Consider the following 72,089-nt stretch of genomic DNA (forward strand, 5'->3'; position numbering starts at 1 on the left):
CATTGCCTCAGCCATTGGAGAACCCCAGATCCCAGCCGGGAGCCTGTCAACCCAGGCTGGAGGGTCATAAATTCGAGGCCAGCCTCCAAATGTAGTGAGACCCTGTCTTAAAAATTGAAAAGGGCTGGGACGTGGCGGGGTGGTCAGCGCCCCTGGGTTCAGTCCTCGGCATCCGAACATGTCACAGGAGTCTCCACCACAGAGGCGAATACCACACCCAAGGCACAGGCGCTTGGCCGCCAAGGGGCATCTCTGGCCTTTGGCCGCCTGCACTCTTCACCCTAAGCGGGAACTTTTCGCACTCAGGATGTGATGGTGACAAGCTGCCAGGGTCCTGGGGCTCCCACCACCCCGCCCTACTATGGTGCGTTCCTCCAGGCAACAGGGAGACCCCTGAGGTGACCTGTCCCCTGGGCAGCTTCCCTGAAAACCAGCGGCCTTGAGGCTGCCCAAAGCCCAGCAATACCCGTTGGGGCCGGGGGCGGGGGTCTCCCGCAGCCACAGCGCTGGCCACCAGGATGGGGATGGGGATAGCCCGGCCCTCCCTTGAGGAGCATAACTCCAAGCGGGGACGAGGTGGGGACCTCGGCCTGGTGGTCTGGGCCTCAGGCGACCCACAGCGGAGACGCGCTGTCCCCTCCTCGCGGTTCTCCGGGGCTCCGCCACCGGAGGCCAGCGACTGCACAGGCACAGCTTGGTCCTGGCTCTGCCCACTTCCGGCCCTGGGGCGTGGCCACACGCCCACTCCTGCGCCATCCACTCTGCGTCAGGATCGCAGCAAACCATGGCTAGATGCCCCTGGGGGAGCCGTCCAGGAAGGCGACTCCCGCAGTAGGTGTGCAGGTAGGGGCCTAGGGTAGGCAGAGCCTGGAGTTTAACATCCCAGCTGCCTGGCCTCCTACTGCCCTGGGCCTTACTTTCTTCCAGCCACTGGAAGCCTGCTGCAGACATGAGGGAGGGGGTGGATGAAGGTAGGGCCTGATCCTCAGTCCACCCCGCCCCCCACACACATACCAACATTCTGTCTGACCCTGGGCTCCATTTGCTCTGCTCTGATGCAGGTTGGCAGTGGCCCCAGGCACAGCTCCACGTCCCCAGGGCAGAGAGAAAAGGCACAGTGCTTAACCGGAAAGGAGGTTCCTAACTTGGAGGTTTGTTTTTCCCTGTATCAGGGACTGAACCCCAGGGCTGCTGGACCATGGAGGCCCACCCCAGCCCTTTTTATATTTAACGACAGGGTCTCAGGAGTTGCTGAGAGCCTCACTAAATTTTTGAGGCTTGCCTCCAACTCATGATCCTCCTGCCTCAGCCTCCCGAGTTGTTGGGATGCAGGCGTGAGCACAAGGGGATACTCCCAGCAGGAAGAAGGCCAATCATGTCTCTGGGGATGAGCCTGAGCAGAAACGAGACCATGACCCTGCAGTTTGTAAAAAGTTGGCTTTATTTATCATTTAATCACCATATCTCATTTATGCCATTTTGGCGTCCACAGTGGCAGTCTCCTGGAAGCTGGGTCAGCCCTTGCCCACCACTGTGATCACTGCCCACAGGCTGTAAGCCCAGGCCACACAGGGCCAGTAGGAATGAGACTCTGAGGTCTGGCACTCTCCAGTCACAGCCCGGGGAACCAGGGACTGGGCCTGCATGCCAGAGGCCATGTAGTCCCCAGTGGTGGCCTGGGGAGGCCCTGCCCTCTAAAAGGTGCAGGAGAGGGATGGTGGAGGCCCCTGTGGGCTGGGAGGTGGCTGGTGGTGGGGTTGCCCTGCTGGGGACTGGGTCCAGACAAAGCCACATGTGAGAAGGTGCTGGGCCCTGGGCGGGAACAAGGTCCCCCCTGTTCTTGTTCCAGGTCTCTGGGGACAGTGTACCACCTCTACTGAGCCTTTACATTGCCCATGCAGAATAGGGGCACCCTGCTGAGGGAACCTGCAGCTGTACTTGAGAGGGGCCTTGAGATCTCCAGGATGGTCCCCAGCTCCATGGTCTACGCACTTGTCACCACAGATGTCATTGTCTTTTTGTCTCAGACACCAGAGCACCTTCCCGGGAACCCCAAGCCCCGGACCCTGAGCTCAGGCCATGAGCCTGAGCCTCCCCTCCCAGCCTCCTAATGTGGTGGAGGCTGTATATGGTGGAGGCCGAGAGAGCTGGCCCCTTACTTGCATTTGGTCCCTAAGTGCAGTCAGAACATTCTAGAAATAAAGGGAGTGACAGAAGACGTCCCTTCCCAGGGGCACGTGGGGGGGGGGCAGCTGCACAGTGAGGACACACCATGGCTGACTGGAGTCTGGACAATTGGACATGGTGGGGTGGTCCCCTGAGAGCCCTGAGCTCAGCCAGGCGAGGGTGGAGGTGGTGACCCCAGGCCTCCCCCAGATGAGGACAAAGCTGCCTGGCTATGAGGTGTCCACGAGGTGGCAAGGATGGCAGTCCTGGATCTGCCCCAGCATAAGTCCTGTCTGGAACCTTAGTGGGAGAGCAGCCACCTACGGCTGGGCAGGGAGCTGTGTCATCCTGAGCCCAGAGGACCCAATGCCCCCCATCGGAACAGTCTGCAACCAGAGTGCCACCACTGGTGAAGATGCGGACATGCTGGTGATGCTGTCCGTGTCCCCAAAGGAGGTTCGACCCGATGCCCGACCACCCTAAGGCCATACAAAAAAATTTTGTGCTTCCAACCAGAGTCAAAAAGCCACATTTGTGGGGACCAGGGACACCACTGCGGCTGCACACATCACTGAGGAGGGGAAGGGGAGGCCAAAACCACAGTCAGACAGAAAATGGGGACAGCGCTCCCCATCCCTGTCATGGCTGCAGTGGCCATAGCCAGAGCAGGAGAGGAGCCCCAGCGGATGATGTCCCCTTGCACCGCAGCACCGCTGCCCCTGGCCACCACTGCCTTCCGAGGCACCGCCCGGCATCCTCCCTGGTCCTTGGGCAGGTGTGGCTTTCAGAAAAGCAGGGCCCTCATGCTGCCCACCTCGCTCTGCTCCTGGATGAATATCTCGAAGGACTGGGAGGTGACGGTGACCACCAGCAGGATCCCGATCCCACCACTGAGGGTGCCCAGTAAGTCATCCAGGAACAAGAAGGCCCCGACACACAGGCACCGAAGGCTGTGCGGATGCATCTGGGGGAGGGTAGGTGGTCAGCCCCAAGGCACCACAGAGCCCTCAAGCTGGCCATCAGGCTTGCCCATGACTGAGACCAGAAACTCAGGAGGCCCCACCACCTCCCTGGATCATCATCTGCTAACACCCTTGTGCCTCCACTAATGCTATGGGACCTAGTCCCTGCTAGGGGACTGTGACTAGTCCAAACTGAAAGGCTGCCAGATGCAGTGGTCCATGCCTCTCATCCCAGCAACTCTGGAGGCTGATTCAGGAGGATCGCAAGGTGGAGGCCAGCCTCAGCTACTTTGCAAGGCCCTAAGCAGCTCAACAAATCCCTGTGTCTAAATAAAATATAAAAGGGCTATGGATGGGGCTCAGGGGTCAATTGACCCTGGATTTGGTCTTTAGTATAGGGGGCTGGGGGACTGGGGACGAGACTCTAATGCTGAAGATGTCTTTCAAAATGACCACTGTCCCTACCAAGGACTAGAAAGCAACCTAGGATTTGCAATTGTGGCTTTTCACGTGATTGCTTCTTTCAGGAAAAGTCACCAAGTGAGAGCCCAAAGGACAACCTGGTCTGCCACTTGACTTTGTAGACAGCCCTGCTCACTGTGGCTGCTACCCAGTGGCAAAGGAAGAGCTGAGAAAATAGTGGAGAGCCCTAGGGAGAGCAGAGGCAGCCCTCCATCCAGGACGAGGCACAGATACAGTGGGCGATACTCCTGCCCTGGGCTTCTGCCACCTGGGGCCTCTCCTCACCCTTCCTCCTCTCCATCACAAGGTGACAGCCTCACAGACCACTTGGCCATGACCCAACTGGTCTCTGACCTCCTCTCTGCCAGGGCCTTGTTCACTAGCACTGACCTCTCTGCTTCCAAAACCACCAGCCCTCTGCGGCTCTGCTGGCCTCTAAGCCACAGCCACCATCTGTTTTTTTTTTTTCAGTCTTGGGATGGAACCCAAGGGTGCTTCACCCCTGAGCCACATCCCCAGCCCTTTTTTTTTTTTTTTTTGCATTTTGTATTTCACACATGCCCAGCAGCACCCAGGAGGAACCCTTGCACCTGCCCTCACATGCGTGTTGTGGGTTTGACTTTTTACTGGGAGCTGCTGATCAGTGGATGTAGGGAAGATGGGTGAGAACAGTGAAAGCCTGGCATGTGGCTCCCACCCAGCCTCCTCTGGACTTGTGTCTCTGTTTAGAGGAGAGGGGACACACTGCATAATCACCCAGGAACAGCTGAGAGCAGAGCCAGACTGGGTGATGCTAGTCATGTACACACTGAATACACTGAATTTTTTTTCTGGAAGCTGATTATTTCAATAAAACTAATGGACAGTCTTCCTGGAGCACTGGTGGGCAAAGGAACAGTTGATGGGCTTCCCTCCGTCTATTCATTCATGGGAACATGCATGTTAAAAGCCACTGTCCATCTCCTGTGAGGTTGAAATTCTTATGGGAAACAGGATGTTAATGAGTGAGCAGATTATAAGGGATGTTAGTGACAGTACCATGAGAATGGCCAGAGAGACAGGGCAGGGGCGATGATAGTGCAGAAATAGCAGATGGAGACAAACACTCTGGAAAATTTGGCATGTGAGCAGAAGCTGGCTTCTGTGTGAGAAATGTGTTCATCATGCAAAGGGCATGGCCAGCTCAAAGTCTGGGGTGGAAGAGGCCCTCATGTGCTCTGGGAAGGCTCTGGAAACCATGTGGCTGATGCAGATGGCTGATGGAGAAGGCAGGTGGAGGGACAGAGGAAGGGCAGGTGGAGGGGAAGAGGGAGGGAGGGTGGGGGACTGAAGAAGGGCAGGTGGAGGGTCAGGTGGAAGGGCAGACGAAGGGCAAGAGGACGGACAGGTTGAGGGGCAGTGAGGGGCAGGTGGAGGAGCAGAGGAACAGGAAGTGCAAGGGCAGGTGAAGGGGACAAGGGAGAGCAGGTGGAGGGGCAGGTGAAGGAGCAGGTGAAGGGGCAGAGGAAAGGCAGGTGTAGGAGCAAGTGGAGGGGCAAAAGAGGAGCAGATGGAGGGGCAGAGGAGGGACAGATGGAGGGGCAGGTGGAGGGGCAGGTAGAGGGGCAGGTTATGGAGCAGGTAAAAGGGCAGAGGAAGGGTAGGCAGATGGGCAAGTGAAAGGGCAGAAGAGGAGCAGGTGGAGGGGCAAATGAAAGGGCAGAGGAGGGGCAGAGGAAGGGCAGGTGGAGGGGCAGAGGAGGTGCAGGTGGAGGGGAAAAGGAGAAGCAGGTGGAGGGAGAGTTGTGACCCCCTGGAGCAGAACTCTGAGGACAAGGGCAGTGTTGCCTTTCACAGGAGGAGAGTGGGGGGCTTGCTGGGTTTGAGCAGAGGACACCCATGATGGGACCCATAAGTCCAAAAGTTCTGCTCTGTCTGCAAATAGGCCTCAGGGGCAGAGATTACCTGGGAGTGCAGTCATGAGGCTCCTGCAGGAGCTGGGGGGCAGCTGGCCAGGTGAGAAGTGGACCCCTTTCCTGCTGCTGCCATTACCAATCAGCACAAGCTCCCGGCTGGACAGCAGGAATTTCTTGTCCCGGAGCTGGAGGTCAGAAGTCTTGAGAAGGTGTGAGTAGGGCTATGATCCCTCCCCAGTCTCCAGAGTAAGACCATTCCCTGAGTTTTTCCTGCTTCTGAGGCTGCCAAAGCTCTGCCTGGTGGACTCTTTTTCCATCTGAAAATCATCAGGGTCCCATCTTTAGATTCCTCTCTGTCATCTCATCCCTGCCACCCTATCTCCTCTGTTATCATCATCTCACTCCTTCTCTGGCTCTGGCCTTGCTTCTACCTTTTTCTGAGGCCAACTGTGAGCCCTGAGTAACTCAGGATTCTCAACCCATATCAGGAAGCTTAGCCACATCCTCAAAGCCCCTTTTCTGTGGGAGATGACAGTTTTCCAGGTCCCAAGTATGGTGACAAGTTTGGGGAGGTCATTGATCAGCCTCATGGGTCAGAATCTGAACAGATTTCAGAGTCAATCCAAAGGATTTCCAGGTGTGGTGGATGTGGGGTAAGATGAAGCAATGGACCACAGGCAGCCAGGGGGTGACAACCGGAGCAATAGGAAGAATGGAGAAACCATCTTTGCAGAAGCATCGGCAGTGGGAGGAATGGAGGGACCCAGTACCATTTGAGATGCTGCTAAGGGTGGCCTGGGCAGCCCTGGGGAGAGCATGCTCACTGGTGATTTTCTGTGCTGTGGGACCCCTGGAGCCTGCTCATGCAGAAGGCTATTGGTACCCAGGAGAGGAACATGCCCCTGGGACGTGGAAGGGCTGGTGACATGTCACTGGGGTTTCACAGGAAAAAAAAAAAACAGACTTATTGAAGAGCCTGAGTTCTCACTTGAGTGGCCAGGGACTAGAATCTGTGGTAATTTGGACATGAATATCAATGGCATGTTGACCACTGTGACAGATTTGTGAGAGATAAGTGTGTGTGCACCAGTGTGTGTGCATGTGCAAATTATGGCCTCAATTATACTAAGCTTAGTATAAGAATACTAATTTTTAAAATTATTCCCCCAAAATATATATTCAATGCTTTCCTCTGAGAGGTAAGATTCGGGGTGATTTATGCTCATTTTCTAAATAATCCACAGCATGCAATATTAAAGCTGTATTACCTGAGATGAACACATCAGATGGAGATGACATTACCCAAATAGAAACGATCTTACCTGGGAACGAACAATGGTTCCTACTTAACAATTGAATCCTCCCCAAAACAGAATCCATTTTCTCCTTTGAAACTAGGGGTCCATTTAAGGATCAAATAATTTAACATTTGTGTATCAGTTGAGGTGGGTTTTGCTATAGATAATATAGCATGACCACAGTAGCTCAAATAACAAACACTTATATTCTTTATATACTGAGATGCTTGGGAACAGATCATTTTAATATTGGCCCTTAATTGTCGGATGGCCCTCTGACAGAGGTTGAGGAGAATCACTAGACCATCTAATGAGTGTCTCCGGGCTGAGCTAGAGGGTGAGTGTTGCAACCCGGCCCGCCATCCTGCCTGGCAAAAATCACACCAAGTCGGGAGTTGAGTCAGCCGAGATGGCGCAGCAACTCAGTTTATTGTGGAAGAAGAGGACTTACATAGAGAGAGGAGAAGGAGGGGGGGCAAAGGCAGGGGCAAATCAGAGGTCAGAGAGTCCCCCAGGTTGGGGTAGCCTAGGCACCCCAGTTACAAAAACAATACCCCATTAGGTATGTGTACCCTGTTGCTGGGGAGTTATTCTTTGTGTTTGCAGAAGCCATATCTTGGGGCCATTCAGGCATGTATATGGAAGCTCTAACTGTCATGTACATGGAGAATCTCAAAAGCAGAATCACAAGACTGGGGATTTTTTTTCCCCAGCGATTGCACTCCCATGGTCAGCAGAGGTCCCAACACTCAATAATGCCTGCAGTAAGGCTTTTGATTCTTCAGCCGTTTGGCTCACGGGCACAATTTGGCTGCTGCAGCTCTCACCATCATAGCTATTTCAAGGCAAGAAAAGGGGGGAAGAGAAAAGAGGGTGTAAGAATCAGAAAATCAAATGCTTTTTTAAATATCATCAGAAGAGTTCTATTTCTATTTCATTGCCTAGCTTTTGGCCAGTGCAACAAAAATATGATCAAAGAGAAGAGTGTTAAATAATAAATGCTGTATTATCCAATAACCACTTTGTTCCACCCTGAAAAATCAAACACTGTGCCTGGACATTGGAGGTAATCTGGAAATGTTGGCCACTAGTACTTTCAGATGTTTAATAATGAGTGACATTGAAGGAAGTACTGGGTCTCCGTGTTTAAGAGTAGTTGTCTGTGCCAGGTGTCCTAGGGCCTGTTTCTTTTCCAGCCACCCACACCTGTTCAAGTGGCTCATGCCTCACTTCTCATCAGGAGAAGCCATGTGCAGTTGAGCCTGGCTTCATGGACAAGCTGGGGACATGTGAGGTCACTCATCAGAAACCAAATGGTCACTGAAGTCTCCTCAAGGTGCCTCCAATATCAGGCTCAGTGGACACGAGTGTCTGTGCAGACAGATGGCACAGAACTACCACCACCACACACCAGCCAGCTTTAGTCTGCAGAGTCATGTGTGGGGGCAGCACCTGGCCCTGGCCACCATCCCTGTCAATTATACCAGCCCTCAGTGGCCCCAGGCCTCTACCAGAGCAGACATCCAGCATGCCCAATCAGCCCTGTACAACCTTCTCAGGAAGCCCAAACAACACCACTGCCCCAGGGATCAATGTTGGTCAGCAGAGGCCCAAGTGGCCGTGAGACCCTGCCTGATGTGACCAGCTCAAAATCCCACCTTCCCCTGGGTACACTTGTCCCCCCCTCTGTGGTCACCTGGGGCTACTCATTGGGTCCCAGCCATGCTCACATCAAGAGAGGGTCCTAGATGTGCTAGGTCTGAACCCCTGAGGGAGCTGTGCCAGGTTGGCCTCCTAGTTGGTTGGAGGGCACACTGGTGGAGAAGGCTTGCTTTGGCAAGTGTTGATGAAGAGGCAGGTGCCAGAGGATGGGAAGAGGTCCTGAGTCACCTGGGCTGTGATCTTTGGAGATAGGAAGAAGAAAGAGGAGGGAGGGTCAAGATTCATGGGGTACCAGGAATTTCAAGAGGCTGAGGTATGGATGGCTGACCCGCAGAGCATCTGAGTGCATGGTCATTAGCTTCAGGGCCCCAGGCCTGTGCAGCTGGAGGTGAAAGATTACTCCTGTACTCACCACAATCTTTCTAGCCATGGGAAGCTCCTGCTCTCCTTCCCCAGGACAGAGTCAGCAACACTGAGTGGGTGTCACAGGATGAGATACACCACACCATTCACCCCTGATAATGATGGATTGTGAATGGACCCTCCCCAGTGAACCTGTCAGAAGCTGAATGGTGGACATGCACACACACACACACACACACACATACACAAATACACACATACACACACACACACACACACACACACACACACACCTTTTCTCAACCTTCTCCTTCCCATTAAACACAAGTCCATCTGTGAGTCACTTGTGTAAAAGTCTGGGATCACCTCTGACTCTTTTCCCCCATTCCATGTGTGATCTCTTTAAACTTGCTGCATCCTCCGTGGCCACCAGCCTACTCTGCCTACTCTCTCCAGCCACTGCATGGGACTCCTAATGGCTCTTTCTGCTCTGCACTTAGTCCTGCATCCTGCAATCTGCTCTCCACCCACAGCCAGAGGGACCTGGTGACAGCAGACACCATGCCTGACCTCATTGTTCAATGGCCAGTTCAATGAGCACTGTTCAATGCCCTCATGTCCATTCCACCTGGAGAGAGACCATGGTCTTCACAGAGTCTGGGAAGCCCTGCAGCTCTCCCCAACCCATATGGCCTTGCTCACCCACCAGTCATGCTCACCTACCTATTTTTCAGCTATGCACCAGGCCTACCTCAGGACATTTGCACAGGAAGTTCCTCCTGAGATCCAGGCTCAGTCTTTCACCTATCAGGCTTCTTTCAGGAGTTACTTTGTCAGACTAGCTAATGCCATCTACCTAAACTATGAGCCCCTCCCCTTCTACAGCCCCAGACTGCCTGATTCTCATTATACATCTATATTAAAATTGTCTAGCACTTACACTATGATGTCCCAGCTAGACTGTAAGCACCATGAGGACAGGGACTTCTAACTCTTTCATTTGATGTCTTATTCCAGAAATGAATCTACATAAATATTAATGACCTCTCCAGTCACTATGCTATGCCCTGCCAGGCCTCAGAACCCAGCCAAAGAAAGATGCAAGGTCCCTTTCGTGACACAAAGCTGAATTTCTAGAAACTCAGGAGCATCTGAAAACATTTACCTCCAGAATCAGAGGAGCCCTCTTCATCCTTCACTCCTCAAAGGTACTTGTTGCCCCGGTATTTCTACTTTATGGCTTATTTGACAGACTCTGACTCCAATGATTTCAACCAAGTGTTATTAGTTTCTTACTGTCTCTCTCTACCCATCTGCTTCTTCCAAATTTCCTTTCCTTTTGCCTGGTCAAAGTTCCTGTATTGTGTGTCCTAGATGCTCCCCACACATCTCCTAGGCATTGCCCATGGGTCCGTTCCTACGAATCACGAAGACCTTTTTCTAATGTCCAGAAATTCTGTGAGTGTAATGGGGATTTTGCATTGGGAAGAAAATACCTGAAAACCACATATCTGATAAAAGATTTATATCCAGAATATGTAAAGAGTGCCATAACCCATCAACCATCAAAGACAACCTAGCTGCAAACAGCAGAATATCTGAACAGGTCTTTTTCTTAAAAAGCCATCGAACTGATCATGACTATGTGTGTTCAGCTTGTTAGTTACTGGGGGAAACCATGATGAAAACCACTCACACCTCTGAGGGAGACTGGGATCTGATACCTGGCAACCCTGAGTGTGGGGGAGGTGGAGAGCAGTGGGGGCTCTCAGTGCTGCTGGTGGAATGTCAAATTCTACAATTACTTTGGAAACATTTTGGCAATTTCTCAAAAAGCTAAACATAATGTTAGCCTATGACCCAAAAGGGCCACTTCTCACCAGCTCCTCAACAGAACTGAAAACAGATGTTCAAGTCAGCATTCGTCATCCCACCCAAAGGTGGCCTTTGGGCACACCTTCTGGTGTGGTGCTGAGCCTCACGGGGTCATCCAGGTGACAGAAAATGGCCAGACAATAATATAGAAGAACATAGTGACCCTTGGAAATGTTACACTGAAGGAAAACAGCCACACACAGAAGGCCACGTGCTTGCCACAGAAGTGCCCGCAGTGACAAAAATCCATGCAGACAGACCAGAAGTTGTGGGGCTGAGGGTCAGGGAGGCCCAGGAGTGACAATTAATGAGGTAGCAGGAATATTCTCAAATATGACAGTGCTGATGGTTCTGCTGTTTTGTAAAATAGCAAAAACACATCCATCATAAGTGTCCCAAGCACCTATGCATCTTGGCCATGAGAGGCAAGAGGAAGCCTAGAACAGGAGCTTTTAAGTTAGGAGAACTTATCATTTTTTTTTTGTTTAATTAGTTACACATGACAGCACAATACATTTGAATCAGATGGGATATAATTTCTCATTATTCCGAGTGTATAGGTTGCAGAATCACATTGGTCATGCAGTCACGTATATACACACACAGCAATAATAATGTCTATTTCCTTCTACACTCCTTCCTTTCCTCCTTCCCCTCCCCTCCTCTCCCATCACTTCTTTCTGCCCAATCTAAGGTGATGTGATTCTTCCCCCCCCCACATTATCTTACATGTATTTTGTATAATGATGAGGGTCTCCTTCCAACTTCCATGCAATTCCCCTTCTCCCTTCCTTTCCCTCCCACCTCTCTTTCCTATCTAGAGGTAATCTTCTTCTCATGCTCTTCCTCCCTATCCCATTTTGAGTCACCACCCCGCTTATATCAGAGAAGACACTTGGCATTTCTTGGGGGGGTTGCCTAACCTCACTTAGCATAATCTGCTCTAATGCCATTCATTTCCCTGTGAATGCCATGATCTTGTTATTTTTTATTGCTGAGTAATATTCCATTGTGTATAAATGCCACATTTTCTTTATCCATTCATCTATTGAAGGGTATGCATTTTGGCTCAGCAATCAAGGTATTGCGAATTGTGCTGCTATAAACATTGATATAGCTGTGTCCCTGTAGTATGCTGGTTTTAGGTCTTTTGGGTATAGTCTGAGAAGAGAAATAGCTGGGTCAAATGGTGGTCCCATTCCAAACTTTCCAAGGAATCTCCATACTGCTTTCCATATTTGCTGCACCAATTTGCAGTCCCACCAGTAATGTATGAGTGTACCTTTTTCCCGCACCCTCGCCAGCACTTGTTGTTGTTTGACTTCATAATGGCTGTCATACTTACCGAAGTGAGATGGTATCTTAGGGTAGTTTTAATTTGAATTTCTCTGACTGCTAGAGATGTTGAGCATTTTTTTGTGTATTTGTTGATTGATTGTATATCTTCTTCTGAGAAGTGTCTGTTCAGGTCCTTGGCCCATTTGTTGATTGGGTTATTTGGTTTTTGGTGTTTAACTTTTTGAGTTCTTTGTATACCCTAGAGATTAGAGCTCTGTCTGATGAACTTGTCATATTCTATGTCCTCACAAAGGGCTGAAGTGTGGCCAACAGGAGATTGGAGGCCACCAATGTTGTGCCCTTGTTGTCCCCTTGTTGAATGTATCCAGAGCCACCACTCACCCTCCCATGCCACAGAACAACACTGTCATCAGAATGTTTATTCATCACTAGGAATGCACCCCAGGCCCTTACTTGGAAGGACCAGCCGCCACCAGTCACACATGGCATCATTTTCATGCAGATGCTCTGAGAAAATGGCCACCTGGGAGTGTGTCTCAAGTCCTCATGCTTGTCACATGTCGATGTGGTTAGGCTCCTCCATAGCCTGTCACACCCTCTTGTCCATACTATGTGTCTTCTCCACAAAGACATCAGCACTGAGCCAGGGGGTCTCCACCCTGACTGCTCACAGCCACAACCAGCAGTGTGACAACAAAGCTGACCATTGGGGCTCATTGCAGAATCAGTCTTTAGGAACAAATCCTGGGCTTGATTATTTTTAATAGTGCCTCAAGTCACATGGCTGGGTTTGAGAAACACTCCTGGACCAAAACCAAAATGCACACAAAGCACTGGGCACAGAGTGGGGCCAGTTAGCAAAGGTGAGGCCAGGGTGCTGATGGCACTTGTGCCCAGGGACACCTTCTCTAAAAACAATAATGAGCATAGTAAGAAATGCCACTCACAGGGTCTCTTGGACCTTAGGGCTTCCAAAAACTTGGGACAGGCCAGGGAATGCACTGCCCGACTTAAAATGTCAGACTCCTGTCCCTGGTGCCACCTGTGCTCTCCAGTCTCTGAATGGTGCCATGGTCCACAATGCCACCTCTGTCTCCAGATGGCAAGACCCAGCTAATGCAAGTAGTGAATCTTATTTTGGTTGAGCCATAACCAGATGTCTAGGTGAAGCCTAAGAACCATGGGCCTTCCCCAGTCCCTGAGGAGGTCATGTGCACAGCCTGAGCCCTGCACATGGCCACGTATTCCTGGGAGTGTTGTGTATAGTGAGACAGGGTGCCAGTCACTAAGTGATTCTGACAACTGTGTCCCCTCTCTCTAGAGCAGCCTCACCCCAGGCAAAAGAGCTCCTGCCATTACACAAATCATCCAAAAACTTCGAGCAAATTCTGCTTTCACTGTCCAGTGGCCATGTCCGAATGCCCCACCACCCGCTTTATCTCAGAGACTCTCTTGACCCAAGTGAGTTTTAGCTGCTCTTTCCAAACCTCTTATTGAATCCACACCTTTTGCTCCAAAACATGCCTGAACCTTGGTCTTCTCCTCTGTCCCCCCATCTCCTCTGTCCCCAGCCTTTCTTCTGGGAACTCCTGCTGTGGTCTGCACACCTAAGCACTACTAATCTGTCTTGAGTGAGGGAATCCAGGTTTTCATTGGGTCACAGCAGGAATTTATGCTCAGAAAAATGATTTTAGGTGCTGTGTGAGGAGATGGTGTTCACCTGCCTGACTGTGGTAAGCTCTGCATTAGGAATTGCAAAGCATTGTACTGCACCCATTAAGTGTCCACAATAAATAAAATGAAAATAAACTCTGGATTCTACTTTTGATCTTGTTATTTGCTCAGTACACTATTAGACCAGGACGCAAGAAAAGACCACTGACTCTAATTAAAATCAAATTAAAGCAAGCTTATTATTTCGACCGGCCAGGCTGCCTTGCCCATCAAAATCGTGGGAGCCAAGGACCAAGGCAAGGATTCTTTGTGGCCCAGTTTTATAGCCCAAAAAGTTACACAAAGGGGGAGTTACAGATAACAACACTTTGAGGAGCATAACACAAGTTTATATTTTTGCTGGCCCTGGCATCAGAATTTATGGAGATCTTAGAGACTCAGAGAGGGTCGTTATCCAGCCAGGGAAGGCCAGAATTTATGAGGCATCATCACTAAGGTTTAGGAAAGGGTTGTTATCTGGTCAGGGAAAACCGGACATGGGTGAGTTCAGGGCATGGGCAGGCATTCCAACCAGGTTCAGAATTTGCAGTAATTTATACTAATGCCAAAATTATCTTTTCATGGTTTTGTGGCAAGATGCCCAATTTTAAGAAAAGATCAGGTTGGGTATATCAACACAAGGACTTTTTTTTCTTTCTTTCCAAACATCCCTTATGTACCAGTCAGACCTGTTGAATTTATATCAAAAGGTAAAATTCTATGTCCTAGATATATCTTGTTGATTTCTGAAATTATAAAGCACAGTGATTCCAGATGATGCAAATTCTAGGAAGACTGTGCTGGGCAGAAAATGGTCAATAAAGTCATATTAGTGACTTCTTTTAAATGATTGCACTATATTCTAATTAGCTATTTGTTACTTATTAGGACCAAGATTACCAATACTATTTTGTAAATTCTGTTATCAAATTTCTGTAATTGCATAAAAAATATAATGGAAAATGAGGAACCATACACATTTTTTTTTCATTATGGACATGTGCACAGCAGTGATGCTCTGTGCTGCATTATATTAGCAGCCTGTTAAGTGCAGTTATATGTTAAAATAACTCCACTTAAACATGGATATTGACAGTGTAAATGAAAAAGTTATTTGGGGAAATAATGGCTAAAAATGCAAAACAATTTTCTAAGCATGCCCTGTCATTTAATGGCTTTGTACTAGTGAAGGGACTGCTAAGACACAAGTGTGTCTGTCTAGGAAACCAGGCCAGCCCCTCCCAAAAAATCTGCAATCACTCGTGAAGGCTCTGTGTCCCCTAGAAAGGATAATCTTAAGTTCAAGACCACACTGAGCAATTTGGCAAGGTCGTAAGCAAATGAGTGAGACACTGTCTCAAAAAAGGGGAACAGGTTGGACTATAGCACAGTGACAAAGTGCCCATGGGTTAAACTCGAGTAACTAAATGAATTAAAATAATAATAAATCTGGGTTAAAAAAATGTCATACAATCTAGTAATAATATTTCTGGGTATGTATCTAAATGAATTGGGAAACTTTTCTCAAAGAAATAACTACAGTTATATTTTCATTGTAGCTTTATTCACACTATTTAATAAAAGAAAAAAAACAGACAGGCATGGTGAGAATGCTTTTAATACCAGGGGCTTGGGAGTCTGAGGCAGGAGGATGGAGAGTTCAAAGCATCCTCAGCAATAATGAGTCACTAACAAACTGTTTCTAAATAAAATGTAAAATAGGATTGTTGATGTAGCTAAATGGTTGAATGACTCTGAGTTGAATTCATGGTATGATCCCCGCCCCAATAGCTTCCTTTTAGATGAAAGGAACATCAGAAGATTTCTTCCAGCTACTATTCCCCTTACAGGCTACACACTTATAGTTCAAACTGATCTCTAGAAGGCAAGACCAAGAAACTGATATTTTCTAAATAGGCCAAGAGACTTTGGTATTTGTTATAAAACTAAGGACTGAACAAATATGGGAGGTTGGAATGAGAACACAATGCACAGGAAATTCTTCAATGGAGAATCTTAACTCAGTCACTTTGAGACCTGAAACCACAGTTGGAGATGATATACCTAGCCTAGTTATCTCATTAGATCAGAAGCCAGCTTGTTACAAGTTATGAAGGATTCACTTCTGTTTTCTGTAAAAATATCAGGATGTCTGTATGGCCTGGCCATTAGTTGATGTTGTAAAGCTGATTGGAATGTCTGCCCATGCCCTGAACTCACCCATGTCTGGTTTTACCTGACCATATAACAACCCTTTCCTAAACCTTAGTGATGCCTCATAAATTTTGGCCTTCCCTGGCCAGATAATGACCCTCTCTGAGTCTCTAAGATCTCCATAAATTCTAATGCCAGGGCCAGCAAAAATGTAAACTTGTGTTATGCTCCTCAGAGTGTTGTTATCTGTAACCCCCCCCCCTTTGTGTAACTTTTTGGGCTATAAAACTGGGCCACAAAGAAGCCTCACGGCTGTCCTTGGCTCCCACGATTTTGATGGGCAAGGCAGCCTGGCCGGTCGAAATAATAAGCTTGCTTTAGTTTGATTTTAATTGGAGTCAGTGGTCTTTTCCTGCATCATGGTCTAACAGAGATAAAACTATATTCTCTGCTTCACTGATTCCTGGGTTATTGATTCAATCCAAACAGATATTGAAAAAGTATTAAAGCTACTGATTAATATTAATGTAAAACAGTGAAGCCAGGTTAAACGATAGGTAGTTACTGTAGTTATATAAATTGGATCTAATATTGAGTAAGATAAAGAAAATGGAGACCATTATTGAGAATGGAGTCCAGGAAACCAAAATCACATCTGATAATATTGAAATGCTAATGTCCCCAAGGCCTGGAACTCACACTAAAAAACAGTTAAAGAAGTAGCTCCCAGCAAACCACCCCAGGCCCTTTCTTCTCAAATTCCACCCCTAGTCCACCTATCTTTCACCTTTTGGCCTTACCACCTGCATTCTATCACTGCAGGATAGAGGAAAACGAAGGAATGTGGGAAGACTAAAAGAAAACCTTAGGAAAATAGGAAAGGCTGCCCCCTTCCATAGATTCCACATTTTGGGTCCCTTTCTTCCTCCGAGAGGAAGTCTTTTCTGCTATACTTTAATATAGCCTTCCACTTTTCACTCTTTACTTGCCTAGGTGTGCTTCTCTGGTGTTATATTTCAGCATTCAGGGAATCAAGAAATCATCATTGGTAAACATCAGTAACAACAGGTTATTAAAAATGTACCAGGTTCTTTACATGAATTTTGGCCTTCAAATTCACTGTGTACTCTAGCCCTGTGACTAAACTTTCCTGTAGTTTACAACAAATCTAGACCCATTATTATTTTTCTACACTCCACCACAAAGATGTTTACTGGAATGTTCAGAATGATTCTACAGGTCATTTTAATAAAGTGGTCTTACATATATCTTTAATTGGGACACATTAACTATACTATTTTATTTATAAGTGAGTCATTATTTTTAATGTCACCTAATTTCCTAATTTTTCCTTTCTTTTGTCTTATGTGAAATATTCGGGGGTTGAGAAAAATCTTTTAAAACTCCAGTTCTTGGAGATAAAAATTACAAATAAGGTATCCCTTTAAAATTAAACATGTGAAAAATAATCGATCATGTTGAAACTGGAGTTTTGAGATGAAACTTAATTCCCCCTATAACCAGGTTTTTCTGGGATCCTGTCTCACAAATTTTGAAGAATAAAATCTATGGACACTCAGGGAAGGTAAGAGTAAAAAAAATAAGATTTATTTAAGCAAGAGAAAATAGAACTCCACAATGTGGGAGAGGGCATAATAGCAGAAAAACCCATTTTGCCGTGCCAGCTTTGGAGTATATGTATGGTTTTAGGAAGAGCATGGGGCAAAATCTACTTAAAATAGACATTGAAAAAAACATCCTGACTACCACCTGGGTTCACATCTGTATCCCATCCTTCTTTCTGTAACTTCCATCTGGGTTCACCCCTGGGACAAATAATTTGGTTGTCAGTATTTCCATAAGTGAGCCTCAAGGTATTTTACATTTGAATTAGGCCTTAATGGTGCTCATTAACATATCTATCCACTAGCCTCCAGGTGTGGTTGAAAGCTCTCCTTTATACAGCAGCCTGATCATTTTACTATATATTCTATTTGTCTTCAATCAAGGTGAGCAGGAACTCTGGCTTTGAGAATGTGAAGTGAGAGCTGGAAATTTAGAGGTTTATTCTCAGAACTATGGATAACTAAATTGGAGTTCTGGATAACAGATAGCTGTTATACTGCTTACCCTAGATTTAGAGAGATCAGGAGGCATGAGATTGGCAAGTTCAAAGCCAGTCTTACATCTCACTGGGGCCCTAAGCAACCCAATGTGACTTTGTCTCTAAATAAAAATATAAAAAAGGGCTGTGGTTGTGAATTAGTAGATAAATATTTCTGGGATTAATTTTTATTCACAAACAAACAAGCATATATTAAAAAGAACAACAACCACTACTACAAAAAAAATCTCAGGAGGAGCAAAAGCAGGGGTTCTTAAAAACTACAGCTTTTCTCATGCAGGAACACAGTCAACGGAGTTTGGCTCCTCTTGTGATGATTATCTCAGTCTTCACAACACAATCTGTGGTCATGCCAGGCTAGTGGCACACAGATTTTCACATAGGAATTCAGGAAGTCCCTGAAAACACCATACTATAATGGAAAAGAATGCCAGGGGTCTCAAATCCTGATCTAAGCTCCACCAGATTAGTCAGAGCAAACTGAAAACTGAGTTGCCACAGAGAGAACTTCTCGACACCAGACACTGGAGAAAACTCTGAGGAGCCCCTGACCACCTATGACAGTTCCTACCATTGCCAGTCGCACTGGCTTCAAATAGCTTCCCTATCCAGTCTCAAAATAGGAAGACACCCTTACCATTTCCTGGCTTCCAGTATGCTTATTTTTTTTCTTTGATAGTTTTTTTTTCAGCTCCTGTGTAGTGCAGAACCCTGGAACTCCTGACCTATGTTTGGAAGCATAGAAATAAATCAAAGATTGGCAGGCTTCAGAAACAAAAAAACAAAAACAAAAGATGGTGGAAACCCACCCCCTCATCATTGGCTGTGTGAGAACTGGACAGTGTTCACCTAAAAGACAGATTGGAAAGGGCTTCAGGCACTTCCTCCAAACAGAGCCTAGAGGCCAACTCTTTGAGTGACACTAAATTGCATCCAACCTAGAAACAAATAATGTCAGAAAAACAGTTTGTTGGCTGCTCATTTTTAGTTGATAAAAGACTGGGGATCAACCATGTGCTGTGGTGCATGCCCGTAATCCCAGCAACTGGAGAGGCTGAGAAATGAGGATTGTGAGTTCAAAGCCAGCCTCAGCAATGGTTAGGCACTAAGAAATTCATTGAGACATTCTCCCAAATAAAATACAAATATGGCTGGGGTGGGGCTCAGTGGCCATGTGACACTGAGTTAAATTCTCAGCAGCAAAAAAAAAAAAAAAAAGAAAAGAAAAAAGAAAAAAAAAACACTGGGGATCAATGGGTACTCACTACAGAGCTCTATGACTATAGATAGATAGATAGACTGATGGAGAGATAGAAACATAGATAGATAGATAGATAGATAGATAGATAGATAGATAGATAGATAGATTCCTGGGACAGGGTCTATAATTTTCCTGAGTTTGATTTTCAACTAACCGATATTACAATAATGCTCCACAGCCCTGGATTATTTTTTTTAATTACTGTGAATTGAATTATGTGTCTCAGGATGAAATCATTTCATGGCAGTGTTTTTTTCACAATACATAAAAACAGCCCAGACAGAAGTGCATTTAATTTATCAATGTATATAAGGTTAAATCAATGTGTGAATACATATGTACACATTATTATAAAAAAGAAATATCACAAATTAAAAATTTTATTTAATTTGTCTGTTCTCTGATTTTATGAGAAAATAGCTTGAGATTTCTACTCATAAGTAATTCCCTGAGGCAGCAATGTTCCTACTTCCCTAAAAAAACGAGGCACAAATAAAATTTAAAGTTTCTAGTATTAACATTAAAAATGAAAAAGAGATGGAGGGTGCCAGGTCTCTGGATCTGTCAGTATCCCAGACTCTGGAGTATAAGCAATTAAAGACACACTTATTTTCAACTTTGCCTTGAGCCTAATGGTAGGATTATAATGTCTTTCCCCCTTTCATTGATATGTGGTACTATGAGAATATGAGCACAAATCACAGGTATGTATGTATTTGTATGTGTGTGTGTGTGTGTGTGTGTGTGTGTGTGTGTGTGTGTGTGTGTGTGTGTATGTATATATATATATATATATATCATCAACAGAGTCAACATTAAGTTTAAAGGAAAAACAATTAAATCTCTATTGCCAGGGTCAAGCCCTAGCTAGCAGAGATCCAGGGGTCCTGAAGGATGAGTGGTTTAGGCAAAAGAAGACGATACAGGACTACAGTGGGAAGTTACAAACAGCCTTCAGAAGTATCTGCTACCCCTAGAGGGGCATTTATTTTTATACCTTTTTTGCAGGTTTTTTTTTTCATGTAGTTAATAGATAGCTTCAATGCTGAAAACTTGTTTGATTTACATAATTTTCAAGAGTTACAATATTTTCACATACATATTAAATACCTAAGATATTAAGTCCATTGTTTAAAATATTTTTTGTAACCTTTGCCAATCATAATTAGGCTTTTACATTTACACCTCAATCACTAAGTGAGACTATGCAACTCAACTACATGTATCTTGACCTATTATTAACTTTTAACTTTAAAGCATACCTATGATTATATCATTAACCTTTAACTTTAAAGTATATCTAGATTATTGGTAAACTTTTTAACTTCTAAACTAAAGTCCCAATAAAACATACTTAAATTAGTGAAAGCCTATTACTTAAAAGCCTACTATTCTGAAGTGCCTATAAAATAATGTATATGAATTTTATATTATTCTATTTTTAATTTCTAAGGTAATTTCCTTTTTCATATGACCTATTTAAGTGCTTTCTTAAAGAATTTCTTTGATACTTGTTCAAAATAAAACAATTCTTCGGTCTTTTTAATCCTTAACAAAAGAGCAGGCTCTTCCCCTCAACTGATTTGCCATTAATATTAACAATATGTTTCCTGTTTTCATCATGAATTCCTGTGTAAGGCAATGGAAGGCCTGTTACTGGGGGAGGGGGGATGTATGTTGTACAGGGTGGCGCTTTAAAAAGTGGGACTTAGTGTAAGTTTTTAAGTTTTTCTCAAGAACCTTGATTTGTAATCTTTTCTTCATAAATTTCTTGAGGAATAACACTATTGTTTGTATCCTGAGAGATATCAAAACACATCTCCAAACATGTCTTAATTGTATCTTTATTCTCATTCTGGGAATTTTCCTGCCATTTCATCAACATGTACTTTTATTATTGATTGATATATACCATATTACCCATATCATGACTACCATAAACAAAACACTTGTTTCCCCATGGATTCAGTTTCCAGATGGTGTAGCCCTGTCACAGCATCCCACCATTCTGTGATCCTATCAGACAGAGGGTACAGGAATGCATTAACCACACTATCTACAAGATGCCAGCTATTTTTTCATATAACTTCTGTGGAACTTGTTATTGAATATTGAGCTCCATCCTATAGTGGGTCAATTCGTTGTCACTGGAAAACAAGTCATTCTAGAAATCATTGGCTCACAGGATTCCTGAGACAAATCCCCATCAGAATTTTGTATTTTATTTAAAGAAACAGTTTCACTGATTTGCTTAGCACTTCTCCCTTGCTGAAGCTGACACTGAACTCATGATCCTTCTGCATCAGCCTTCCAAGACCCTGGGATTACAGAAGTGCACCACTGCACTCAGTTCTGTTCACATTTTTAATGCCAGCATTTCCTCTTTGCCTTATCAACTATTTTTTATGCTATATTTCAAATGGATGTATTATTTCTAATTTTTCTCCAAGAACTGGATGGCAGTTTATAGATTTTGCTTTCTCTTTGTGAGCATTTAACATGAGAAAAAAGCAGACACAATGAGTTTTTTAGAAATGATATAAAGGAGGGAAAAGGTGACACCTTGAAGAGAGAAAATGTGTCCACTCTGTAAAGAGAAAAGTATGGCTCTTTTGCTCTCCAGTTTTAGTAGATATCTAAAAAAAGATTCTACAGAGTCCTCTGCAGGTACGCTTCTTGACTTCGGACTCACAGCAGGATAATATCAAACTCTCAAGTATCCACTGCAATGACAACTTTAGTTTAATTAGCCTCATGTTCACAATTTCTAATTGAATTCTTAATCATAAACTCTTGCAGATTTTATGCTTAGTAGGAATTATCTTTATTTTCCTGACTTCCAGAATCTGGTCTTTAACAGGGTCACAAAAGTCCCCCCTCCAGTGCAACTTGTGTTTCTCTTACAAACATTATTTTGAAACTGCATTTCTCCTGCATATAATAGTTTGTTAAAGAATGTGACACATTCTGTCCAGTTAATCCAGAAAGGGTGCAAGTAAATTGCATCTTGGAAAATAAAACATAGGGTCAATGTGTTGGGCTTATTTATTTATTTATTTATTTATTGTACTGTATGTTGAAATCAGAGCTAGTTAACCACTGAGATACATCACCAGCTCCTTTTTTATATTTTATTTAGAGACAATATCTCATTGATTTGCTTAGTGCCTCACTGATAACTTGCTGAGACTGGCTCTAAATTCATGATTCCCCTGCTTCACTCTTCCAAGCTGCTGGGAATACAGGTAGGTTGCACCATGCCCAACCTATCATTTACCTTAAAGATACTTCAGTTCTTTTACCAGATTCTGTGAAAAATACTACAATGAAAATATAATTGTACTGTTTTCTATGATGTAGTTACTCCAATTTTTTTTAGATACATACCCAGAATTACTACTACTGAATCATGTGGCATTTTTATTTCAACTTACTGAAGAACCTTAATATCATTTTCAAAAATAGCTTTATTCAATTTATATTCCCACCAGCATTTTCACAACTGAGTCTTTATATCCATGCATATATGTTCTGGGGTACCTACTATCTTTCAGATTTTTATTATTTATTTATTTATTGCAAAAAAAGTCTTTATTGCAATAAGTTAATCCTGTAAATATGCCTGAAAAAGTACATATCAGTTGGTCAGAGCAATAAGAGCCTCCACCACGTTTTCCATGTGTTCCGGCAAGCTCCTCTCTGCTGCTGCTCGAGAAATCTCCATCTCTGTCATTATCAACTCCAGATCTTCTTTCTTGATAGTGACCTTTGCCAGTTCCTTCTCCCGTTCTTGTTTGGCTTTCTGCTCCCGAGACCTTCTATCTCCGATCACGGACATAGCCATATCCAGATTGGAACTCTGGATCTCCTTCTCCTCCGCATAGTCGGTGACCCGCTCCAGGTCCGCTGCACCACTGTCATGCTTCCGTGGCTTCTGGGGGGGGCGGTCGGGGCCGCTGGTCTCGGTTTCCAACTCCAGTTCCACGTCCCCCTCGGTCGCCAGATTTTTATTTTTTACTATAAATATTTTATTTATTTATTCACTAGTCATAGATAAACAAGTAACTTTTGTTTTCTTTATTTTTATGTGGTTCTGATGCTTAAACCCAGTGCCTCCCATGTTCTAGGCAAGTACTCTATAACTGAGTCAGAACCCCAGCCCCTTTCTTTCAGATTTTTATCATAGGCATTCTGACAAGACGACACAGAGTGCAGGAACTTTTTCATTTGACTGATGCATTAAGCTTCTGGTGCAACTGTGTTATATTCCAGGCTAGAAGAAGAGTGTGCTGTAAATATTTTCTGTGATGAAACAGGAATCTTTGATTTCTAACACAGTTTTAACAGTAATGCTGAAAATTTTAGTTTTTGCAAGTAGTTACAAACAATACAAATCCACCTGTTTGTAATATGTGAATATATTTGCACATGTTCAGTCTCTATTGCTTATAGAAATTTTTAGGATATACTCCCTGGAACAGAAGGCACTAATTTTAGATGCTCAGTACATGGAGAAATTACTTCTAAAAACAATTGGTAGGCCTGGAATTATTTTTGGGGTGAAGAAAGGTAGGTCAGGCCTCAGAAAGTGCTCAAATGTTATTTATTCTATCAGTAGTTGGCTTGATTTTTCCCTTTGGTACCTATAATTGAGTTGAGAGAGAAGCAATTCTTCCAGCAACAGAAGTTATCAAAACCACTGGAAAAATCTCTTTTTGGGAAAAAACTGACATCTTTGATATTTAAATTTTCTGACCTGACTTCAGGTTGTGATGCAAATGAAAAGGCACCAAGAAGAAGACTACCACTTTGTCATTTTCATACTTATATATCACTTCTTCTCTAACCAATGAATACATTAAGATGAAAATCACAGAAAATTTTAAAGTCAGCTTATATGATCTCAATCTGTTTTTATTTAAGGTTAACCCTGATTTTTTTTCACATATATGGCACTTCACTCAACAACTCAAATGCCCTGGTGTATCCCAGCTATATCTACTCATTTCACTGTAGGTATTTTTTCAATTGTGCAAAATGTATCTAAATCTCAATTGTCCAATGTATCTGAATTCATTTGTGGCTTTGTCAGAGAAAGACCCATAAAATGAGTAGATGTGTATTTAATTTTTCAGTAGAGAAAGAAATGGTTACAAGCCTATATTCTGCTATATTTCTGTTATGATCCAGTTGTTGGTGTCCCCCCAAAAGCTCACATGTAGACAATGCAGAAATGTTAGGAGAAGAAATTACTTGGTCATAGAGTTAACCTCATCACTGAATTAATCCCTGAATGAATTAACTGTGGTAACTGAAGTGATAGTGTGTCACTGGAGGAAGTGGAAATTGGGGATTTGGCTTCGGAATGTAAATTTGTATATTCCCCCCAAAAGAGAGTCTCTGCTTCATGATGACCATGTAAGTTTCTTCCCTCTTCCACACCCTTCTGCCATGATATTCTGTCTCACTTTGAACCCTGAGAAATTGAGCATTCTTCCAAAGAATAAGACCTCTGAAACCCTAAGCCTGCAAATAAACATTTATTCCTCTACGATTTCTCTGGCCAATTTCTTTAGTCACAGTGGTGAAAAGGCAGATTAAAACAACTTCTAACTTCATCTCAGCTGAACATATGCTTTTTGTGATGAGTTTGAACCCAGTATCTTAGATATTCTGAATGCAAACTCACAGGGAACTGTGACCCCAGCCCAAATATCTAATTTTAGATTGCATTGTATTATCCCTTACTTCTACTGTTATTTTGGATATGGATAAGCTTAGAATATTCTAATGCTCTTACCAATAAAAAAATATATGTATGTAAATTAATCTTTGGTTTTGGTTTATACTGTGACTCCTTGTTCTTTATTATTATATTATAGTTTTATAATATACATCACTGACACTTAATGATACTACTAGTTAATTTGCTTCCCTGAAGCAGAGATTTTGGGGGTAATTCATACATAATTTTTCTCCAAAGTATTTTTTCTCTTTAATCTCTTTCCTTTATCAGAGAAAAATGCTGAAATTTTTTTGTTAATGTCTTTTCTTTGTTGTACTTATACATAATACCTTTATTTTATTTATTTATTTTTATGTGGTTCTGATAATTGAACTCAGTGTCTTACATGTGCTAGGTGAAGACTCTACTGCTGAGCAACAACCCCAGCTCCACATGCTAAAATTTTGATGAAAAATATTCAATATTACATTAAGAAAAAATTGTTGTATTTGTAATGATGAGTAGTATCTAAACACATTTGTGTAATTGGACCTTTTATGTCTTTGTCCAAATTTTTATTTTCCCATAAATTTTGCATATCTTTTAAAACATATATGCACTGTGTGAAGTAGTATACAAATATGACATTTATATAATACTGATTTGATATTTTGTACTATGGGTTAGACTGAATGTAGTGTGGCCAAAATGTGTCTCAACATTAGAAACCATTTTATTCACACTTTATTATTTGTATCTTCTTACAATGTGCACATTCTCTTTTCCTCCACCATACAGATTTTAACTGTGGTAAAATATGATAAAATCTGAATGAATTAACTGTGTTAATTCATTCTACTATACTTTTATATGTTATTATGGTTTACAAGGGCAATCATTTCTATATTTTAATGCTACTGATGGGGAAGAATCATGTTTTTCAATAGGCACACAATTAAAAAAAAACAGCAACTTACACTTCATCTGTAATTTACAAGAACTTCTTACTCCACATCTTCATTAATACTATTTAATTGTATGCATTTGGTATTATTATATTTAGTCTTTTTCTAATTTATCAAGATGCTGATATTTCTATGAATAGTGAGCACTTAGATATCACCTGTATAAAGAGGCTACTCAAGTCACTTGGCAGTTTTTCTCTTGGTGTTTTTGTCTTTTTTTTTCATTGTTCAGATAAAATATTGTAGGTTTATTTAAAACTTAATTCTCACCTTGAGTATGCAAAATACAAACTCCACAAAATGTTCATTTTTTTACGTTGTAGTTTACAAATATACAAAATAGAAGTTTGCTTAAATTTATATTACATATTTATTAAGGCAAGGAACTATATAGAAAAAAATACATTTGTTCTGCTTAAGGCATACTTGGGAATAAACCATTGTACAAATTATTGCATATCTGAAACCACAGTGCATAACAGACTGTCTGCCTAAAAAATGTAAAAGAAGTAAACCAGGCGTATTTACCTGACTTAGGTCATACATGTAGATCGGAAGACAAAAATAGATTTTCCTTGTCAAAGTATGCAGCAGTTTGAGAACTTTGGCTTCCTCATTTGGTACCTTTAGAACCAAGACTCACCAAGCACCATCTCTTAGGCTATTAAAAAACACATTTTTTTCTGTACCTGAATTTCTTCCTCTTCTAACATAATAATGGCTTTTAGAAGGCAAAGAGAATACAAGGTGATCTTTATGCTTAATATGGCATGGAAACACAATTCAAGGGAATTCTGGTCTTCCATCCCCCCACCCCCAACTCTCGGATCTAATTTATACCCTGATATCCAAACTTCCAGTCACCCCTTGGCATTCTGTAAGTCCAGGCATGTTCAAGTTGGATTGAGAATTGGAATGATAGAAGATCCAGTCACAGACCCCGTCAGTTCTTTGATTTGTCTTTTGCATTCCTCCTTTCTATGATCATCCGTTCCTTCCCAAGCTGACTCCTGGGGAAGTTGACCATGATTGTAGTACTTGTCAGCTGGGCTCCTCCCCCCGTGGGAAGACTGTGTGTGAAAGGTTAAAAAAAATACTGAATCCTCTTCTGGCAGTGTGGGTCATATCCACTATTTGGGATTTAAAAGTGCCTCTTCATGTGTATGGCCAGGTGGTCCGACCTGGAAAAGGCCCGGTCGCACTTCTGGCACTGGAACGGAGTGCCTGGTCAGTCCATCAGAGCGGGCAAATTTCCACCCACAGCTACAGTGGTAAGGTTTCTCACCTGTGTGGGTTCGCAGGTGTGCCTTGAGATGAGAACTCTTTGTATAGGTTTTGCCGCAGCCGGCATAATAGAAAGTGTGAGTGGCGGTCCTTTTCCGGGGCCAAGACCTTCTTCCCCTCTTTGGCTTGGGTTCCTCTGGCACGCAGGAACCAGGTGGCATGAACTCTTGGTAGTGGAGTGGTGGGACCTGTGGCTGCATCTGGTCGGACAGGAAGGGTGGATAGTTCGGTCCCGGATGGGGATGGAATCCTGGGGGAAGCGGCAAGGCAGAGTGACAGTCCCGGTTGCTCCGCAGTTCCTCGGGACCCAGGGTCGGGGTAGTCCTGCTGGGGAGCTGCCGCCACAGGGAGAAGTCATGCGTGCTAGGCCGGTGCCCATTGCTGAGCGGGGGTCCAGCGCCCAAGTGGGCCTCTAGGGGTCGACCGACCGTGCACGAGGAAACTGCCTCCTGCTTGATCTTGGGGCACATGCGAGGCGGCCCGCTGCTGTAGGGCGCTACCACCACCGGGTGGCTGCCTTCGGGAATGCCTTTGTTAACACTGATGACCGACGGGCTGCCGTACTCGATGCCAGGGGCGCTCAGCGATGCCTTCAGCACAAACTTGCCCATCAGCCCGCCACGTGGCGGCTGCGGTTGCTGCGGCAGAATGTACACGGGGTCCAATTCAGGCCACAGGAGCTCCGCCGCCTGAAGGGCTCACAACGTTGATGTCCGCCAGGTTGAAGGGAGCGGTGGGAGGCGGCGCTGATTCCCGGCCATAGAGGAGGCCGCCGCTGGTGCCGCCTGGCGTCACACCCGGGTCACCCCCGGCCTGGATCGAATAACTGAAGCTGCAGGTGGAGGGCGCGCTGGCAGGGCCACTACTCGATGGGGATGAAGAAGATGAGACTGAAGCCGACGAGGACACGGTGGCGGCCACCGACTCCTGGTGGGACAATGAGTTGGAGAGAATAAAGTCTAGGTCCAGGAGATCGTTGAACTCCGTCTCCCTTCGGGGTAGAAGGGCCGGGTTGCTACCACCACACGAAGCGCTGGTTCCGCCACTCTCCAGGTCTGGGGCCACAGTCGCCGCGGCCAGGTCGTAGGGGCGACCGGGAAGCACCGGGGGAAGTCGCTTCATGTGGGAGAGCTCCTCCCTCCAGCGGTTATTCGGGGCACCTGCTGGACGCAGTGTCTTCTCCCTTCCCGCCGGGCCGGACGCAAACGTGGAGAAGGACGGGAGCTGCGCGTCGCTGACAGCCATGTCAGTCTCGCCAGGTGGCTGCCTCATTAATGTGGGGCCCAGAAGGTCCTCGCATGCCCGAAGCAGCTGGGGTATGCGAACCCCAAAGTCAAGAGGGGGGTAAAAAAAAAAAAAACCTTAGAAACGGAGCCAAAAACCAAAAAGAAAAGAAAAAGAAACAACCCAATTGCCCGAGATTCTTCTTCTTTGGATTAAATATATATTGAGGACATCTTTTTTAAAAAAGTTCCTTTGTGTACAAAAGTTTTAGAAAAGTCCTAAACTCTTATAAAAATAGACAATCAGCAAGACGAGTAAGTAGGTCCTGTGGCCAGGCTGAGTTCTCTTCGACTCAGCAGCGTCCCCCACCGCTGTCGCGGTCGCTGCGGCTGTCGTCGTGGGCGCAGGGGCTGTGTGTGGCCGGGGCGGTGGGCGGGCGGCGCCGCCAGGTGAGAATGGCCGCGGTGGCGCGAATCTGCGAGCTGGGAGGCGGCGCAGGGCGCGGAGTCCTGGGGGTTGCGCAGAGCGCGCGCCGCCATGGGCGCGGGCCACGGTGGCTGGGTGGGGAGCCAGAGGGGCGGGGAAGGGCACTCGGCGGCTCCTGATGCCGCCGCCTCCCGCCACCGCCTCTGTTCTCCGCGCACCCGCAGCCGCGCTCGTTCTCTCTGGCCGGGGAACTCTGGTGTTTTTGTCTTTTCTTATTAAATGTATTTTGTCATGTTTCATGTAATTTATCTTACCTGTCAATTTCTTGTTAAGTGTATTTAGTCATGTATCAGGTAATTTATCATACACTTTAATGGTATGACTTCATTTAGTGAGTATTTTAATGCCCAACTTATTAATTTGGTAATATTTTATTTTGTGAAACTTTGAAAATAATAAGGTCCACGTTGCTGTGTAGTTCTTACAGTTGAAACAAAGGGTGCTGTTCTATTTAAAAGTAGACACCAGTCTTAAAGTTATATGGGGCAGAGTCTCAGTAAGTTGTTCATCCTCATCTTGAAATTTCTTTTATTATTATTATTATTTATTTATATGTGAAAGTGGAATTCATTATAATGTTTATTACAAATAGAGAGCACAATTTTTTTTATCTCTGATAGTATACAAAGTATAATCACATCAGTTTGTGTCTTCATACATATACTTTGAATAATGATGTTCAACATATTCAACCATAATTTCTATCCCCATACCCCCTCACTTCCCCTCCCACCCCTCTGCCTTATCTAGAGTTTATTTATTTCTCCCATGCTCCCCTTCCCTACCCCAATATTAATCAGCCTCATTATATTAAATAAGACATTCAGCATTTGTTCTGAGGGGATTAGTTTTGTCATAACCTCTCAAGCAGTTAATATTATCCAGTGACTTGGGAGGCTGAGGTTGGGATTGTTGCTTAATAGTAAAATGCTTGCCTAGCATACAGGAGGACCTGGCATTCATTCTCAGGAGGATCACCACTTCAAAGCCAGCCTCAGCAATCTACTGAGGCCCTAAGCAACTTAGAGAGATCCTGCCTCAAAATAAAATGTAAGAAAGGCTTTGGATGTGGTTCAGGCGCTAAGTGACTCAGGGTTCAATGCCTGGTACTACTACAAAAACAGAAACAACAAAAACTAAATAAGAATATTATGAAAAAAATTTACAAATATTAGGAAGTAACATGAAAAATTCTATGGAACCCTTGGGTGAAATAGGAAAATCACAAGGACCTTTAGAAAACTCTTTGAACTGAATCATAGTAAAAAATCAGAACATATCAAACTGTGTAAGATGGCTAAATATTCATGGAATATTTTCATTTATTATAAATGAAGAGCTTATTAAAGCTGATAATCTATAATAGCTCACAAGACAAAACCTGCCTGATGCCTGTTTTTGCCAAGAAAATTTTATTGTCATAGAGCCAAGGTCACACATTATGTAATTTCTATGGCTGTTTTTGCACACAATGGCAGAGTTGAGTCATTCCCATAAAGATTGTGTTGTCCATAAAGTCTAAAATATTTATTATTGGGTCTTTTCTAGAAACATGTTTTTTAAGTCCTTTATCTAAGCCATCACCTAAAGAGTATGTAGAAGAAGGGCAAATTAATACTGAAGCAGGTGAAAATAAGGCATCAATAGTGAGTGTGAATACATGAAATAGGAAACAATAGAGGGAAATTCCAGAGGCCAAAATTTGATTCTGCAAAAATACTCATAAAATCAACAAATTCCTAATAAGACCAAGAAATAAAATGCACATTACCAATATCATCACAAGAAGAAATTACTACAGTTCTAGAAGCATTCATAAGAAAATGTTGTCAATAACTTTTTCAAGGAAATCTGCCATTCAGATAATATGGTTAGATTCCTTGAAAGGTTTAGCTTATCAAAATGGAGCAAAGAAGGAATGAAGCTCTTCAAGGACAAAATCAGTTAAATAAATCAAAACATTCCCAACAAAGAAACTTAAGGGCTTTGTGGCTTCACTCATAAATTCTCTCAAACACATAAGGAAAAAATAATTAATGTTTTTAGGGTTGGGAGTGTTGCTTAATTGTAAAATACTTGCCTAGCACACAGGAGGACATGGTGTTTATTCCCAGCACTTAAAAAAATGAAAAAAAAAATTTATCCTTAAAGACATGCTCTCAAAATGTAGAGGAGGAGAAAACAGTTTGCTACAGTTAGAAAGCCAGTCTTAATGCTAATATCCAAACCATACCATATAATATAAGCAATGAGATAAAAGGCTAATGTATAATGAAGCAATTTCTGTACTCTAGAAATTAAAATTTGGAAAAGAAATTTAATGAATACAGTTTAGTATATCATTTAAAAACAAAAAAATACTAAAGAATAAATATAAGAAAGTAAATATTTGCCAGTCATTAGAACAGGGAAGTGTCTTGAAACAGATTCATTGTTTTATAATTGTTTGACTTTGGAATACAGGAGTTTTTATGAAATTATGGTAGAAAAAGTTGATATTCAGGTGGAGAAAAATAAAATTTCACCCTTAAATGACACTATACAAAAAATCACATAACAATGAATCACAGACTTAAATGGAAAAATGAGATTTGCAACCTTTTGAAGACAACATAGGAGAATGCATACTTTTTAATCATGGGACTAGAAAACAATTCTTAAGAAAAATTCAAGTAAAATAAAAAAATATATATATAGGGCTGGGGATGTGGCTCAATTGGTAGCGCGCTCGCCTGGCATGCGTGCAGCCCGGGTTCCATCCTCAGCACCACATACAAACAAAGATGTTGTGTCTGCCAAAAACTAAAAAATAAATATTAAAAAATTCTCTCTCTCTCTTAAAAATATATAAATTAGACCTAACAAAAATTAAAAATCTATATATAATTTCAAACATCTTTATGAAAGTACATGGGCAATCTATAGAAGGGGAGAAAATATTCTTAATTTAAGATTTTTATCTAGAATGAAAAAAAAGTATTGCATTTCAATAAAAAGACAAGCAGCACATTGAAAAGTGAAAGAAAATTTTAATAAAAAGCTCTCAAAGAGTGATGTCTAAAGCAAGTAAAAGTGTCTCTCTCCCTTTTTCATTTGGGAATGGAAATGAAAGCCCTGGTGAAGTCATACTGCACACCCTCTATTGTGCATATCACCAACACTGGAACAGGCATGGAGAGATGACACATAGGCACTGTTGGAGGACTGAACAGTACTGTTGCCATCTGGACAAGGGTTTGTCACTTCCTTGTTTCCTAGAACCACACACTTTGGCATTCAGCCAGAGGAATAAAACCATAATGAAGAAGTGAACACCAGTGTTCCTAGAAGCTTTACTCACAGTGGACAAAAGGGAAGAAGCCACCTCGTTGTCGTTAGGAGTATGAACAGGACTAGTCCTCAAGTGGCAGGTACTCCTCAGAAGGAAGAAGGAAGAGACTCCTGGCCCATGCAGCTTGTCGAACTGCAGGAGGGTGAACATGGAAGAGTATATCTGGATATTTTCATGGCTTGACAGGCAGCATTGAGCAAACCAGTCTCCAAGAATCTAAAGTGAGCATGCTTACCGCCACCAGGGCCTGTGCTGACCAGGAAAGGTATCCTTTATCTTGTTCCAGAACTCATTGTGTTGTTGAAGGCTTTTTAAAAGTCCTCAGAGCTATGCCCTTAAGATCTGTCTGTCCACTACAAATTGCACTCAGCACAAGGAAAATGATTATCTTTAAAACCAGATACGCTTGGAAGGCCCTTCTCATTTCTCTCCTGCACTTGGGGCTGGATTCCTGTACTTGGAGGATAGGTGCCTCTTGCCTGCCTCCAAGGACACTAAGCAGTCAACAGAAAGACTCTTAGGGGAGGTTTTTGTGACCTGTGACAGCAGGTCAGCTGGCAGGCTGCTGCAAGAAGAGTCTACATAGAGAAGCAGAGGAGCCACAGACAGTGACAAGACCATGTGCCTCCTCTGCAGAGGCACTGACCTTGCTGCTGGGGCCCAGGGGCAGAATATGAGGGATAGGCTTAGCTTCCATACCTTTGGTTTTGTTTAGCACTCTTTGGGGGCTTAATTGCCAGTCACTGCTGGTTATCTCTGACTTTAAGCACCCTTAACCACTTGTACCTGATGACCTTCAAATAGAAGAGGTTAGACAACAGGCAACACCCCTTGTTGAACCTGGCTCCCTTTCTTGGCATACTGAAAATGCTCCCTGGTTGCCAGGTTCTTGCTCGGGTTTTAAGAAGAACAATCCACAGGGTCCCATGTCCCCAGCATGGGACTGGAAAGCAGAAGTTGTTCCACAGGGCCCCTCAGTGCTGACTATCACCCTATCACATCCAACTCTGGAGAGTTGGGGAGATGTTCTTTATAGTATCTGAAGCTTATGCTCAAGCCTGTATTGTTCTGCAGAGGGTGGCAGGGCCTGAAGTAATGATTGCTACAGTAAAAACTCATTTATGGAGGCAAAAATTGGAGCCAAGTAATTTGTGCATGAGTTTAAAAGATTTCATGAAATTCAAGACCAGCATCACCTGCTTGTTGAGCTTATGAAGACCCAAGTCTCCCTCCACCGAGATTACCATTCCTAGCAAGCCACAGTCTCTGAGTTTGATGGAAAGTAATACAAATCTGAAAAAAATTCATCTCTTCAAGAGTAAAGCAGAGTTTTTCTGAGAATAAGAATGTCCCCCTTTCCCTTTAACTGTTGATGTCTCATTCCAGAATGGCTGTCATTCCAAGAAACAAAATCCTCTGATCCCAATAAGTCCAAGTCCAAAGGGACCTCAGAGCCCTAGAGGGTGTTAGGGGACAATGGACTGATTTCACATGAGCCAAGCAGGAGAAGAGGGGAGAATCTGCGTGAATAGAAGATGGGTCTATCCAGCCTCTGTTAGGGACCCAGGTGAGGACAACACTTGCCTTTCCTACTTGGGGAAGGGACCCAGAGAGTGGTGACAGGGAATTGGACACAGGATGTGATTTCAGAAATGGAGACCACCTGAACCACATGGAAAATCTTCCTTTGTAGGAGGGAAATTTACAGCCAGGCTAAATGTAAACAGGGCATTAAGAAATAAAAGAGTTTGCTGTAGAAAATCAGATGAAGAAAGCACTGAGTGTTCCAAACTCCTAGCTGGGCTTGCCTCTCTGTAGTCATAAAATTCAGAGTAAAGATGAAAATTTAAACCAGCTGTGAAAAATGAGCAGGACCTTCAGGTACAGAATCTTGTGAAGCTCCTCAAGGGAATACATGGGCAGGTTCACCACTTGGGAATAGAGACAAACTTTGCAAGTACATTCAAACATCAGTCTCCACCTCCAGCAGGTGCAGAGGCCATAGAAAGAGAGCAGCCTTTCTTCCAAAAGCCAGATTCTGTAAGAGGAAAGAGGTGGCTGAGGGTGGGCCAGTGGCTCCATGTCCTGACAGGAGCTGCATGACATGGGTGAGCAAACTAACACATTGGAGTTGAGTCAGTGACTTAAACCTGAGCTTTCATCAAAGCTACTTATACCCCTGCTGTTCCCTGTGCAGGGCTCAGCAGACACAAGGCAAGGGAGCAGGGCATCCCTTGGATATTCACACAAAGAAGGAGGAGGGACAGACAATGAGAAACACTCAGCATTGGAACTGCTGGGTTTGTTTTCTTCCTCCACTGCCCACAATCAGTAGAACAATGTCATGTTTCATGAAAATAATTTGTAGACATATCATTTTCTTTCTTTTGTAAAACTTCAAGGTTGGGGTTGGCAGTAGGGAAAACTAATACTTTAAGAACATAGCATTCATCTGTATTGAAGAATACTTCAGTCCTCTCTAAACCAGGTTTCCAGAAACTTGCAGAGTGTGGACATGGCTACTGTCCAAAGAGTTCAGATCATGTCCAGATTCTCGGGAGCATAGGATTAATACTTCCTGATGGTTGCTTAGTGTCTGGGTTTGAAGCTTCAAGAAACCAAAGCCAGTGAGTGTCTTGTGATAAAGAGTTCTTTTTATTGTCTTTAATTTTCATTGACTTATGGCAGTCTCACAATGCATTTCACATGTTGTCTCTTTCTGCAGATTTGGGGGCCAAAGTCAACTTCCTTACAGCCAGGGAAAGGATTCACATCACGCTAATTTGGCAGGGGCCTCTGCCCTCCAGAGGCCAATGAGAAATGAGGACAACAACTTGAAAGTCAAAGTGATCTCTCCCCAAACCGTGACACATTCAGAGGATCCAGGCAGCATCTTTGAGGAGCACCTTCATTTTGTACAGTGAGTCTGATTGTATGTTTGTTAGTCCATAGACATCTGATGTCCCATTATTCCTTCTCCTGACCACCTGCCCCCTTGATTCACTACTGGGCATCTCCTCCAAGCCAGCTACCTGTGGGCAATAATTCATCCCCATAAGAAAATGTGAGACACCAAAAACACCAGAGCAATAAACTAGTTAAAAAAACTATAAATAATAAGTAAAATAGATGGCCCTTGTTCACTTTAACAAACTGATGGATTTCATTCACCATAAAATAATGAAAGTCCAGATGGATTACTCAGCAAGTTTTGAAATAGAGACAATAGTCATTATTTCAGAATATCAGGTTAAAAACATTCTTAGGAAATATGCAATCTTGTAAATTATGTTATGTTTTTCTTCAAATTGGAGTGAATAACAGAGTGAAGTTTACTGTCTGACACTAAATTTTTAACTGCTCTGCTCTTCACAATCTCACATTTATATTTTACCTATAATGTGCATTTATCTGCCTCAAGCTGATTGGTTTCTGTGTGAGAAAGATACTTGCCTCAGTGGGCACAGCAGGTCACTCTCAGGCTTTATCATGGTGTGCTCACCAGGCCCTCATGTGCTCTCACATGACCCTCACACCCATCTTTCCTGAATGTACAAACCACATCATCACTAGATTCATAGCCATGAGAATTTCTTGTGCCAACTTTGCTTATGAGCTTGATGGAAGGGGCTGACCCTATGTATTGTTGTCTTTCCTCAGAGGTTCTGGTGATGCCAATGATGGCAATGGTGATGATGGCAATGATGGTGATGACAATGATGGTGGTGGTGGTGATGCCAGTGAGGCCAATGGTAATGATGGTGGTGATGGTGGTGGTGATTGTGGTGGTGATAGTGATGATAATGATGGCAATGGCAATGATGATGACAGTGATGGTGATAATAATGATGACAGTGACCATGATGCTGATAACAACAATAGTAGTGACATAATGCTGTCGGGGAGGATGGCATGATGATGATGATGATTACCATGTGATGATGATGATGTCAGCAGCTCAGATGGATTAGATTACTTGCTCAAATCCCAGCCTTGATTCTGTTGCCCTCAGACTTGGTCATGTGACCTGTTTCACCAGTGGGAGGAGAGTGGACAAAGGATTCTTTGGGAGGCATGATTGGATTTCCACTTAAGCACCATGGTTTCTGTTGGAAACATGGCCTCACATCCCAGCTCTCCATAAACAGGTTTGTGTGGAGGAAGGGTCTGTTTCATTTGATGGTGTGTGCTGAGTTCCTGTGGTAGATGATGATTCAGGATTTGTCTGAACAAACATTTATTGAATATCTCTGTTCTAGGCATTGGGGATAGAATGTAAATGGAGCTTATAATTTTGAAGGGGGAGATAGACAAAAGTAAATATAGGGTAGGTCAGGAGGGATAAAGAGCAATGGGAAAAATGTGGGTTTACAGAGAGTGGCTTGTGAAGACAGGGTTGAGAGGGAGAAACCTCCAGAGTGTTGTGAAGCTAATTTCCAAGCAGGCTCCAGAAGGAGTGACTGGGTAATCCATGGTGTAATTGTGAAAAGGAAGGTTCTCAGAGGGGAAAGGGAATGTTCTAGAGAGAGAGAAGAGGACTAGGAAAGTCCCTCAGGGGACATAGAAATCTGACGGGGGGGGGGGCGGGCAGTGATGACTGAGAAGACCAGATACTCCAGGCAGAGGCTCCTGGTCAGCCATGGCAGCCATAATGGCTTGGACCATGCTGCAAGGTCTGCAGGTAATACTGGCCATTCTGAGTATGCCTGCCCACCATGGGTGTCCCTTCCTTATATCACTTGCCACTTGTACTCAGGGCCAATCATCTAATTTATCAAGCTTAGAGGCTCTAGAGTGACAATTCTGTGGTATTTATGGTGAGAGTGTAAACTGGGTGTTTAGCAGGTAGAACTGACAGCTACTGGAGAAATTATTTTATGGAATTGTGTGTGAGTACTTATTGACAAAAGTGTACATAAAGACTCTGGAGAACAATACCCTAGAGAATTAATATAGACATTGAATTCTTAGCACTTTGCAGCTGGATAGAGACCTCCAGACACCCTCTCCCCCCCCCAAAGATGGGGGACTTTGAGGAGATCTGAAGTGACTTTCAGTCTGTTGGCTGGCTTGGCAGCAGAAAGGGCAAGCATCACTGAACCTCTCTGAGGCAGAGCATACCTCCCAGGTGAGGGATGTGGCACTCCTCCTGCCTGGCTGCCCTTACATTCTTTCTCCTGCATTGGGAGGCTTCAATGCAGAAAAAAAGTCATCACTTTCCCAGTAGCTATATGCCAGCTCATGTAATAAGTCAAACCAACAGCCATTTATGTCATGAAGTGATGGATTACTTACACATGCAAATATATGCTGAGCCATATATTGGAGTTACAATTATAACATGCTAGAAGATAATGAAATTAATATTTTAAATATCATACCCTGTTTAAATGGCAGTTCAGCTTGTGGCTGGAAAGAGAATTAGCACATTGTTTTGTTCTGCGGGGTAAATACTTATCAGCCTGTGATGACATGCTGTAATTAATGAGGACTTGAGGAAAATTAGATTTTCTTCACTACCTGTACCTTTAGCTTATGGGATGCTTGAGGCTGATTGTGGCAAATCTTTGACTACAGGTGTCCTTTTACCACCAGATAGGTTGTTGGAGCAACTGGGAACAGCTCTTACTAGGTCAGAGGTAGAGTCTAATTCTAGACCTGGATAATTAGGTCAACAACCAGATCTAACTGTAACCAAATAGCATAATTAAGTCCAGGGTGATTACCAGTGCAAAGCCTTTATTTGGTTCAATTATAAGTGCACATTTTTCATCATGAGAATCAATGGCACACCAGAATAGTGCATGGGTGCTTGTACATGTCTCTACCAGGTGTTCTGCAGGCTACCTGCAAGTGCAAAAATTTATTTAATCCTTGCTTCAAACTTATTCCTTCATATTTCTCATTATCTCCATTTTAGGGGTCAAGAGAACTGAAATTCAAGAGGTAGCTTCTAATTTCCAAAGCCGTGCAGTCAAGCATAGAGCTGAGATTCCATTTGGGGCATGCTTGACTCTCAGACATCCTGAGAAATGACTTTGCAAAGATCACTGGGCTATTTGCAACACTCCTCACAACCTTCCCAAAGCAAATCAGTTGTCATCAGTATTCAGCTCCTGCCACCTCTATTTAGAAGGCCCCCTGCCAGCCACTCTTGGTGAGTCTCCAGGGTAACCCACTCTCTAGTACCATAAAGAGGAAACACATTACAGTGCCCCTAGGCTTTTGCAGATGCAGAGTGCACTTTGGGACATAGCACCATTCTGAGGCCACAGCTCCACACCTGCACAGCTGCCTTCTCCAGTTTGTGCCTTTCTGGCCCCCTTTCCATTATTTTCCTGGTCTTCCCCTTCCATCTATTTCAAGTGACCTAAGTCAGGGAACCTTTTGTCAAAAATGCAGAAATCTACACAGAATTCATTTCAACATTTCAAATTTCAGAAAATCACAACCTTTTTGCAGATCCCCTAAAAGAGCCTTGGTCATACTGGACCTTCTTTGATTTAAAGAAAGGACATTTTTAATTTAGGAAAAACAATTCTGCAAACAAACAAAGCCAATGTGGAGTTTCTAAATGAGTTCTGCATCTTAAATGTTCACACTTTAATCAGCAAATGCTTTTAAATTGTGAAAGGTGTAATACAGGGGCTGGGTAGGACCTCAGTGCGCATGCCTAGCATGTGTAAAGTACTGGGTTCGATTCTCAGCACTACATATACATAAATAAAATAAAGGTCCATTGCAACTAAACAATATTTGTTTTTTTAAAAAAGTATAGTACATACTTCATAAGGAACTCACAGGTTTTAGGAGTACCATCCTCAGGACAGCAGAGGACACATGGGTGGAAGTCCTCAGGTATGTGATGAAGGCCCATTTTCCCATCCCATCAGTGTGGCTCTAGCTTTGGGTGATTAGTCTCCTTTTGGCCCATGGCCCAGGTTTACTGCTCCAGGAAGATGGGCTTGAGCACAAACTTTGCTTTCCTTTGAGAATGGCAGCCCTTGTCCTCTGCCTCTCCTTTTGCTGGGTGGAATGAGATCATGATGTGCCCATACACAGGGAATGTCCTAACATTCAAAACAGCCATGACTGCCCTAGGGGCATCTGGGATGGCCTGGATGTGCTTGTCACAATCCCTGGAGAAGACATGATAATGAACACCCTTTCTTGGAGGGCTGAGTGCAGAGATATAGCCACAAGCATTGGCATGAGGCCTTGAAGCCAGGAGTGTCTGAGTTGGGAGCAACACAGGGCTATCTGATGTCACTCAAGGAACAAGAAAAACTGGGGATCAGAACAAGGAGTAGGCCTGCTAAGCAGGGGTATTGAAGGCCTCCTGGAATGCTAGCAGTTTTCAAGATTCCAGGGTCCTTGTATGGTAGGACATGACACACCACAGTGACATCCAGGAAGATGGAAAGAATGCTGTGACCTAGAGCCCCAAGGGAGAGAAGGTGCCCAGCAGGGCCATATGGGGCTGCACCCATGGGCTGGGTCATAGCAACTGGGGTTGTAGGAGCAGCCTGTGTATGCACAGTGAAGTGGGATTGGCTGGATTTTAAGGGTTCCCTGTGGATTGGTAGTTTAAACATCTTCATGGGCTGTTGAGCATGGATAAGGGCTGTCCAGGATGGCAGTGTCTGTGGCCCTGGAAGACCTTGAGAGACCATAACAGAAGTGCCCAGGGGTGTGGATCTAACTGGAGTCTGAAGAAGAGAAACTGCCACTCCTCCTCTAGCCAGGAGCTTCCAAAATGGATCAGAAAAGCCCCCAAAAAACAAACAAATCCACTACACAGTTTCTATCTTAGGGGATTGTCTACATGAGAAATACCTTTTCCACCCCAGGCCAGTGTCCTTGAGGCCTTATGTCTGGCAATATCCTGTGTGAGTTTAAAACCTTCCTCTCTTGCAGAAGAGGAAGCCAAGGCTTAGCTGCTGGAGGTATGAAGGACTTGTCCACGAGTGGGGCTGCTCTAGGCAGAAGTCTCCACCCAGCCACTGTTCCCAGCAGTGTTCCTTGGAAGCCACTGGTCTCATTAGCACTGGTGATCCAGAACTTGTGGCCCAGGCCTTTCCTGGTTGTTCTTGTTCTAAGAAACCACTCTGAGATGCAGTGGCTGTTCAAGACTGCTTTATGTGTGCAGCCAGGCCTGATCAGTTTCTAATAAGTTCATTCATAAACCACAGGTTAGTGTGGAGGCTGACCTGGAGAGCAGTGTGCAGGAGTGCCCTTTCCCTTGGAAGAAAGTTTCTGGAACCCAGTCTATGCCTGTATACTACTTTCTCTGGTTGACAAACCCTCCCTTTATGCTCACATTCCCACTATGAGTTGGCAGAGAAGAGAGGAGGTGCTTCTGAGGTGTGCTTTTCCAGCCATCACCGAAGGCCACCCAAAGCTTTCTAAATGCTGTGTTCTGACCCCTCTGGTCCTCTGCCCCAAGTCTGGGCATGAGCTTCATGCTCAGCACCTCTGTGAACACTCATGCCCCTGCGAAGAGGAATTGCCACATCTAAGGCCATGCTGCTCTAGCAGAGAGTCAAATGTCTCTGAAGGAAGTGCTTCAGGCAGGTTGAAGATGCTTGCACAAGTGGAAAGTATGACAGAGGTGGGCACAACTGAGCAGTGACCATGCCTTTGGCACTGTCCCTCATCAGTGGGGTTCTGTTACATGCCCCAAATCATAGGTGAGGTGATCTGGCAGCAACCGTTGAAAGATGGGAACAGTGGCCCCAGGATGAAGCCAAAGGTGCATGTGCACTCAGTCCCCAGATGGCACCCACTCCCCTGCCTCAGTGCATGATGACAGACACTTGGGTGCCCCTGAGAGGCAAGAGAAAGGGCAACTCTCCAGCCTTGTCTAAGGATAGACACAGACACTCAGGTCAGCACCAATGCAGAGATCTCAGGGTTGTGCAGAAACTGCCAAGATGCCAAGATGCAGGACACTCCTGGGGACCTTGAGAGGCAGGGCTGGCTAGCCTCTGCATATACCCATATGAAGGTGAGAGAGCCCTGAGCAAGCAGGATGAGATAATGGGGAGAAGCACCCCCTTTAGTAAAGTCACCCAAACTTCTCCATCCAGGGTCTGTTGTTTGTTTTGGTGCTTGTAGTTGGACAGAGAGAGACTGATGGAGGGAAGAAAAGAAAGAAGGAGAGTGACCCAAGGAGAGGCTGCAATTACAGAGACCTGTTCACCATTGGCCACACCATTGCCTTCTGCTGCTGGCACTGTCATTGTTCTCCTCTGGTTTCTGAGAGGCTGAAGGACATGGGCCCCTGCAGGCAGCTCTGCTTCTCTGCTCAGGGAAGCCCTGACAGAGCCCAGGGAGCTCTGTAGTACTCTGGGGAGACATTGCCTCCTGCCTTCATTTCCCATGCCCCTGAGGGAACTGAGAGGCTGAGTCTGCCAACCAGGGGCAGCTGGCACTGCAGATGGGCAAGCAGAGGGCAGCACTCTAACTGGGGGACAGAAACCCAGGGCAGAACCAAAGCCATGCAGATATCTCATTGCTGTGCAGAGGCCACCCTGGAGCCAAAGGGTGCCAAGCTGGAGGACATTCCTGGGGACCTTGAGTGGAGGGGTCAGCTTGCTTCTGGATACACCCATCTGAGGGTGTGGGAGCTGTGAGAAAGCAAGATGAGATAATGGGGAGAAGCAGCCCCTTCAGTAAATTCTCACAAAGTTCTACATCCAGGGTCTGTTGTTGTTTTTGGTGCTCATATTTGGACAGAGAGAGACTGAGGGAGGGAAGGAAAAAAAGAAGAATAGCAACCTGAGGAGAGGCTGCAATTACAGAGACCTCTTCACCACTGGCCACACTTTCACCTTCTGATGCTGGCACTGCCCTTGTTCTCCTCTGATTTCTGAGAGACTGAAGGGCATGGGCCCCAGCAGGCAGCTCCACTTGTCGTCTCAGGGCAGCCCTGACAGAGCCCGGGGAACTCTGTAGTGCTGTGGGGGGATGTTGCCTCCTGCATCCATTTCCCCATGCCCCTGAGTGAGCTGAGAGGCTGAGTCTGCCAACCAGGGGCAGCTGGCACTGCAGATGCGGACTTAGCATGAGGAGCATGTACTCCAGTCTGCCTGTCCAGATTTCAGCCCATGTGGCCTGATGCAGTGTAGACAGGCATTCACCTCTGCTATATTTGGGAATGCTCTCCTGTAATGAGGCATTTCATGATGATCACAGTAGCAATCTCAGTATTTTGCTCCAACTGCAGTGTCTTTAAGTAAATAGCCAGAATAATAATAAGGAGTGTTTTATTCAGGGGTCCCAGGGCCAGCCATGACCCTGAAGATGTGCTTAGTGTTTCTTTGGGTTTCTTAATGATGATCATCCATCTGCACAGGGTACAAGAAGTAGAATGACCCCCTCTCATGAGTGCTACTGCTGCTTGCTGTGTGACAGTGTGCAGGTCAACGACCTCTCTGTGCTTTGGTTTCACAACCTCTGAAAGGAGCAGTTAGTCCAAACCAGAGGTGAACTGTGACTCCTGAGCTGAATATCTTTTGCAATTCTCCATTCCCCTTTTGTTCTTTAGGGCCATGTCAGACTCACAAGAAGCAGAGAGACTGGCCCAGTGAATTCCATCTCACACACCCTGGGTTCTGCAACTGTGACTCCACAACCAGTTTCCTTTCAACTCTTTCTGTCCTCTGCCCACCTCCTGCTCAATTCTGTAAAGCAAAAGTACAGACATGTATGGATTTATTTGTAAACACATAAGTAGGCCTTGGAAATAAATATTCTACATATTGTCAAAGATCATTTAACTGCTTAGATGTACCTGTACTCTCAAAAAGCAGTCAGTGCTGCAGTTTTCCTAAATGCATCTCAAGAATCCCTTTTCCCAGCTCCTCCTTCTTGGGCCATTTGCTTCCATCAGCGACATCAGGTAGCCCGTGTTTTCCCAAATCCTGGCCCCTGGAGAACCCTGTTAGGCTTTGTAACTGACCAACCTGGTCAGCAAAGGAAGCCTCTGAGTGTAGTTTCAGCTGCTGTGCTGCCATAAGGAAGCATCTTTTACGTGTAGCATCCATTTATTTTTTGGTAAGGTTCTTGGCCTAACTCTTGCCCGTTTTCCCACATGGGCCTTGGTATTTTTCTTCTCTTCTTTTAGAAATTTTTATATTCTGAGAAGAACCCTCTTCTCTGATAAAAATTGTGTCTTCTCCCAGTTTGCATTTCTGATTATCTTTGTTTCAGAAGAAATTTTAATTATCCCTAAATTTTGTGTAGTTGGTTTTGTCAGTCTTTTCCCCTTATTGTCTGTGGATGTTGAGCTGAATGGAGAATATTTTACCTTTTCCTAAGTTGTAAAAAATTGACCCTGGTGGGGATTAGCTCAGTTGGAAGGGTGCCTGCCTTGCATGACAAGGCTCTGGGTTCAATTCCCAGCATGTCCCCCCCCCCAAAAAAAAAGAACCAAATCATCGTGTTTGTTTAAATACCTGCATCACCATATTTCCAATACTTATTTCCCATTTATGTTGACTTTTTAAATTCTCTGAGCCCAGACACCACCTCAGACCCAACAGCAGAGCAGAGCAGAGTGCACAGGCCTCTGGGCTTTCGCCTTAAGGAAGCGCCCATTCCTGCCCTTAGAACAGTGTCCCGATGGAAGGGGGTCCTGCCCTGTGCACAAAGCTGAGCAGAAGATGATTTCAAACACTCAGGCTGCCAGGAAGCCCCAACACGGGACAAGGAAGGGGAATAGGTGTGGGGCCTTTGATCTCATGTGGCGGGGGTGCTTGGAAGTAGAATGTCACTGACAAGGAGGTAAGCAGGTGACTGTGGGGAAGTGCATTACTTAAAAGTGCACACAAATGCCATAGGATCCACTGGAGGTTTCAGGCACACAGAAGGGAGATGTCCAATTATTGAAGGCCAGAGGAACACGAAAGAAAAGCAATGTATCTTTCCACCCACCCTCCAAGTTGCGTGTTCTGCAGGTCACATGCCTGTGGAAATTGAGAAGACAGAGTGCTCTGCTGTGACTGAGGCACAGTCACAGAGTAGAGGTGGGGTTTTGTCCTGGTCACATCTGCCTCAGTGCCCAGTACCCATGAGGCTACAGCCCTGCTGAGCTGGGCTGTCTTCTCTGTGGCCCTGCCGGTCCACTGTGGTGGCCTTAGGGGTTGGTAAGAGGGTCCAGTGCCTCAGGCACAGGTGTCTCTGAGAGCACTTCCTCCCTCCTTGCTGTCACTTTTTGCAGGACCCTGGGCAGCATCTGGGAGCTTCCCTTGCCTTTGTTTCCTAGGTGGGAGCCCAGTAGGTGACCACTGTGTAGCAGAATTTTCTGTACAACCCTGGTGCACTGCTGCTCCCTCTAGGGCTCTGGAGGACATGGCCCCTCTCTGCCCTGGCTGCAGGAGCACAAGCCTGGAGGTTGTGGGGTAAGGATGGGGGATACAGCTGCTCCTTCTGTGCCATTCTGGAGATGGAAATCAATGACAAGAGTGCTTACCCAGTAAGAACAAGACTCTGGATTTAATCTTCAATACTACAACAATAAATCAATAAATAAATTTAAGAAAATAAAATGTTTGAAAAAGAAGAGAACAAAATACTTAAGAAAGTTCGGAAGAAAAATAAGAGTAGAGATATTCATTAATACACACAAAACCTACACATAAATGGTGATTGAGTACAGAGAAAAGACAGTGACAAAGGCAGAAAGGGAAAGCTTAGAGACAGATAAAACATATACATAATATTATGGCAAAAGTCTTGATACAAGATTGAGGAAAAAAATATTTGATATGTTGAGCTAAAAATGAGCTATAAATTGGAAAACTGTTGAAATTCTCTAATCACAACCATATTTTAAAAAAAACCAACTTAAATGAAGATTTGATTGACTAAAATAATTTTATTATTAGAAGAAAATATAGGCAATTGCCTTTCTACCTTGTAATTAAAAATTCTTGTTTACTACTGTACAAAAAGTTGCTGTCTATATAATGAACCAATTAGAAAAATTAATAGGAGAAAGACCAATAGAGGAGAAGAATGTGGTAAGGTAAGGGAGTGAGATGAAAGGGGATAGTAGTGAGGATTGAAGTGAAGCAAATTATATTATATGAATTTATTAAAATTAACCCCACCATTATGTGTAACTATGATGCATCAATTTAGAAAAATAAAAATAGCCAGGTATGGTGGCACATACCTATAATCCCAGGAACTCAAGTGATGGAGGCAGAAGAATCCCAAGTTTGAGGACAACATCAGTCATTTATCAAGGCTCTGAGCAACTTAGTGAGACCCTGTCTCAAAATAAAAACTTACAAACAAACTTATGAATGTAGCTTAGTGGTAAAGTACACCTACGTTTAATCCCAGTAAAATGATAATAATAATCAATAAAAAAATTTTAAAAAACTGATGCACACAATATAAAATGATAAATTCAACTTATCATAATTGAGAATTCTTGTTCATTAAGACATATTAAATACAATGTCATCTACCAGACACTAGGAGAAGATATAACACATATAACAATGATAAAGAAATAGCTAGTATATGTAAATATTAAATACAAAATTAAATAATAAAATAATACAACTCTAAAAATATGATCCAATGACAACCATTCCTAGAAGAGGGAGTTATCTATGGCCAATGAAAAGATGAAGATACTTCAGATATTATTAGTATTCATCGGAATGAAAATAAAAGAAAAATTAAATGTTAATTATATAAATTTATTATCTGAACTTAATTAGAGCTTGAATATCCCATGTTTTAGAGAGGAACAATGGAATTGCCACCTTTTGGGGTATAGTTTGGTATTAATTTAGCTGAGAAAGTTGAACTTTCATTTATTTCTGCTTGTGGCCAATCTGAAAAGGAGGATGAATTTACACTCAAAATATTAAATTATTGTCAATACTGATGATTCTACCTGAAAAAAAAAAGAGTACATGAAAATTACATTTCCTCTATAATGAGGATTTCTGGGGAAAGCAAGAAAGTTTCTCTAAGTGGCTCCAAACCTAGCCAGAGAAAACAGGGTAAAGCAATCAGATTGGGGTGTTTATCATGCTTAAGGCTGGTGCTCTGGCAGAAGTTTCCTATATGTGTCTCCAAAGGAGGGAGCACCAGATTTGCTTATGAGATTCCCCAGATATTGGAGGCAATGGAAAATTGAGGCTTAAGTCTTTTGAATCAGTCATATAGCAAAACGATGGAACATGATTTTTTATTATAAAACTCCCTCATGTTTTATGCATGATTGAAATGGGGCAGGCAACACTTCAGTGATTTTGAACTTGTTTTGAGTGAATTCTAGGAGGCTCTAGGAGACCTAAAGTTTAAGACTGGTAAAAGAGGTGATAAATCCATTGAATACCCTGTTTAAGAACTGAGAATTTGCGTGCTCTAAGGAGAAAAATTAGTATCTTGGTAACTCTCAGGCATTCCTGCATAACCAGAAGGCATTAGGATTTTCTCTGTGAGGCCTCACATTATGGAACTAATATGTGAAGAAACCTGTGTAATTGTCATTACATTTAGAGCATCTGTGAGTATGTTGGTCAGATTTCTGTCACTGTTCCAAAATACATCAGGTAAACAATTTTAAAAGAAAGCAACTTCTCTGTAATAGCCAAATTTTAGGAGGAATACATGAATTAATAAACATAGTAGGTTTTCACAATTCAAAAGGGAAGCATCTCTCCATTTAATAATTTGTGGGATGAGTGCTGGGAATGTTTTCATTAGACAGGACACATCCTCTGAAGTATTCTTTTTTCTTCTTCCTAGGATGACACATCAAGAGATATATATCAACAAAAAAATAGTAGTCTTCAGCAAAATGACTCACTACAATTCCAGTCAAATAAAAATGAAACAAATACTTTTCTCTCCATATTCTCAGGAAATGTGAAACAAACCCACAAATAAAAACACACATCTACAAATAAACACACACACACACACACACACACACAGACATACACCACTGAAAAGGGCCTGTGTCCATCCACAATATCATCAAACTGTTGTGATAAGCTATGTTTACCTGTAATAGCCTCTATTATCATGGCTCTAGTGTCCTTCAGCAAACTCACCAGAGTTTATAAGGGCCCAGTCATGACCCTGTACCTTCATTGCCAGGAAAGCCCCCCCCCAGCAGTGCTTTTGTAAAATTTGGGCTTTCACCAATCAGTAGATACCAAAAAAAGTAGGACACTGTACTTGGTGAGGTCAAACAAGTGAGCAGATTGGGAATGTGTCTGCCACTGGGTAGCTAGCTACCTGAATTCCTAATTCAGGGAGTTCCTTCACTAAGGAAGTGAGATGAGGTCACTGAACAGAAGAAAGTGAGATAAGCTCACTTCCTTGGCAACCACTTTTTTCTACCAGGTGTTCTAAAAGATCCATTAAAAGGAGGCTGCACCCATCTTCCTGTGACATTTTCAAAAGTTGACAAAGTTAGAACAATGCATCTGGGATCAGGTATCCAGACAGGCCTGGTTCTATCCACTTCCCTGGACTGAGAAGATACAGCTTGATTCAGACTCATCCCCTCATTCTGTCCATATTCTTTGTCCTGGAAGATGTTCTCTCCGGGCCCACTGAGCTGCCTTTATATTCCCCAGGGATCATTCTGCTATCTACCTTTGAGGTACTCAGAAGGTCTATGATCCCCTCTATACCTCTACTGAAACATCAACTCTATATGTGCTCTTCTGTGAAATTTGATTGAAGTAATGGAAAAAGCTTAGGGGTAACATGGCATTTTGATTTAGAGGAGGAGTCATTCTTGAGGACGAATATCAGTATTGAGAAAAATGAATATTCATAAGAACATATCAGTGAAAAAGTAGAACCAAAACATAAAACTATGTATGATCTGAATCATAGAAGGGCATTAGGTGAGGAATTTGGATAAATATGTTTGAATTCTGGGACCCACTGATGTATCCTATTAGTCAATTAATGATGACACAGGAAGAGTACCATTGACAATTGAATGTCTACGTCTACATCCACTGAAATGTGCATAGTGTATAGGTTTATTAGGGAGAAGGAGGAGTTGAGATTTAGTATTGATTTATCTTGTATGTATATTCATAAGAAGGTACATTGGAAAATATATATATAATCTGATAAAAATATGCAAGTTCTGAGATATGGAAATGTATCATATCTGTTATATGATTATTCATATTTTTAAATGTTGAAGGGTGAAATATAGAATATGAAGAAGACACAAAATCAACAGGCAGCATTACCATTGAATATTCAATGGTTTACTCAAGAAAAACATGTGAGGTTATAGGAATAGTGCATTTTCCTACCAATTGGATTTTGGTATAAACATAAGTACAGGATTTATTTTAGATTATCTGACGGTAACTTTATTGTTATAAAGTGAATATGTATATCAGATAAAATGTATATTTTTTCCACCACACCTCTTAAAATGTTTAAAAACTATACTGTTTTTGATAGGAATAAATATATGGTGTGTTCTATGCATATCATTTTTTTTCCTGGTTGATGCATGAATATATCCCAGGACTAATGCATAATAGGTTTTATACAAATTTAAACAGAAAAAAATAAGTTATGTTTTAAATATACATGGAATCTGATATTCATGTACAAGCAGTACAAGCATGGATTCAAAATGGCTCTAAGTTTTGTGGTAATATTAGGTTTAGTATTGCATAATGAGCTTGTTTGAGTTTTGCTAAGAGATCATATATGTTTATCAAAATTAGGTATGCATAAAAGAATGTTCACATCAAAATGAGTAGTAAAATATGTGTGAATACATGTATTCTGAAACAGGAATTAATATAACACAATAATATGTATATACATTTTTGAACATGAGATTCAATGGATATATTCCAGTGACACCATCACAGCTTGATATCTTTTACTGTGATCTGGAAGACATTTTTTTCTATTTTCCAAAGTGCCTGGGACAGCACAGCTGAATCCTCTTCCTAGAGATGAACTATGGCCACTGGGAACTGAATGTCTCTGTGTGTGCAGTGTGAAGCCATTGGGATATCCTCATGGTTTCGCTGGAGTTCTAACTCCACCATAGAAAAATTGGTATTTGCTTTAAGAAGAATAGGAAGGTCAAATGGGACATGGTGCTGGAGGGCGTGACATCACAGGTGGTGAATTATGCTCTTCAGGAGAAAACACCAACCTGAAGCTATCTGATACATGTTTCCTCTTTCAGACTAGAAACCAGATTCTCAGCATAGCTCCCAAACAATATCCATAATAGGATGCCCTGACATATGGTGGTCTGCTGGCTGCATAATGTCAGAAATGTGCTGTTTGGAAGCCAATGCCAGACATACGTGGCCTTGGCACATATTTCTTGGCACCCACCTACTCTCTTCTTCGCCAGGTAAGTCATCAGTTGACTCAAACTCACTGGATCTGTTTTCTTCAGCATTTTCATGAGTTATAATCAATGAAGTCCCACTCTGATTCTGTCATAATAAGAATTCGTAAGGTGCTCCAGAGATTCTAGGTCATGGGAATCAGATAATTTTAAGGATGTAGGTGCACCCATATTTCAACAATGAAGTAGGGTTTTGGCTGAGACAACAGCCAAGAAGTGGTGAGAGATCTCCTTTAGCTGTAACATCAATAGAACTCATGTAGGGAGGGCTTTTCACATCATGGCCAAGAGGCCACATACAGCTAGTTGGATGGTGCAAACGTGGGAGGAACAACTTTTCTTCAGGCTCTCAACTTTGTTGTCCAAGGCTGTATAGAGAATAATGTGTTAAATCATCACTGAGATTCCTATAGTGGTAGAGAAGTTCACTCTGGTCCTTCCTCTCATTTCCCAAGGTCATGCTGGGGTTCCTTAAATGAAACATAATTCACTGCAATCCTTCTTGTGTAAGCCCCAGAACACAGGTCTCTGCTGAGATTCACACCACTGTTACATCTGAGTTTCTTTTCTTTACCAAGCTATCCCTTAAAACCACCATACAAATCACAACAATTCATACAAGAACCTTCCGAAATGGCCCAGAGTCCCCTCATCTTCTTCCTGGTAAACTCATTCTAAAAACCTGGCATGAGGTATCCATACCTACACAACTCCAGGATTGTTTTAAATGAAATTACTCATGCCCCTCATTTGCCTAAATTTATCGTGGGCTAGATACCTTTTCTGAGAACAAGAAAAGTTGAAATGGGTCCAGAGTTTATACTGCATTTCAATCCAAATTAGATCCCTAGTGAATGCCAATGGTATTTTTTTCTTATGTGAATTTGAGCTAGAAAGAAAGCAAATACCTATGTCCTAGCTGCTTGAAAAAAGGACTAACACATTGGACCTAAAGGATCATTGTTCTATATTCATGAATCTTTGAAATCTGACATAATTCAATTGAGAGTTTCCATCCAAATTTTTTTCTTAAATAATATAACTTTTGGATGGATAGAAAATATATATAATAATTTTAAGTGATGGTGAGGCTATCAACAGGTACCTCAAACAGGTGAGTAAAGGGCTTTAGCACTGAGTAACAAATGTAGTCCATTCAAACAAATTACTAAAGTGATTGTCCTGAGGCTTCATAAAAGAGAACCCTGAGACAAAGAACTCTCACCTGAAGAGAGAACAATAGAAAATAACAAAAGCTCTGGACAGAGTTTTTTACAGGACCAAAGATAGGACAATGAATTTCTTCTATTGCTCATTCTGCTTGGATATCTATGTATCAAGTCAGGGTTATCATCTGAAAACTTTACATTCCACAGTTATTTCTGAGTTTCACAGTGATGCTCATGAGCCACCTCATGAAGTCCATACATAGCTTTCAGAGGGCTTAGAGCTCGTCAACAACTTTTACACAAATCTACCAGCACCTCTCTGTAGTGGCCAAATTTCAGGAGGAAGACATGAAAAAATAAACATAGTAGGTCTTTCCCATCCACAAGGCAAGCAGCTGTCCATACATTAAGTTGACAGTGTTAGTGTTGGTAATGTTTTCACTAGACAGGATACATCCACTGTTGCATTCTTTTTCTTCTTCCTAGGATGACACATGTAAAGGGATATGTCAACACAGAAATTGTACCTTTCAGCAAAATGACTCACCATAATACATTCAAATAGCAGTGAAAGAAATGATTTTTCCTTCATACTTTCAGGCAATGAGAGACAAAACCAGAAATCAAAACACACATCCCCAAACACACACACACACACATACACACAGCCCTGAAAAGAGCATGTGTCCGTCCTCAGTGTCATCTGACTGGTGTGTTAAACTATGTCCACCTGTAATAGCCTCTACTGTCTCAGCTCTAGTGTCCTTGGGAAAATTCACCAGAGTTTTCAGGATGCAGTCATGATCCTGTGCCTTTATTTTCAGGGAAGGCCCCTCTTCAGTGCTTTCATGACATTTGGCCATCCACCGATCAGTAGATGCCAAGAAAGTAGGACTTTGTATTTGGTGAGGCCAAACAAGTGAGAAGACTGGGCCTGTGTCTGCCTCTGGTGCCTAGCTACCTGAATTCTTGGTTTAGAATATTTCATCACCAAGGTAGTGTGGTGAGGTCACTGAAATGAATGAAATGAGAATAGATCATTTCCTTGGAAACCACTTTCTTTTACCTGGTGTTTCAAAGGGCCCCTTGAGAAGGAGGCTGCACACATCTTTCTGTGACATTTTCCAAAGTTTACAAAGTTACACAAACACACCCAGGATCAGGTATCCAAACAGACCTGGTTGTATCCGTCTTTCCTGGATTGAGAAGATAAGAGCTACATTCAGATTCATCGCCTCATTCTGACTATGTTCTTTGTCCTGGAAGTCATCCTCTCTGGGCCTACAGAGCTGCCTTCATATTCCCTGGGAATCATTCTGGCATCTACCTTTGAGGTTCTCAGCAGGTATATGATCTTTTATATGCCTCTACCTCAACATCAACTCTATATATGCTTTTCTGTGCAATTCAATTGAGGTAATGGAATAAGTTTAAGGTTAACATGACATTTTGAGTTGGGTGAGAAGTCATTCTAGAAGAAGAATATCAGTATTGGTAAACATGAATATTGATGAGAATGTATCAGTGAAAAAAAATTAGACCAAAAAATAAAATCATGTATGAACTGAATCACAGAAGAACATTATGTCAGGAATTTGGGTACATATTTTTTTTAATTCTGTGATGCAATAATGTATCCTAAGTCAACAAATAATGACACAGAAAGTATTCCATTAATAATTGAATTTTAAAGACAATATCCACTGATATGTGCACAGTATGTAGGATTATTGGGGAGAACAAGGAATTTAAGTTTAGTAATGAATTATTTTTTGCAATAGGTTTTGTTTTATGAAGTGAATGTGAATGTCAGCCCCATGAGTTTCCATGAGCAGCTACATTGGAAAATATGTATGAATCCCAAATATATTCTGAGATATAGAAATGTATCTTATATGTTATATGATTACTATTATTTTTATTTATTTTTTTAAGAGAGAGTGAGAGAGGAGAGAGAGAGAGAGAGAGAGAATTTTTTAATATTTATTTTTCAGTTCTCGGCGGACACAACATCTTTGTTGGTATGTGGTGCTGAGGATCGAACCCGGGCCGCACGCATGCCAGGCGAGCGCGCTACCACTTGAGCCACATCCCCAGCCCTACTATTATTTTTAAATGAAAAATGGCAGAATATAGAATATGAAGGAGAACAAAATCTAGTTACCATTAGCATTGAATATTCAATGGTTTACTAAAAAACACATAGAAGTTCATAGGTATACTGAAATGTTGTACATATTCAATTTTGGCATAAACCTAAGTTCAGGATTCATATTGAATTATCTGTCAGTAACCACTGTTATTAAATGAATATGTATGTCAGATAACATGTATATTTTTTCAAGATAACTCTTAAAATCTTTGAAAACTATGGTGTTTTTGACAGGGAAAGATATATGATGTGTTCTATGTATAACAACTTTTCTCCAGCAGATGCATGAATATAACTAAGAACTTATACAGAATATATTTCACACAAATTTAAGAAGGAAAATTTAAATAATGTTTTAAATTTACATGGAATCTCAATTCATGTACAGGCATGGATTTAAAATAGCTCTAAGTCTGGTGGTAATGTTAGGTTTAGTGTTGCATAATGAGTTTGTTTGGGTTTTGCTAAGAGATCCTATAGGTCTCAAAAATTATGTATGATTAACAGAATGTTCACAACAAAATAAAATGTAAAATATAGGTAATATATACTTAATTACTAATGTAAAACAGTAGTAATTCCTGATATTTATGTAACACTTTGTATAGCTTAGTAAACAGATGAATTATGTTATGGTGTTAAGCGTAAAAATGTAGGAATATATGTGTTGGAAACTAGGAATTGATTTAAAAACATGGGGTTCAATGGATGTATCTCATGTTGAATATGAAATAATTTAAAGGCTAATGTATCAATGATAAAAATGTATAATTCAAAAAGCCCATCCCATTTCATATGAATATACATTAGTTGATAAACTAGGTATAAATGACAGCGGTAATATTAGGGTTACTATTCAACATTGAATGGGGTGAGTGTGAGTAGTAGAAAATGACTTTGTATATTATGAAATGTGAATATTCCTGTTACTGGTCTTGTGAACATATGCATAAAAGTCCACATACATGCACATTTTCAATGCATATCTGAGTACACTGTCACTCATATATTCAATGTCTCATAATTTGTGCATTGTCTATACATTAAGTACATGAGCCTATACTAATACATATCAGGATATGCCATGGATAATTTAATTGATAGCTGTCAAGCTACAGATAATATCTTTATAGGGTCCATGTTTTCATGTATATACTGGTTTAGTGGTGGAGGTATGGTTAGGTTGCATTTGTCTTTCAGTCCAAATTTATGCTGACTTTATGGTTAGGGAATTGGTACCACAAAACATGAAAAAAAATATATATATAGTAATGCATGTTCTGACCCAAGGTACTTTGTGAAGTGAGGCAGAATATTATGTGTTTTTCACCATTGAAGATACATGGATAAGAAGTATAATGAAGATGTAACTAGCTTGGAAAATTTACCAATCAGCATGGAAATGGAAAGTAAATAATCATAAAGCCTCATATTGTCTAGCTGTATTTTTCATACAGAAGGTACATGTGTACCAATAATATCAGGATATGTTGACAATATTTAGTAGGGTTAGGGTTAGGGTTAATGATTGAACATGTCACTGATAAAATATAAGAATGAATGGAATGGCCCTGTGAGCATGTGTTACACAAATAAAGTTCCAAATGTCTTCCTCAGAAATGACATAAAATTACCATCACCCCAAATCAAACACAATTAGATAGGGAAAAAAAATAATGTCTGTGATGAGGTATCTGAAATGGGAAATTCTCTAGAGCTCACAAGGACAGAAGTTTCAGAGAAGTGTGTAAAACTAAGATTGAGGCTAAATCTTCTACCAACATGGAGGGGAGTTGGCCTAACACTTTCTTGATAGCCTTCCTCTCAGCTTTTGGTATTGAAATTGATGTTGCTGTAAGGAGCATTGGTTTTCTTGCCAGTGACACCATCTGAACTGGATCTCCTTCATTGTGATCAGAAAGACATTGTTTCCTATTTCCCAAAGTGCCTGAAGCAGCACAGCTGAATCCTCTTCCTAGAGGTGAACTATGGCCCCTGGGGGCTGAAGGTCTTCCTGTGTGAAGTGGGAAGCCACTGGGATATCGTTGCATTTTCACTGTGGTTTTAACTTCACCACAGGGAATTTGGTATTTGCTTTAAGAAGTAAATGAAGGTCAATGGGGACATGGTACTGATTGAGTGACATCACAGGTGGTGAATCAGGCTCTGTATGCTCTCAGTCTGCAATAATTTCATAGGCTAAGAAGGATACTAAGTAAGGCAAAATATGAAAACTACATGGTATGTTGAAAAGTCAGGAAACACTAAACAAAGGTCCAAAGAATAAGGCAGTAACAGCGATAAGATAGATAATTAATGGCTGGCAGGGAATGGAAAATCAGAACAGTAGTAATTCCTGATATTTATGTAACACTTTGTATAGCTTAGTAAACAGATGAAAAATGTTATGGTGTTAAGAGAGTGTACACACACACACACACACACACACACACACACACACACACACACATATATGCATGCCAGGTACAGTGGCACTTGCCCATAAACCCAGTGGCTCAAGAGGCTGAAGAAGTTGGATAGCAAGTTCAAAGTCAGCTTCAGCACCTTAATGAGGCCCTAAGTAATTCAGTAAGATCCTCTCTCTCTCTCTCTCTCTCTCTCTCTCTATATATATATATATATATATATATATATATATATATATATATAATATTTTTTAAAGGCTGGTGATGTGACTCAGTGGTTGAGTGCCCCTGGGTTCAACTCTCAGTACTAAAAATCAAAATACAAATAAAAGATATGTGTTAAAGAAAATGATCAAGAATACATACTTGAATAAAATAAGTTGTTCTGATAAGGAATTTCTTCTCTCTCCTTGAATGAAAAAAAAAATTTAAATCTCTTTTTCATCTCTCAGCAATGTTCTAAGTACATCTTCAATTTCTTTGGGTAAATAAAATAAAAAGCCATTGCTAGCTTTTCTGATTCATTTTACACAAAACATTCAAACTTATTAAAATAAAAAGGCATTTTAAATATACAGTGCAGGCTGGATAGTGTGGCTTAGTATAGTTTAGGAAACAGATAAAATATGTTATGGTGATAGAGTGCTTGCCTAGCATGCATGAAGCCCTGGGTTTCATCTTCTGTACTGGAAAAAAAAAGAATTTAATGGAGTGTACTTATAAATTGAAGGAACAGTTTAAAATATGATTGTACTGGGATAGAAATATATTCATATAAAGATTTTCAAATAATTGCACAACTTTATTTTAATTTTGGTAGCAGCAAAAGTAGAAGCAAGATTACTAAAGAGGCATGGAATCTACATACACACACATATATAAAATTCACAAGTTTTATACTTATAAATTCTGCACCATTTTTCTAAATATAAACAATTGCTAATAACATTTGTTTATGATAGTTAAAACCTTTTCAACAATAAGTATATCATATACCAAATCTCAAAAGACATTCCAGTAAATACTTGATACATTCTAAAGTATTTTAGAACCATCTTAATTTTTTATAAAATCTGAATTTCTGAAAAAAAAATCTAAAAGAGTATATCTTCTTTAAATTTTCATTTTAAATTGATGAAATAATAATACTCTTTTGAAAAACATACACTTATAAAAAGAATTATCATATCCACATGTGAACCATTGGTGTTCCAGCTAAAAACAATATTAGCTAATTACCTAGTTGTCCAATCTCTTTCTCTTCTATGTATTTGTAAATCTTGATTACAGATTTTTATAGTATAACCACAATTATATTTACATAACCAGAGGCAATAATTTCATTGAAAGCTAATTCTAATGATTCATCAAGATTATATACACTTTAAATTATCCAGAAAAAAGTTGTTCTTTTTATTCAATTCTTTATTACTAAAAAATAAAACAGGCTTCATCATTAAAACTTTAAATTACCTATACTTATATCCACAGACAGTATTGCTAACTAAAAGGAAAGGTTTTATTGTATATTATTTGACAAAAACTTATACTTCAAAAACAACTCAATCTCAAATTTTAACTCTATGACTTATTACTCTAACATGAAGCCTAACAGTTATGTTAAGGGTACAGTTTATAGTTGTGGTATTTGGGCTAGTATGGCAGTGAAAAAGAGACTTTTAGCAGACTTATCTTCTAATTTCATGACTATTTCCAGATCCTTTTCATTTTCTAATTCAGACTTCTTCTCTTTGGTGATTTTAAGTTCTTCAAAACAAGTAAAGAATAAAGAAAGAGTTGTAGTGAAAGATGCCCAATATATGGTGGTAAGTCTAAATTATAGAAGCTAAATAAAAAGTATGTAATTTATATGCCTTCAAATAGCAATCTAATTAAAATTATTATAGAATGTATCATTAGCACATCCTATAAAAAGTGGTCACGTATTGTGATCTAACCAAAGCATTGCTTTGGCATTATGTCTAACTTTATTTTAATGCAATGGCTATCCCATAGGGGGAACCTATTTTTTCCTTTCTTTCTTATTCTATTATTAACTAAAGTGAATGCAATTTTGAATAAAAATAAAATTTATATTCTAGAGAGATCCTAGGTTTAAGCTAGTGGTAATTTAATTTTAGATCTCCTGACAGTCTTTCTAAGACTGTCTACTATTATATGTTCATAATCACTTTCTGGCATACTAAATAAATTTAAATAAATATACTATTAACAGATCCTTGAATTAAGAGGAAGATGTTTATGGATTTACATGAAATTCCTCATCATGTTTTATTTCTCAAATGAGAGAAAACAAACTGAAAGCAAAAAAAAAAAAAAAAAAAAAAAACCCAAAACACACCACAAAGGTATGTTCACACTTGACCTTTCTTTTCCTCTTTTCTTAGAAGTGGGGAAACAGTAGAAAACAGGGAACACATTTCATATCTGATGCATGTCTATAGTATAATAGACATGCATTTTTGATATGTCCTATTAGCAAGCATAAACTGTTCACTTTAAAGGCTTTGAAGAGTTTCAAGTTGCAATCCACAGTTTATACATCATTAGTTCATTCTCAATCTCCACAATCTTTATATTCTTCTATTTCCTCATTTCTATTTCCAAAATTGCTCCACACCATCTTTCTATCTATTCCTACATCACTTACATTAGAACTTCAAAATTGTCAGACATATACCACCACAGATTTTTCCCTTGTCAACTTCCTATTTTACCTGGAGGCAGACGTGCATTTCGTATGTCATAAATTTTGTATTATGGTTCCTTGATAGTGTTTTTTCTTCTTTGTTGTTTTTCAATAATGTTATACTGTTCTATTTTACAGGAAGCAGAGAATGTTATTAATTCATTTACATTGTATTCCAAAGCAGTAGCTAAATCTGTTAATATGGTTCCCTTTGCTTACAAATAAACAAGTTATCACTTGAATGAACTCTTTTCATGATTAGTTTTCAGCAGAAAGAGATGATATTTAATATCTTGAAAAATAAACAAACTTCATAAATTTAGGGCATCACATGATGAATAACATGAAGACATTCATGTTGTGAAGGGACAAAATAAGTTTGTATCACATAATTACAATTTCTATGCAAGAATAACAGAGCAGTTGTGTTGCTATTATTAGCCATGGTGGTGTTTCTCTCTCTTATACAGGCAGCTTCCTGAAATAGTAAATTCTACATTCACTGAATATTGACCTGTCTATGGAAAAAAGTGTTATTTATTCACAATAGCTCAGTTAAATATTCAAATATAGAATAATTCCTTGAATTACCATTTGACCCAGCAATCCCACTCCTCAGATTCAACCCAAAGGTCTTGAAATTAGCATACTACAGTGAGACAGCCACATCAATGTTTATAGCAGTTCAATCCACAATAGCTAAAGTATGGAACCAACTTAGATTAGGTGCCCTTGAGCAGAGGAATGGATAAAAAAATGGTATACATACACAATGGAATATAACTCAGCATTAAAAAATAATGAAATGTTGGCATTTGCAGTTGTATGGATGGAACTAGAGAATATCATGCTAAGTGAAATAAGCCATTCCCCCCCAAAACAAAAGCTCAAAATGTTTTCTTTGATAAGCAGATGCTGATCCATAGTGGGACAAAGAAATAGAGAACAATGAAGGAACTATAGTCTATGTATAGGAGAGTCAGGGGATTGGTGGGATTTTGAGGATGGGAAGGATAGTAGAAAGAGACAGATATTATTACACTAGACATTATTACACTACATACATGTATAAAAACACTAGTGGAGTGACTCCAAAACATATATAGCCAAAGGAATGAGAAATTGTGCTGTATTTGTTTACTATATATCAAAATGCATTCTACTGCAATATAAATTAATTATATAATTTAAAAATATATAGAATTATTCCTTACTTTCTTTTAGAACTTAGTACTTAGAACTTTGTTTAAAATTTTACTTTCTGGTGTTTACAGAGCATATGATTTTGGATGAAAATAGCACATGGCAATTTTGTATCCTGAAATCTGAGTATAAATACTTAAATATTCTAATCTTCATACATATTTTAACTTTGAATTTTTTCCTGATTCAAATAAGTGACATACAGATCTACTATGAAGCTAATGTAATATTTTGTCAGTCAATATATTCATTTCTCAGTTTATTTAAAATATATTTGTTATTTCCTAAAGTCTCTCATGACTATAATTTGCCATTTTCTTAACATACCTTGTATATAGAGGTTAAAATTCTTCAGAGTAAATATTACTAATATTAAAATATTTGGATTTTAAATAGATCAGAATTTTTATTGTTTCCTTATCAATTGTTTTATCCTTTTCAAGCTTGTTAGGATGATCTTGTAAATTTTGTGGGTTAGTATTAACAGAAGTCATGACATATGATTTGAAGCAAATATTTATAATATGCCCATGCCTACCATATCTGTAGTCTCTGTAGTTAATATATGTAAATGTAGAAGTCAAAAAATGGTACTGAATTCATTTGTTCCTCTTTGTGTTAGCACTGACTAGTCACTCAGATCATCCATTCATATTTCTTGTACATTACACCACTAAAGATTTTATTGTTCTCCTTTTACTGGGTTTCTGATTTACCTAGGTTCTCTGAGATCATCTAATATCAATTTTGTCACCTTTTCCCACAACAGAAAGTATGTGCTTACTTCTCCATTACTAGTCAGTCTCAAAGTGATCCTTTTTACTTCACCTTTTCCCCAACATACAATAAAACATCCATTTCTCATTTCATATATTATGGGTTATTTTGTCTTCCTCATTACTACAGACTTCTATCATCATCTGTGAGTCAACTCAGAAGCATAGGCATGACTCCAACCTTTCCTAATCTAATTTTGTAGTACACTTATTTTAATAACTTTTATTTTAAAATACTTATGGCTTTTAATATATATAATAGGAATTCAACCCAGGTGTGCTTAACTACTGAGCCATATTGCAAGCCCATTTTATATTTTATTGAGAGATAGGGCCTTACTGAGTTGCTTAGTACCTCACTAAGTTGCTGAGGCTGGCTTTGAAGTCATGATCTCCCTGCCACAGCCTCTGAAGCCATTGGGATTACACGTGTGTGCCACCCCACTCAGATAGCATTTAAGATGTTTTTGATAGTGTTTTCTCTTAACCATTGCTTCACTCATATTTGATTTAAATTATTTCAATAACTCAACAAAATCATTCATAAAATATTGTTTCTATTTTCATGTGTTCCAATTTACCTTGTCAATGTTAGCTTTCTCTAGAGTATTCAAACTTTTGTTATATCATAATTGATATTTATACTTTTACCAACATATATTAGGCATATTTTTACTTGCCACTGTGACCTTTATCATATACCACAAAAAAATCTTCTATCCAAGGTTGCAAAGCTCAGTAGAGAAATTACCTAGATCATTAGCATCATATACTTAGCATATGAATGCTCATGTGGATTACTGTTGGGGTTTAAGTGTGTAGAGTTTAGCTCCCTCAGCCTGACTTTTTGTAAGGGCTGTGGCTGTGATTTAGGTCAGCTGAGGCACGCCTCGCTAGGAGGAGGAAAAGTTTTCTTCCCCTTATCACAAGACACAAGCTTCTGCATGGTTTGGCTTAGAGGAAGAAGCTTCCTGCATACTAGACCTGGGAACAGTACATTCAGGGATTAGATAATTTCTACAAAGAACTTTGGGAGGGTACTTATCAAATGAACAAGAACAATCTGAATTTAGCTCTGTGTACCTGCTGAGACATGATATTTGGGCAATGTAGATGAAATGTTACTGAAGAATTGCTTGCTTTGTTCGAAGAAGAATATAAAAGAAACTTGCAAATAAACCTCAGCATGCAGTTGCAATTGCTGCCTTGGCTCTGCATCCCCTGTGTCACAGTGATTTCTCGACCCTTACCCAGGGACCCGAATGCACTAGACGTTCACAGATTACCATCTTGGCTTTGTTTAACACATATAGATGTTTTTATCAGCTCTAATCTTGACAGAGGAGTCATGTTTTTCTCAAAATGTATATGGCTATGTGTTCTAGTCAACTTTTTATTTTTCCACTATGACCAAAAGACCTGCCAAGAACAATTTGTTTGTCACTTATGGCTTGAGAAGTCTCATTTAATAAAGGGTTGACACCAATGCTATGGACCTAAGGTCAGGCAAAAGATCATGAAAGAATGTTTTTGTAGAGGAAAGTAGCTAAAACATGGCACCAGGAAGAAGACAGCACATTTTCCATCAGGGACCTGCCTATGATTACCACCCATTATAATTGATGCACTGATTAAGTTAAGGCTCTCATAACCCAATTATTTCACTTGCAAACTTTCTTGAATTGTATAACTCATGAGATTTTAAAGAACAGCTCATATTTAAACTATAACACTAGACTTAAATACTCCATCTCCCAGTGTGCAGTTAGTCAAAATACTTGAACATTAGAGATGCCCCTAATGATAATAAAACAGTACAATTCTTCAAATATGATTTCTGACACATTGATAAGTACCAAAGTCTGTAAATCATTATCAGAAAATCTGTTATTTTTTTCTTGGAGAGTGTGGGTTAAGATTGGATTTAGATTGTGTATAAGTTAAAAAAATCCTGTAGGACAGGTTTATTGATGAAAAATGGGGGCAGGGAATAAGTGAGGAGTATATGACAAAAGGCAACTTTGTTTATAAACAAAGTATTAAAAAATAAAGTATTACCTACTGAAACAGGAAAGCAGGATAGTGAGTGTAGGAGGGTAACAAGAAGAAAGATTATCTCTGTTTTTTAGCATTTACTATTAACACTACTTTTTGAACTCTTAAAAATTTTTGATTTTCTGATTTTTCTTAATTAACCCAGTGAAAATGTAAGCACCAGATATTGTCCTTTGTAATTCAAAGGAGCTGCCATGCAGGGTAATTCCTCTTTGTGACAGTTTCTCTTTGCCCAACTCCCTGATCTCCACGCACACTGACACATTTTTACCTTCCACAGAGGACTGGTGCCTAAGTTATGGCAATATAGTTTGGCTCAAGAAACTGATCATTACCTAAAAAAGCACAAGGCTGCCTTGGCACATTTATTTATTAATCATAAAAATATAAAATATAAAATATAAAATTGTACTCATTATTGTGGTGCCCTATATTAGAGCATATTTGAAATTTCATTTTAAAAAGAGAGAGTTGTTTCCTATTACCAGTAGATCTACTTAACATTAGAATGTATAAAAATATATACTAGTGTTCTTCATAGGCAGGAAAGGTGGAGAGAATTTTCTCACTACTTTAACATCACCTAAGCAAACCACACTTGAAACATTTTTATTTTTGGTTAAATAATAATCCTTACACTTGTTTATCATCTTTATGTTTATTTTCTCATATGTTATTTTGACTTTTCATAGTGAAGGATTTATTTTGTTTTGTTTTTCCTCCTTGTATCTCTAAATAATTAGTAAAAAAAATAGAACAGGAAATGAGAATTTAAATTTTATTCTAGAACCTTCATAATTATTCACTAGAAAGCACACATCATTGAATATCTGGTGTATTTTTCTCTCAAAATATTGATAATATCAATATTTTTCTATGTTGTACACCCAGAGTTTTGACTTAATGCCCATGACTGATAGTGTATTGTCATTCTTCTGTCATTATACGTGACAGATAAAAGTAAACACCCTATTGATCTACCTTGTGTTTCTGATTAGCTATATACCAGTGTTCCATTTTTCAGTAATGGCAGAAGTGTTTGTATGCAGATACTTATGCAAATATTCGTTGCATATTTACCAGTATCACCTCAGAGAACATGTCATGGGTCCACATATGAAATATCAAAATTAAGGGTCTATTTGTATTCCCTTGACCCTTGTTTTTTGTTGCTTTGCAATAATTAGTTGGATGCTATTTCTCATTTTAAAGGGCAGAGAGAATGCCCTCCTAAAGTATCTAAGTCATAGAATATTAGAAGATTCTGCTACCTCCATTTTTAAAGATTCTTATGATCCTCTTGCTTCAGCCTCCCTAGTAGCTGGGATTACAGCTATGCACCACAAGGTCTAACTCAAGTTTTGTGTCTTGATGTAAAGAGAATACAGAAAATGACTCATGATGTAGAATATCGTATTATTGCTCACAATGGTTCTAGAAAATATTTAACATTAATCTTAAAATGTCAAAATTTTCCTTTCCTCTGTTTTTATATAGTATCTTTGTACTCTAAAATAAATGGGGTTTTTGTATGTTGCTTAATTTTTTAAAACTTACAATAAATTTCAATTGCTGTGGAATCCAGTTTTTGGGACACACAGTCCTGGTGCTGTTAATTCTGGAGGTAACAGTCTGAATTCCAGTAAGCAAATCACCATCCTACTAGAGCCAGTCATTAGACATCACATAGTGTTTGAAGTTTCAAAGTACAAACACCCATGGTGTATAATTTAGCCTGTCAGTTGTGTTTATTATACATGAACTCTGTCTCCAGCCTTTGCATTAACTGCACCCCCTGCCTTAAATAATTTTTGTTGTCTCTAAGACTTTCTTACCTCCTCTCAAGAAACTGGGTTAAATGTCCTTTATGAGAACTACACTACTTTGTGACTGTCTGTATTTCAGACTTGCTTTCTCACTAGATCAAGTCTCTTTGAGGACAAGACATTAGTATGTTCATGATTTTTATCTTTCCTACATGGCATAAAGCTTGGCACATCATAGGTATTAAATAAATTTTTGTGGAAGAAATGGATTAAATTACCAGAAAAATAATTGTCAGTTAATTTCTTGCTTCTTCTAAAATTAAAAGCTATTATAAATCCCATATGCAAAAATATCCATTTGTATCTTGATGAACACTATACATCTTTATATGAGTGGAAATTTTCTATTATTTGGTCACATTTTGAATTTGGGACTAGCAAAATTGGTTCTTTAAAGAAAGACCTCTAGTTCCCATTGAAGAAAAAACTTTAGCTAATATATTCAGAGGACATGTAATTACCATCCCATGTTACTCATTAATGTAAATTTCTGAAATAGCTGGACTTATTTTTATTTCTAAAAATTCAGAGTTTTCTGTATGCTAATTGTAGAGCTTTGAACCTGAGTGGGGAGTAGGGTGCTGTAAATATAATATGTAAACATTAAGTAAATATAATATGTAAACATTTAAGTAAATATAATATGTAAACATTAATTAAATGTTTCTTCTCTTGTATTGCTACTTACCACCTAGCACAAACTCCGGTTAGTTTAGGAACCCAATAAATATATGTTCAATAAATTCCTGAAAGAGGTAGTACTAAAGTGGAGATCTTTGAACTTCATATGCCCTTGGAGTGAGTGGTAAAACATATTCACAAACAATTTAACAGATGGAAGTTACTGTCTACATGTCATATACTTTCTGAAAATTAGTAAAAATGTCCTATTGAGGTTAGGAAAATAAGTTTGGGAGTTAGTTTTACATAATATGTTACCCTTTTAGAATAAGTAGGTATAAAATTAATCCATATACAAATAGAATTTTTACACTTAATCTAGCAAAAGGAATATAGAAAGATAGTGTTTTTAGCTTTGAAGATCTTTATTCTGGAAGACATAAGATAAAAACTTTAATGCCAATAATCATGAAGGTTAGTTCAGAGAATTATATTTTAGGATTTTATAGAAGTTCCTCTTCTGCCAGAAAGAAAACATGAGTTTGAGAACCAGTCTTAAGATTGTCCTACACTCTTAAGATTGTCTTACTCAGATTGATTTTGTTATTTTTGACTGAAGATTAAAATAGCTTACATAGAGCATTTCCTTGAATGTTTGAACTTTTTCCTTCACTATTATTTCTCAACACATGTTTTTCTTTAAAAGTGACAAATGCTTATGGTATATATAAAAGAGTGATTCAGCCTTGTTTAGAAGAAAAGGGATTTAAGTATTCTTTATAACACATAGTCATCCATTTGTATTGCAGTGTAGGAGCTATCTTTCATGTTGAGCTTCGGAGCATCAGTTCTGGGCTGTGTGGAGAGAATAAGACCAGGAAAAGAACAGATGACAGGGGCCACTCCTGCTGACAGAACAGAGGAAAATCATAAAAGTCAAGTTGAACTACATAAAGGTATTCCCTATTTGTTCCTGTGTTTATTCAATCATACAAGTTAAACTGGTTCATTAAGCAACTACTTTTCAGATTTGTGCTCCTGGTGTCATTCAAATTTATTTGTTTATTCATGTTTTCCATAAACATCTTATATGTATATTTTCTCTAATTACTCATTTAATTGATAAGTAAATAGATAATTTTACATTCTGAAATAAAATTTCTTTATTTTTAATTGGGATAATACCAACATAGCCACTGCAGGTCTATGTTGGTTAATTTACCCATTATACAATTTTTTAATAATGTTTATGTTTAGCTTCTTTGCATGTTTATATTTAGGGCATCTCTTTCAATATAGTATATCAATCCATGTGCATATCTTGAGAAGTATTTTCTTGTCACAGATAATTACTGATATTGACTTTGTACATACATTTATTTCTTTTATTCCATTTTTACTTTATTGCTTTATTCCTCCTTTCTTGACTTTTTACTTTGTTCTTCATGAATTAAGTCTTTGTAGTGTACCATTTTATATTTCATAGGGATTTAGTTTGTGTTCTACTGTTGTAGTAAGTTTCTTAAGATTCAACAAGAAACTTTGACTTATGGCCCACGTTAAGTGAACACATTTTAAAAATTTCCTGCAATTAAATTTTGTTAAACTTTCTACAATTCCAGACCTCACAGAAGTTGATAAACTGCCTTGCTTTTGTGATAATTATGATAGTTAGATGTATTATGTTTACATAGGCACAACCTACAAAAATTATATTAGCTGGTATTTAAACATCATTATCAATTCATATTTCTAACATATTTTCTTTATCCCAATCTTTCCATATTCTTGTGCCATGACTCTACAAGACTTACAAGTGTGTAACTGACAGAGCTCAATTAGTTCAGCACTAAGAAATTGCTGAAATCCTATGTTCCCCAACTCACAGAAGCTTGGATTTTATCTCTTTAGCCTCAGAAGCTCAATAAATATCATTATAGATATATAATGAAAACCACATGATGGCATCTTAAATACAATTTTTGTGTTTTGATGAATACAATTCTAGAGCCCAGTCATATTTCTATAACACACTAGTGGGTAGATAAACATCAGAAATTTGTTCCTTGGGGATTTTTTCATGAAGCTACATTATCTGTCTTAGCCTCAGTACTCGTACTCAAACAACACAAACTTGGTACCATGACACTTTCTTACTCTTCCACTGTGGGTCCAGGATTTTGAACAGTCCATCAGAGTTGATCTATTTGTTCATGGCCTTTGAAGATTTAGGCAAGTTTCACTTGATGTAACTTATTTATCATGCTAGCTGAGGGGGTGTGAATATATGTGTTTTCCTTCCTGAAGTTCTGCCAAAACTACCAAGAATATCAAAATGAGCTTATAACCAAGGACAAGAGAAAACAGAATGAAAAGTGACAGATTTAAAGCAGGTCTTAGATGGACAATTTTAATTGACTTGGATCATAGAAAATCAAATACCCCATGTGCACTAAGAATAATTCTGAAATATATGAATAATTCTCAGGACTCTGGGCTGGTAATGATGAACCTGAAATATTCTGAAATCAGAATGAGTGGAACTAGCAGGGAAGCAAGTTGGCTTCCATATTTTCTCTGTCCGTTGTATGGCCTACCAGCTATCTCTCACTTTTATTTTTCACTGCAGAAAGTATAACTAAGCTGTGGAAGGCAAATCTGAGCAGAACTGACATTACAGTATCAGGAGAATTCCTGTGTACCTCATGAATGTTGTGAGCTGTGACTCCCTCTCTTTTATAACCATATCCATCTAACCCTTCCATCAAGGAAAGATGACTTTCCAAAGCACAGAAAATAGGCACACCTTATAATTCTGAATATGTAACACCTTGGGGAGGCCCAGATTATTATCTGTACTTTCCTCTCCTTGCAACTATTCTCTTGATAATGAAAATAAATTTTTCTGTATTCCATTAGTGCCCAAAGACCAATATTTCAAATTACAGTAGACCCTCTTTCTATCTTCAAATATGTTCTAAGACCAGATGCTAGAGACATTGCTTAGCTCAGCAGTGAAGAATATGGGGAACATTATCCCCTACAAGACAGCTCAGAAATCACAGATGACTGACCAACTGGGGAATGCTCTTGATTTATTCAATTATACCTTACCACTCAGAATGAGTAAACACAGGGGTATAAAGATATGTTTGCGATTTTTTGCTCTTTGTTGAGATTTAAGCAATTGTTTTCATGAAAGTATCAAACTAAAAAGTTTCTTCTCAGCAAAGTAAAAAATCAATAATGTGATGAGAGAGCCTACAGAATAAAAAAATAAAACTACCACACAAAAATCAAATAGAGCACTAATCTCCAGGATAAATAATAAACTCAAAACACTTAACACCAAAACAACAAATAACCCAATCAGTAAATGAACTAAAGAACTGAAGAGACACTTCACAGAAGATATACAATATATCCACAAATATATAAAAAATGTTCAATATCTCTAGCAATTAGAGAAATGCAAATTAAAACTGCTCTAGGATTTTATTTCATTCCAATTAAAATGGCAATTATGAGTACAAACAACAATAAATCTTGGTAAGGATATGAGTTAAAAGATACACTGTTACATTGCTGGTAGGACTGCAAAATGGTGCAAACACTCTGGAAATCAGTATGGAGATTCCTTAGAAAACTTGATATGGGACCTCCATTTTACCTAGCTATCCCACTCCTCAGTTTATACCCAAAGTATTAAAATCTGTATACTCTAAAGAAGTAGTCAAATCAATGTTTATAATAGCAGCTCAATTCACAATTGCTAAACTGTGGAACCAATGTAGATGCCCTCCATCAGATGAATGGATTAAAAATATCACATATATACACAATGGAAAATTAATTGGCCTTAAAAAATGAAATCATGTCATTTGCAGATATATTGATGGAATTAAAGAGTATCATGTTATGTGAGTTAAGCCAATTCTTATAAACCAAAGTTCAAATGTTTTCTCTGATATGTGGATGCTGATCAATAATGGGGAGCAGGGGGAGAATGGAGAAGCTTTGGAATGGGCAGAGGAAAGTGAGGGAAGGGAAGAGGGTATGGAGGTTGAAAATATGATTAAATGAAATACCCTGTATTCATGTATGATTGCACAAATGGTATGAATCTGCATCATGTACAACCAGAGAAATGAAAAGTTGTGCTCCATTTGTGTAAAAGAAGTCAAAATGTATTCTGCTGTCATAGATAGGAAATTAAAACAAATAAAAAGGTAAAAAGAGAAAATAACTATTGTTCTTCCTAAGAAACTAATGGGAAAGTAACACACTAAAGAATGTTTATGCAGCCTTAAATAATCTTAAGAAATAATATGGTATTTTATTGTACTCCCTCCCCAGGACGATAGAGGATAATATGTATGCATATTTCTCTAAACTTTAAAACAAAATTTCAAAATAAGTTTTAATGTGGACTTAATACAAAATCCTAATCACTACAACAGTTCTATTTTACTCTAAAATCTTAATTTCTCAAATTGCACTTTCGTGTCACAATAATTTTCTTTGCAAAAGACTTTTAAGTCTATTTTTTCATCGAAGAGTCCCATATCCACCATTACTAAAAAAAAAAACACAGAAATTAATCTTCACTATTTTCATGTTATGTTCAATCTCATAGGATTCAGCCTACAGAAACCATATAAATCAGACCTACAACGTAATTATTTTTTAATTAAGATGTAAGCTAAAGTTATATCTCCATATAAAAACCCCTTCAAAAATATTATGCCTTGAAGCTCCACAATCACTAATTACAAAAAGCATAATAACTAATTATATATTTAGCTATTGAGACAAACTATGTAAAGCAAACCCAAGTGCAGGCTATTTAGTGTTGGAATCATGGGCTGGGAACCACATTAGTTGAAACACACTCTTAAGGAGAAAGCATGTTCCATGTCCAAATAAAACTGCAATGCCAGCTTTCATTACAAGAGTGTGCACCCCCAATGTATCTATCGATTTCAAGGGATTTGAAATAGAAAGTAATCATTTCTTTTAGAGGTGGCCACAACAATTCTGTCTACATTTCTGTATCTGTTCTAGGTTCTTCATTCCTCCTACTCATACATGATCTCTCTCTAAAGCAAATACATGGTCAATGTTTCAAACACAGAAAATAATGAAATCTGGAAAAATAAGAGATCCACAATAGCCAAAGCAATTCTTAGAAAAAAAGAGTGAGGCTGGTGGAATTACTATTCCAAACTATACTACAGAGCAATACTAACAAAAACAGCATTGTATTGGCACCAAAATAGACAAGTAGACCAATGGCAAAGAATGGGGGACACAGAGTCTAACCCACAAAACTACAATTATCTTTATTAGACAAAAGTGCCAAAAACACAAACTGGAGGAAAGATAGCATCTTCAAAAATGGTGCTGGGACAACCAGAAATCCACAGGGAACAAAATAAAATTAAACCCCTATCTCTCTCCATGCACAAAACTCAACTCAAAGTGGATCAAGGACCTAGGAATTAAACCAGATACTATGCCTCTAATAGAAGAAAAAGGAGACTCAAATCTCCATCATGTAGGATCACACCCCAACTTTCTTCATAAGACTCCTGTAACTCAAGAATTAAAACCAAGAATCAATAAATGGGAGAAATTAAAATGCTGCATTTTAGCAAAAGAAACAATCTGTGAGGTGAATAGAGAGTCTACAGAATGGGAGAAAATCTTTAGTACAAGCACATCAGATAGAGCACTAGGATATATAAAGCACTCAAAAACCTTAACATCAAAAGAACCAAATAACCCAATTGATAAATTGGCCAAGGAACTAAACAGACACTTTTTGGAAGAGGATATAAAATCATTCAACTAACATATGAAAAATGTCTAACATTTAAATAAATGCAAATAAAAATTTCTCTAAGATTTAATCTCACTCCAGTTGGAATGGCAGCTATCAAGAATACAAACAATAAGTGTTGGCAAGGATATGGGTGAAAAGGCACATGCATACATTGCTGGTGGGACTGCAAATTGGTGTAACCACTCTGGAAAGCAGTATGGAGATTCTGGGATAACTTAGAATGAAAACAACATTTGAACCAGCTATCTCACTCCTTGGTTTATTACCAAAGAACTTAAAAACAGTATATTACACGGACACAGCCATATCAATGTTTATAGCAGCACAATTCACAATAGCTAAATTATGGAACCAATCCAGATGCCCTTCAATAGAAGAGTGGATAGGGAAAGTTAGTATATATACACAACAGAACACTACTCAGCTTTGAAAGAGAATATAATCATAGGTGGCCACAATAGAATTTACTGGTAATAGAATTACTGGTAAATGGATAGAGCTGGGAGAATATAATGCTAAGTGAAACAAGCCAATCCCAAAAGAACAAAGGCTGAATGTGTTCTTTGTGATGAGAATGCTGACTCATAATGGCATTGGAGTTGGAGAGAGCATGGAAAGATTGGAAAAAATTTAGGGCAAATGGGGGGAGGGGAAGGGAGGAGGCAAAGGAGGAGGAATGATGGTGGAATGATTTAGACATGATTACCCTAAGTACATGTATGAAGACACAAGTGGTGTGAACGTACTTTGTGTACAATCAGTGACTTGAAAAATTGTGCTCTATATGTGTAACATGAAATGAATTGCATTCTGGCATTATGTATAACAAAGTAGAATAAATAATTTAATTTAAAAAATAGTAATAAATAGTATGTGGAATAAAATGATCTAACAATAGATAATTATTTGGAATGCAAAATTATGAACCATGCTTACTTTATTCAAATAATAAGCCTGAAAAATGCAAAAACAGGGCATAGGTTATAAGCCTTGTTGGAACTCAGAAGCCAAGGGAGAAAGGAAAGGTCTATGCAAAGCACACAGTGAAATAATCAGGGTCCTTATCAACACAATTGCTATGATAAATATATTTTTCTCCCAAGGAAAACCATTCATTCACACTTCAAACAAAATTTACACTGTGGTGTAGAGGGCATATATCCTCACAAATTTCCAACAGGTTCATATAAAAACTTGTAGACAAATGAAGGTTTGCATGCATGGTATCTGTCCATATGTCCATGCAATACCCAATCCCCTGATTTTTCTTCGCTTCCAACTCGCATCCAGGAAGAATCACACACATGCATGAGCATGCAGATTAAGATCAAGATCACAATTGCAATATGCACTCAGCCAAGCAGACAAGCAAAATCTGTTCCAGTGAATTTTCCTCCTCCAAGAATCTGCCCTTTGAAAACAAACAGAATTTTGCCCTGCTGTAAAGAGACTGTGCCTGGAGAGGGTTCCAGAGAGGAATTCCAGTGCAATTCAGCAGCCACTGCTAAAAATGAGTATAGACTGGCTTGGTGAGTAGAAAAGCACAGTCTGGCTAAGGACACTTACCTGCACTATTCTAAGATCAACATTTACCTATTGGATCCCTTAAGTGTCAATCAAGTAAGTGGCTCCTCTAGGAGATTGGTGCACATGCTCTCCTAAGC

General features: G+C 40.5%; 1 long non-coding RNA gene and 2 pseudogenes across 1 annotated transcript; all 3 read right to left on the minus strand.

The window, feature by feature from the left end:
- Positions 1 to 22,857: 22,857 nt before the first annotated feature.
- On the minus strand, positions 22,858 to 23,268 carry LOC144370530 (huntingtin-interacting protein K pseudogene; annotated as a pseudogene).
- Positions 23,269 to 26,271: 3,003 nt separating this feature from the next.
- Positions 26,272 to 29,616, minus strand: LOC144370396 (Krueppel-like factor 4 pseudogene; annotated as a pseudogene).
- A 16,331-nt stretch (positions 29,617 to 45,947) lies between these two features.
- Positions 45,948 to 53,113, minus strand: LOC144370397 (uncharacterized). Its single transcript, XR_013430372.1, has 2 exons — positions 49,627 to 53,113; positions 45,948 to 47,024 (listed from the first exon to the last, which is right to left on the minus strand). It is a non-coding gene; the product is annotated as an uncharacterized LOC144370397 (long non-coding RNA).
- Between the last annotated feature and the right edge of the window lie 18,976 nt (positions 53,114 to 72,089).

The sequence above is a fragment of the Ictidomys tridecemlineatus genome, chromosome 14, assembly GCF_052094955.1.
Source record: "Ictidomys tridecemlineatus isolate mIctTri1 chromosome 14, mIctTri1.hap1, whole genome shotgun sequence".
NCBI classification, from domain to species: domain Eukaryota; kingdom Metazoa; phylum Chordata; class Mammalia; order Rodentia; family Sciuridae; genus Ictidomys; species Ictidomys tridecemlineatus.